This window comes from Medicago truncatula, chromosome 1, assembly GCF_003473485.1.
Source record: "Medicago truncatula cultivar Jemalong A17 chromosome 1, MtrunA17r5.0-ANR, whole genome shotgun sequence".
NCBI lineage: Eukaryota > Viridiplantae > Streptophyta > Magnoliopsida > Fabales > Fabaceae > Medicago > Medicago truncatula.
This window is the reverse complement of record NC_053042.1, coordinates 53,768,299-53,840,387: the sequence shown is the minus strand read 5'-3', so window position 1 is coordinate 53,840,387 and position 72,089 is coordinate 53,768,299. Positions and strand designations below refer to the sequence as shown.

Here is a 72,089-nt window from a genome sequence, read left to right as displayed (position 1 = left end):
TTTTATTTAAATAATTTTCCTTTTATCGAATATTTGGCCTTTACCGTAAATGATACCCTTTAACTGTTTGTTGAAATGTTTCTTCCACCTGTTTATATAGATTGCAAAATTCAGGTGCATTTTGTGGTAAATATTTAACAAAGAGAGTTCAGTTCTAATTTGGATGAAAAGTGTAATATTAACAAAAAAAATGTTGCTATAATCTTTCAAAACCCTTTTATTCCAATAGGGCGATTTGTTTTGTTGAAGAAATAGGGCGATTTGTTTTGAAGAAATAGGGGAAATAAAGCGATGCCGATTTGCTTTGTTCATGAAAATAGGAGATTAGGTGTGAGCATTAGCGTTGTTCATGAAAATAGAAGATTAGGTGTGAGCATTAGGGTTAAAACGGTAAAATTATGCAACAGGGTTTAGGTTAAAATTAGGGCTCACGAAAATATGAGATTAGGTGTGAGCATTAGGGTTGTTCATGAAAATATAAGATTAGGTGTGAGCATTAGGGTTAAAACGGTAAAATTATGCAATAGGATTTAGGTTAAAATTAGGGCTTACGGGTTACCTTTAATATATAAGAAGATTAGGTGAGAGCAATAGGATTGTTCATGAAAATAGGAGATTAGGTATGAACATTAGGGTTAAAACAGTAAAATTATGCAATAGGGTTTAGGTTAAAATTAGGGCTTACTTGTTAACTTTAATATATAAGAAGATAAGAAGATGACCATAATAAGATTTGGTGGGTTCATATGATCTAACGGTACAAAAAACTGGTCCATCTTAGACCAATATTTTCACAGGTTCATTTTATACGTAAACCTCTTCTTAAACTTATTTTGATTTTTTTTAAATAAATATTTTAAGCTTGATGAATGGAAGAGTCATGAAAAATTCATTGTGCGTTTTTGTTATTCTCAGAACTTATATGTTTTGTCAGTCAAATGTTTTATAGTTTTTCTTTTTTTGACCGGAGGTTTCATATATTGTTGAAAGGTCAATTTTAACTTATTTCATAATATTATTTTGACAACAAAAAAAGGTGTATTATATTCAAAAGATTGCAATTGTGTAACTGAATAATTTTATTAGTACCATGATCACTTAAAATACAAATCATTTTGTAAAAAACGTCAACTACGTGAGATTTTTAAGCTAGAAGCCTTAATAATGGATGTATATGGTTTTAGGCAGCCCTAATAGTGATTCTCTACGACGTGGCATGCAATGGTCCACGTTATAAGCAGTATTTAGGGTGACTTGATTCGTGGAAGGATAAGCCTAAGAACAAGAGTGTATATTAATAGTTTAAGTTGAAACTATTTATATAATTCTAATACTATGTTTATGCAGTGTTTTAAACACGTAGCAGAAGATAGAACCAATGAGACACACATAGTTCCAGTTCAAGTGTTCAACCAATTGCAGTGGGATAAGCTAGTTTCGTCGAGTAGTTTTTTTTATAATATTGTTTACAGTTATGTCACCATGGAATATTCATCTAGTAGTTTACAAAGAATTGCAGAAATCATATGAAAGAAAAGATCTAGAACTCATCAAGGAAAATTCCATATTTTCTTTTGTGTCACAGTCTCACAGACGTGTGTGTGTGTGGCTTGGAATGAGAGTGTAACTTAGGCATTTTCTAATTGACTTAACTTGTCTTCAAGGTTCTAGACTTGTGCTGATATTCAACCGACATCATGATATTGAATGAGTATATTAGACTTTTCTTATTCATAAAAGATAAAAGAGTTGTGTTATTTGAACATCATTTTATATGACAACTTTTGCAACAATCAAAATTTTACAAAGAAAATGATTGATTGACACAAAAACCAAAGCAATAGAGAAAGAAAGTAAAAATATAAGTGAATATGAAAGAAAAAATTGTCACAAAAGTTGTCAAAAATTGGTTGTTCAAATATCGTTTCTCTTCATAAAATGAGTAGAATAGACTTTTTTTTTACAGAGTAGAATAGAGTCGATAGACTTTAAAACTAATCGCTAGGAGCATATTGTATAATGAAATTATTGTTAAAAGTTGTATATGAGATGAGATATGATTTAGACATGTATTTATATAAGTGGTGGATATATCATATTATTAGTTTGAATTTTGGGTTGAATTAGACTAAACATAAATTTTAAGATGATATCATAGTATGAGTTTTTCTACTATATATAAATTTGTATATTTTTTTGACAAAAATAAAATGATATTCTTTCATTCAAATCGAGAGATTACATCATTCAACATCGCTAAAAATGTAAAGGATGAATCTGCGAAACAACTCACAACATCCAAGTTAATAGCATATAACGACATAATGCCTACAAAAATATATGATGAAATTAAAGTGACCGGAATATCCATTGCTTCCGGATCTGCAACGTTGACGCCCACATCTTTGATTGAACAATCGATCTTTCAATATGAATCAAATGAACACCGCACGAAGACGGGAAATCAAACAATGTCGCACAAGACGACAACAAATCACCACACTTAGAAGATGAAATTACAAAGAAAAAAAAACCTAGATCTATGTGAAAATCACTTATTTAGATTAAAATAAAGAGAAAAGGATGAAGATGGATGATTTCAGATCTAGAATTGACCCAAAACCACCCCTCAATGAAGAAATTATAAGAGAAAATCTAGAGAGAGAAAACTAGGGTCGGCATATAAATTTGTATATGTTAATAAATTTTAAAAAATAAATTTGTATTGGAACATGTTAGACAAACCCTTATTATATATCCAATAAAAAAAAAAACCTTATGATTCGATAAATTTATATGAATGTCTATGTCTATCCATTATGATTCGACTCATATCACAACATGTTTACTAATCTACTAAAATAAAAAAGTTTGATAGACTAAAATGAAATTTTTAATGAGCCATATTTATGAAAAATGCTAATATATGCTTTTAAAATGAGAAACTAAAAAAAAAATCATTTTAGAATTTATAAATTCAACTCATTAAAACTTAAAAAAAATATTGTACATCATACATATTTTTTATTTTTTTTATCCTTAACAAGTACCTTTATTGTAATGACACTTCTTTAAAAAAGGTAATGACACTTGTTAGCGTAATCATATTTTATAGCCAAACAAACTTTTTAAAAACAATTTATTTATCTATTTTTTCAAAAAAATTCTTATTTGACTTTGCCTAATTTAAACTATTGTAGACACTCGTTAATCTGTCTGGTTTTGTTTTTTTGTCAAGTAGTTTAGTGGTTAGAATTCACTTTTTTTAAGGTGAATAAATGGGGTGTCTGGAATTCGAACTTCAACCTCCACATATAACATGTCCCTAATATGCTCACATGGACAATCTGTCCCATCTATTACTACCACTCGTAGCTACAAAGCGACACATTGGTGGGTGTTAGTTTGTTTAATTTATTTTGCCTTAACACACAATCAACTTGTTGATTTGCTTGAATCAGAAAAAAAATAATGGTTGGTTTTTTGGTTAGGAGAACTCTTCACCAAATAAAAGATAGCTACCTGCAGTATATTTTTATTGAAGTAAATTATTAAATTGATCCATATTTTTTTAGTCACTTTCAAATTAATCTTCAACTTTATTAATATTTTAAACTAGTCTATATTTTTGTCAAAAGTTTTTGAATTAAGTCTTTTATCTTGTGACAAAAACATAAAAGTTGGAAACCAAATTAAAAAACTTTTAACAAAGATAATGATTAATTTAAAATATTAATAGATTCAAGAATTAATTTAAGAATAACTTACAAAAATAAGGACTAATTTAGTGATTTACTATTTTTATTCATTCAATAAAGAAATTAAGGTAGAACTTGAATGACTACCACGTGAATGGGATGGAGAAGACATGAATCAAGTAGTAGTAGCAAGCAATACTTGCCATTCTCAATTATAGTTGGCCCATGGTGACAGTGAGTCAGTGTTAGTGTGCTGTGTGCGACTCAATATGTTAATAATCCATCACACGATGGTGTTATCACTTTCAAACACTTAAATTAGTACATCATGTGCTATAATTATTCAAGGAAATTGTTTAATAGCGTGAAGTTTTTCTTTTTTCTGTTTGCAGATGAAGTGAGCACATGGTATTTTATTGATAAATTTATTTTAAGATAATTAAATATAAACAAATTACTTATTCAAAAAAATATAAACAAATTACAACACTAAATAATTGAATGACGACTACGTAGTATAGAAAACTTCTGATACACGACGATTCACATTTTTTTTTCAAACATGAATGTTCCCAATTATTCTGGTAGTATCAAATTTCATTTTGTTATAGTTATATTAAGTTTTTTTTTTTTTTGGTCAAATTATAGTTATATTAAGTTAATAAGTAAAAACACGTTCTCATGAGCGGGACCATTTTTACGAATTCGGAGGCTCGGCTCTGTAAATGAAACGAGACCCATGATAAAATAAAAAATGTACTTTTTTAAAAGAACAATGTTCTATTTAAACTTTTTGAAAGATAAATGCAAGGTGCCGTGTATATGTGATAGACCCAAAGGTAAAAATCATTACCCTATACATGAGGAACCTGACACAAATGAATGGTTTGTATTCGTTTTAAATGAAAAAATAAATTATATTGTACAATTTTAAACCAACAATAATTATAGATTGTCATAAGAATGGTAGATTCATAACGGTATACAAGTGTAACGACATGACAACTCACTGCAAAAGTAACATTGTTATTAGTGGGGTAGTACTTAGTAGTACCACTGGGCTATAATTTTTTTTTAGGCTGATACCTTAGTGAGGCCCAACTCCATTGAGCTGTTTACACCCTCAAGGTCCAGCCCTGCTCGTGAATTTAACTCTCTTGGTATAGACATTGTATAATATACGTAGAGGTTGAGTATGAACTTTGGACACTCTATTTATTCTCTTTAAAAAAAGATAATTTATAGCCACTAAACTACTTGACAAAAAAAAAGTAAAAATATTATGATATTTAATCAATTTTAAACAAAAAATAATATTTGTACAACTATTTTGTGACAACTTTTGAATAATTTTCTCTCTCATACTCATATGATGTTGTTATCATCTCTCTTACTTTTTTCTCTCCATTATTTTTAACCAATAGATGTACAATATCATTGCTCATTTTAAAAACACTATGATATTGTATCTGTCATGTAAGTACAATTCAAACAATGAAAGATTATATAAACATTTAATACACTCGTTGGGAATAAGAATCCTCTCTATTTGTATCAATAAATGAAATAGTGTTGTTAGAAAGAGATAAAAAAAATAAAATTTGTGAGTTCTACATTAAATATGTCCTACCATTATTAACTGATTTTTACTTTCTTTCAAAATTTTATATGTTTATCTTTTCAAATAAAAGAAATAGAGAAGAACATAAAAAAGATATTAACTCGTTGGGGGTGAGTTTAAATTCAGATCATTCATCATACTTGTTGTGCCGGTGACAACCAGAGATATGAAAAATACTAGTAAACAAATACTGCCGGTTCACAAATTTCGTCGTTAGTACGGAATTTAATACTCCCGAATCAAAGATTTACTTTTTTTCTTCCTTTCTTTGTTACCTTAAGTAGTATAGAAAGAATCTAGAAGTCCTAGCTCAACCGGCAAAAATGTCAATATTGTTAGGCCGGATGTCATGACTGGGATTCGAACCCCGATACCTTCACTTGTGTGTGTGAGTTTATAATGACTTTGTCATTTCGTCTATCTATAAAAAAAAAAAATATATATAGAAAGAAATAAAGATGTTGACAAGCACTTGACAAAAAAAAAAAAAATGTGAACACGGTCCATAAATATAATTCAGTTTTTTTTTTTTTTGAAGGATAATTCAGTTGTACATGCAATGTTTAAGATTTGAATTTTATTAGAATCAATCACAAAATTTCATAACTAACAATAACTCATAGTATTTTATAGGAATCAATCACAGACGAAATTACGTCTACGACACATTCATTTCACGGTAGGACTCTCTTGGTTTTTTTTTCCTACCCTCTTCCTTTTAGATTACAAGTTGTTTAAAAAAATTTGTCTTAAATTATAAGTCGTTTTTTTAAAACGAATATAACATTAATGTTATTTTTTATTCTTTTAATTTATTAATTTATCTATCTTATGTCATTAATGACAGTAATATCATAATTATTTTTTGACAAAATTATTTACATTTTTAACAAATTTAAATATATTTATTTAAAATATTAAAACGACTTATAATTTATGACAAACCGATAAACAACATAATAAATAGTGTTTGATTTGAACGTGGACGACAATCTTTTACTTTCCTCTCAACCTGACCCACGATTACTAGTTGGGTATGCTTTTCAAAGTGGTCCACACGAAACCTGATTTGTTTGGTTGCAGCAGGGGTAAAACCCAATTAACAATTATTAGAAAGGAACTCTTTCATAAACTTAAAATAAAATGCTAATTAGTGGAAAAATGGTTAATGAATCAAATATAATATTAGTATATTAGAAGTTGTGTAGTCAATATTATTTTCCGTGCAGTGTACGTGTATTCACACTGGTTGATATTATTTCTGTTGTATAGTACTCCCTCCATTTTTTAATATAAGCAAATTTTAACTTTTAGGTTCATTTAATTAATAATATATGTGGTTTATAATATAGACCATATATATTATTAATTGAATGAAACTAAAAGTCAAAATTTGCTTATATTAAAAAACAAAGGGAGTATTTGAGTAAATTACACTCTCCTCCCCTCAAAGATACTTGAATTACACTCTCATCCCCTCTTATGTTAAAATATACACTCTCCTCCCCTCTTATTCAAAACATATTAGAAAATTTTTCACTCCCCTCCCTGGAGAGAAGCTTGAATTGCATTCCCCCTCCCCTCTTAAGTTAAAATCTACGCTTTAGTCCCTCAATATTTGTTTTTATTTCTAATAATCTAGCTAAAAAATAACCTACCACAGTTCAAAGAAAAATAGCATTGCAGGTTTATTTTAATATAATCAAATTTTGAATACATATTTTTCTCTATTTTTATTCACAATTTTATTAACATATAGTTTTAAACCCTAATATAAAATATGAAATAACCTAAAATAAAATTAAAATATGTGAAAAATTACTAAAGTCGATTAAGTGTGGTTATTCAAAAATGAATTTTATACTCTAAATTATAAAATTAATAACACAATATTTAAATTTAATTGTCATTGACATTTAGATTATAAAGAAACGAATTTATATTTTTTAAATGGTGATTCAAAATTAATATATGTTATAAAAATATTTATTTATGTTAAAATAGATTAAAGTGTAGTCCATATTTAATTATTAAGGGAGGGGTTTGTAATTCAAGCATCTTATAGGGGAGGGGATTATTAATTATATTTTTCAAGGGAGGGGAATGTATATTTTAACATAAGAGGGGAGGGGAGTGTAATTCAAACATCTCTGAGGGAAGAATAGTGTAATTTACTCATAGTATTTTGATCCACTCCCTCCCTCCTTCTATATAAACATTTTTTTTTTCACTTTTATTAAAAATATTTGATAGTGTAATTAATATGTCAATTTCATGTATGAATGTATCTAAAATACTACTTTTTATTCGTTTATGTAGTAAAATTTGTTTTTTCATATTCCAAACACTTAGTCGTAGCAATTACAATAAATGTTTATTTGAAAAAGAAACAATAAATGAATCTTTTAATTTAAAAATGAGTTTAAATTCACATAATTTTTTAGTCAAATGAATGTTTATAGTCTGGTACAAAGAGAGTGTTTGTTAAAAAAGATGTCTCAAAATAATTGTTATTATAATTTCAATTAAATATTAACTACTCCTATATTTTTCAATTGATTAATTAATATTTTACTATTTTATGGATTTCGGTGATTTTTGTTGTTTGGAAAGACCGTTATAATAAGATTTTCCAAAACAAATCAGATCAGATTGAGACTCTTGCAGAAAAGGTGAAACTCCAAACGTTCTGGTGGTTGAAATCGCACTATGCTTTGATCGATTTTGAGTATTTCCATTGGAGGTTAAATCCTTTATGTTGTATTCGAGCTTTACTGTAATTTTTTAGTCTGTTTTTGTCTGTTTCTGCTTTAACATTGATGTAATTCTTTTTATCAGCTGCTCGTAAGCATACCTTGTGTTTGTCGAGCTGTCTGTTTCTTTATTAATATATTGTTTAGTTTCTTAAAAAAAAATATTAAATACACTCACAATTCAATACCTTCAATCTTTTTGTGAAACTCAATAATTTCACTTTGCGTAACGATAAATGCATCAGTACCTTTTGCCAAAAAATACATCGATACTTGATAAAAATAATTTAGTAAAAATGTTACTGACTACGTTTCATTTTTATGTTTTTATTAATTTGTGGAAAATTGTCAAATAAATCGTTTATTATGGAGGAAGAGGATGTATGCACCCTCTCAAAAAAAGAGAGACTTTACACACAAAAAATAATGACATAAGATGATCAACGTACTTAATGTTTCAATATGTATATAGATACTTTAAAAACGAGCAATGATATTTGAACAATCATTTGATGACAATTTTTATGACAGTATTATTCTTTTCTCTTTTTACTGGTAAAAAAAATAGAGGGAATGATGAAGAGAGAATAAAAATATAATGTGAGTATAAATAGAGAATTGTTTAAAAATTATTACAAGATGATTATACAAATATCATTTCTCTTTAAAAATATGCTCTTTTTTTTTTTTTTTTTAAAAAAGTATCCTTTTGATATCTTCTTCTTCAGAAAAAAAAAGTCCTTTTGCTTTAGATGTTTAAAAAAAATGATTTTGCTTTTGATCATCTTTAATCAAGGAGAAATGATATTTGTTCAACTATTTTCTCACAACTTTTTGACAACTTTCTCTCTCATACTCACATTATTCTCTTATTCTCTCTCTTCTTCTTTTTCTCTCCATTGTTTTTGACCAATGAAAAGAGAGAGAAAATAAATTGTCACAAAAGTTGTCTCATATAGTTGTTCAAATAACACTATTTTTAACTAAGATTATTCATGACACTTAATAAGGGGTTATTTAATAAATAAATAATAAAATTAATATGATCCAAAAAAATGTCTAAAAAATTAAAACAAAACTCATATTCAATGACACAATTCTTTCCAAAAGAAGCTTATATTCATAGACATATAAATTTTAGAAATCACTTTGATAAAGTGTGATTCTTAATTTTCCACCCAAAAAAAATGTGATTCTTAATTGGTGATGTTGTTGGTCCTCTTCTTTTCGTACACATATGTTCCTTGCTATGGAATTATTTTGTAGAGAAAAAGGGTCCTTTTCTATTTACCCCCCAACCCCACGCATCCAACAGCAATAATATTCCCATCAATCAATATTTCTCCATGAACTCGTGTCTATGCTTCTATCATGCACGAGATAAATAATTTTGGAACCTAACAAAGCGATGGCCTAACCCAATCAATTCCAATATCCATGTTTATCTATGTATGCAAAAAAGGACAAAGCTCACATACACACCGTCCACTCACCTTTGCCTATATTTAGCTTTAGTTTATGGTCCTACGGCATAATCTCATCTCAACGATAGATAGATGGGCATTTATCTTTACACTTGATTGATGAACTAAATTTCCTCATCAAGTGAATGTTACTTTACATCACATGGAGAAAAGAGATGGCAAAATAGCATCAAAGAAAGCATATTTGATTAGAGCATTAAATTTGTCTTGTCTAACCAAAGTTAGATACCAAGGACGTGTACGTGTGTGTAATTGTTAATTCATACTTCTTCGATTAGAGTTATAGAATAAATGACTTTTTTTTTAACCAACCATATTGATCTATGAATGTGTGAGACGAGTTTGCTATAGTTCACGGATGTATCAAAATTGTAAACACATTTTTAAATATATATTTGATTAGTCATTTTAGTCTACATATATGTTTTTAAATTGTTAATTTAATCTTCAAATGTGTTCTTCGTTAGTTGATTTAATTGAAAAATATTATAACATAAGAGGCTCTAAGAAGGTATTTGCAATTAGAGTGACAACATCACACACTCGCAATTGGGGGTTGGGTAGCTAAATTGATGTGAGTTAAACGATAAGAAGTTGGAGATCTTAAATTTAAACCCGACAAATGAGGAAATATTAATCTAACAACAAACATTTATCATTCAAAAAAGAATCACAAACTCACAAATCAAAATGACCTTTTACTCCATTTTTTTTTAAAAATAAAACGTGATAGGTCACCATCTAATAGTTTAATCATATAATTGTAATTATATTTCACAGTGTTGGATATGACTCATAGTATAGTTTAGAGATAAGTGAGTACACTTTTTGATTTTTTTTCCTTCCAAATAACCAATCCCAATACATAACGAAAATTAATTATGGGACCAATATGAAAGCTCATAACTAATTAAGAGATCGATTATGTAATTTAGTCTTTATTTTTTTTTACCAAACTACAATACTTAAATAGGTGGTCATCTTTCTATCAATTCCGTGGGGCGTCGCTCTTCCAAACAAAAAGGTAGGATCTTTTAGTTCAATCTACCAAGTTCAATAAGTGGTCATTAGAGTTTCTCTGAGATAAACTCATTTTCCTATAAAGGACCCTTCCACATTAAAACGCGCTAAAACAAAATAAAGAAAAGAAACCAAACTTATATCAACGATTAAAACATCCAAATACTTCGTTTTTTTAAAAAAAAAAATCCCGAAGACCCAAATCTCTAATTTGGGTTACAATGTGATGATGAATTTCACCTAGGTACTACTAGTATTGGCTTTTGACGCTATCTATGCCTTTAATGTATTTTATATAGAGAATGATGGATAAATAATTAAAATAAAAGATTAAATATATTTTTTGTTCTTATAAATATATCAACTTTTTGTTTTAATCTCTCAAAATTTATCTTCAACTTTTAGTCTAAAAAAATATTCAGTCATCATTTTTATCCACACTTTTAAATCAACTCTTGTGTAACATTTATTTTTTTGAATGATTTTTTTTTTTCAATATGTAGAGTATCATAAGAATCTTGCAAAAAAAGTAATTTAAAAAAAAATATTAATTAAATATGATTTTTTTAACTCTTAAAAGTTTTAGGCTATGTTTGGATTGATGGAATGAAATCATATTCCGTTGTTTGGATTTGTAAAATTTTAATGGAGTGGAATGGAATAAGATGGAATCCATTCCATCCTATACCACCACTTCCTCTTATTTTTTATTCCATCCAATTTGGGATGTATGCAATGGAATGGAGTTGCTTTATTACATAATTACTATTTCACCCCTGTTTTTTATTTCATCACTTTCCTTTTTTTTTTTTTTTCTGGCCATTTATTTTCATGTGCATCAACGACTCTCTTCTTCTTCTTTCTCTGTTTATCTTTCTTCTACATAACATAGAGCAAAATTTCAACGTAACTGACAAATAATTCAAAAGCATTGTATGTGTGTTTTTTTTTTTTTTTATTTATTTTTTTATGGGAGAAACATCATGAGTTGTGTATATGGACATAGAATAAAAAACATGCAAGAAAATATGGGGATTAACTTGAACAAATAAGTTATTCGAGTACTCAACTTTTTCATTATAAAGTGTATTATCAATTAAGTAATGTTTATTTTTTTTAAATAATTCTAATATTTTAAAAGTCAGTATTAAATGATGGAATTGGAAAAGCTGTGCCATAGGTACTGAGTTCATGAGATGATACATATTTGAATAATCTTCAAGTTTCTTGTCCTTAATTATGTTGAGCTAGTCAATAATGTTATTATTATTTATTTGATGTTATTTTTTATAAAAGGGTAAGATTGAAATAAAAAGTTATAACACATTCCCTTCCATCGACTTCTCAAACAATGGAATGAGAAATTAGTTGGCTTAAATGCTCTTTTGGTCCCTTAACTATTTAATTGGTATCGCTTTAGTCCCTTAACTAAAAAAAAGATTGTTCGAGGATTTTAAGTTTTTTTTTAGTCTCGTTTTGGTCCCTTCTGTTAGGTTTCCGTTAGGGTTTTAAAAAAAAGCTAACTCCTGGACACGCGTCACCTTGCCATTGGCTCCGAGTTTTTTTTTTTTTTTTTTTACAAAAAAATTATTATTTTTTTTTTGCAAAAAAAAAAATCTCAGAGCCAATGACAAGGTGACACGTGTCCACACTTAACGTTTTTTATCAAAACTAACGGAAACCTAACAGAAGGGACCAAAACGAGACTAAAAAAACTTAAAATCCTCAAACAATCTTTTTTTTAGTTAAGGGACCAAAGCGATACCAATTAAATAGTTAAGGGACCAAAAGAGCATTTAAGCCGAAATTAGTTCCATTCCGTCGTTAAATATCCAAACAGTGGAATGATATCTTTATTCTGTTCCATTCCGCTCCGTTAAATTTAAACTATCCAAAAAGAGCCTTATCTTCTAGGTGGCATTTAACATGCACAAATTATAAATTTGTGCATCATGCACAAGTTACCTTCTCATCTATTGATAACCATTGATATATTATTATTTTATATGGACGGTTCAGATCAAAGACCGGTTACTTATTACCAACTTTTTGTCATTGTACCAAAAACAAAAACAGCAACCCCACCTCTAAATTGTATATAATAAAAGTTAGAAATGGACTTTTATGTGGGTTATAAATTATTTTAACGTGTAGACTTTTGCTTTTTTGATAGGATTATTTCTTTAACTAAAAATAAATTATTAAACTGTACCCAAAAAGAAAAAGTATTAATATTATTCATGTGTTCTTCAAAGAATCTTCATCTTTACCAATTTTTTCTTTCTAAAAATTCAGATCTTTAAATCTGAAAAAGCACAACCACAAAAAAATGTTCATTTTTGGAAAACCACCACAACCTTACCACATCCTTTTCTTAATATCTGCCAAAGTATAGAGTAAGAATCCTCTTGAATTATTTGACAGGATTATTATGTAGAATTATTTTAGTTCAATTTGTCACAACTTCCTTCCTATCTCTAACTTCAGTTCATGTTTCTAATTGTGTAAATCATTAAAGGAAATTTAAATTTAAGCTTACAACCAAAAATGACAAAAGTAGAAGAGATGGGGGCGTGAATTTGTTTTCCAGCTTTTACAAAGAAAAAAACCACCCTAAAAAAAACAGATCTGAGTTTCACGTTCTAAGTATATCTTCATCTCATAATATTCAACTTCTTAAAATTGGGTTATGGGGTTATTCTTTCATCTCAACAAGATATTAAATATTGTACTTGTAGGAAATGTTACAAGTGGATTCATTGGTTCTTTGATTTGATAAAATTTTCCTTCGAACTTAAGTGGGAAATGGAAAGAAATTTAACAGAGAATGTGTTACTGGAGAGTGGGTCGCTGAAAATAAAAAGAAGGATGTGGGGGAGGATTGGTTTAGAGAATGGTTTTTGCAGATGGGTTGCTGGAAATTTAACAGTAGTATGAACAAATTAAAAGCACCTTTTTTATTTTTTTATTTTTTATGAATGAATGAAGGGAGAGAGAGAGTAACCGAGAGAAAAAGAAGAGATGAACAAATTAAAAGCACTTTTTTTTAGAGAATGGTTTTTTTCAAAAATAAAAATCTAATATGGATGGAGGTGTAATTGTTTTTAATCATTTATAGGAGTTCAATTAACAAAAACAAACAACCAATATTTACTATTAAAATATGTTTCAATTTTTTATTTATTTTTATTCCAGCAGGTAAGCAACCCACACCTATCCTTCAACAAACAATTTGTGCATGGTGCACAAATTTAACACTTATGCATACTAAATGCCACCTATCTTCTAAACCCTAAACCCTAAACTCACCAAAGAGAATTTTAGAACTCTCTGTTACTGACTAACTTCTCTGCTTCTCTCTCTCGTCCTCTTTGGAACCGAGAGTCTCGTGCGCGGTTTCTCTGCAACTCGCATTTTGCTTGAAAAAGTGAGTTTCAATCGCTGTTTATATCAGTATTTCTTCAACCCATTTTATCAATTTGTTAGTTGTTGCATACCAACATTGAAATCAAATACTGCATTTAATAGCTGATTCATTTCAGTTGAGTACACTAAATTTATGCAGTAACATCTTATATATATATATATATATATATATATATATATCTGTGTGTGTGTGTAAACAATGCGTGGTATCTTGTGTTCAATTTTCACATTGTTTGAGTCAAGATAGTGCCATACCATAGTGGAACTCCACACCCACTTGATTAAGTTTGGATTTTCTCGCCACGCAATTCTCAGAAACCATTTGTTAACACTCTATTCAAACTCTCGTCGTTTTGGGTATGCCCGCAAACTGCTTGATCAAAGTACCGAACCACACTTCTATTGATACTTTAAACTTTAGCCTAAGTTGTGCTTGAATTTCTTCATGTATTGGTTTTTTATTGTTAAAATGTGCACTGATCATAATATGTTTGTGAAAATGTGTACCAATAGGAAGCTGATTGGCGAAGATAAATATTAGAGCAATTGAAGGTTTAGAGACTCTAGAAGATGCACAACCTTTGTTGCTTAAATTAAAAGGTAAATTTATTGGATTTTGTTCATTTTTCATACAATTATATGAAATCTATATTATTCATGATGGATACATCTTGGTAAGTTTAAAAAATAGTAAAAGGTTCACCAATGTCTTGCGTTCATGGAAAATATATTAACTGTTCTACTTGAAGAGTCATTTTCATACACTTACACACACGGACATTGTTCAATGATGTGATATTTTATTGTTTTGCACTAAATAGCTGAAGTTGTAGAGATGATTTATTAATTAGTAAGGCTCAAATCTTAATTGTTCAAATCAGTAGAGAGACATGACTAAGACATTAGTTTTCGTATTGGTTTTTTTTGTTTTAGAATATAGATCTAAATGGAATAGCAAGATTTGAATGAGGTGGAGAAAGGATTTTCATGGGAATTGGAATAGCACAAATATGTTTGTTTTGATTCAATGCGTCACAGTTTCAATTTGGTTTCAGTTGTGGATAATAACCTTGTTATACAATAACCATGTAAATAAATTAGTCTTTCTTTTATTATTATTGCATTTTTTATTCCACAAGTAATTATGACTGTAACCTTTTAATGAGTTAAAGAATTAGCCAATTTCTTAGCTATTTTTGTAAACAAATAGAAGGTGTGTTCATGAATTGTTCATGAATAACTAAAGCCAATTACTATTTAGCTGGGCTAGTGAATTAGCTAACTGCTTCTTATAATTTTGCTTGAGAAACAATTTCTATGGTGTCATCAATTGTATTATTTTCGTTATAGACCACCATTGTATTAAAAACTCAAAAAACTTAAATTTAGGATATGATTCAAAATTAAACTTTAGCACCTGTCTTTATAAAACACAGTTCTCTTCACTGATTAATCTTTTTTTATACAAGACAGTATTTATTTTATGAAATTACACAATTCTTGTTCCAACACATCCGTCATCAACAATTGGAAAAAGATAGACAAAAGAGTAGATCTTAGAAAAATCAACAAAATCTTAAACATGAAATGAAAATAACACTGCTCAATGAATACGGCATTTCCAAAACGTAGCAGCAACTTACAAGACAATAAAGATAACAATGCACATACACGAATAACGAGACCATCTTTATTTTCTCTTCTGTTAAGAAACGGACGTTAGTTTTAGGGGGGAGAATGTCTACATACAAAACAATTAAGGGAGGTAAGTGTCAGGTTTAAAACTAGAGGGGGTGTGAGTGTCTTTTAAGCAAACCTCAAGGGAGGTAAATGTAGTTTTCTCTTTCTTTTTTATTCAATTTTATATTATATGTTGGTTTATGTCTGATGTGTGAAGTGAATTGATTTCAGGATAACTGCGTTAACACTTTCTGCAAAAAATATATGATACTACTGTTTTGATATGTTTATGTTAATCATATTTATATTTGTTATTTGGTATGTAGGTATGATTCTGAAGGTAATGATGCTTCAATGTCCACTTTAAGCTCTAGTTCAATTCCATCATCCGACAATGGAAGCAAATCAGTGTACTCTGATTGTGTTCAAGTTTCTTACATAACCTCAAACCTTCGGGGGCTGAGAAGGTATTCATTTCAGAATAAATCTGGTCTAATTATGTATCCCATTATTCTGGATTCTAATTTTTCATTTCCTAGCATCGCTAAGATGGTTAATAGTTGATATCCAACTCAATAAATTTCAATCATATACATGATGTTTAATCTAGACTCTTTTTGTACTTTGAGCAGCCTGCATTCTTCAGTTTTAGAGGATATATAAATTTCGTAAGGTCAGATCAGGCAACGTGGTATAGTGCCTGTTAGATTTGCAATAAGTTACTGAAAGTGTGGGTGCTGGATGCTGGCTGGTGTGAAAGTTGCGAGAAAAACAATGAAGAATGCAATTTAAGGTAATGAAGTTGTCCCAATCAATCTGGAAGTTACGGTAATGAAGCATGGGTTACACTTTCCCGCTACTAGTATTGGCTTTAATGCCATTTGTGCTTTTAATGTTTTCTATATGAGAGAATTATGATTGAATAACTCAAATAAATATTTAAACGAGAGAGAATGAATAATTAAGAGAGATTGTTAAAAAAAGAGATAAAATCAAAGACACCAATGACATTTAAGTGGAACGGGTTGAGATTCCTTAAGTTTAGGGAGAAAAACACTACATTTCTCTCTATCTTTGTCATATTCTGTTTTCTCTTTCATCTCTTCCCTCCATATTTCTCCGCACATTTATATTTTCTCCCATATTTTAGCCTAAAATCATCCCAAAGATAGAGACCTCAAATTAGAGAATTCTAATCCCAACTGGAACCCTTTGGTAAGGGATTGTACTTGGATCGTCTAACTTTGTGGCACCAAAGTTACCTTCCTTTGAATGCTTATATGCCATAGGATGAAAGGAGCGGTTTAGATAAAGCGATAAAAAAATTGAAAACAGAAAACGATCACGCACAGCATTTCTTTCCATCTTCTAAACCCTAAACCCTAAACTCTCCCCAAATGACAGAATCTTATAACTCCCTGCGACTCTAACTTCTCTGCTTCTCTAACGCGCTCTTTCTCTCTTAGAACATTTCTTTGCTTTTATTTTTGCATTGTTTCACCATCTTATTTTCTGCCCCTTATTAATCTCACTGTTCTAATAGGTGATACAGAAGAAGAATCTGTCTATATGACGGAGCCAAGATAATGGAACTCCACACCCACTTGATCAAGTTTGGATTTTCCCGCCACTCAAGTCTCAGAAACCATTTGTTAACATTCTATTCCAACTCTCGTCGTTTTGGGTATGCCTGCAACCTGCTTGATCAAAGTACTGAACCAAGAACGGTCGTTTCATGGTCTGCTTTGATATCTCGTTACGTGCAAAATGGGTTTCATAAAGAAGCGTTATTGGCATTTAATGAGATGTGTACGTTGGGTGTTAAGTCTAATGAGTTTACATTCCCAACTGTTCTCAAAGCATGTTCGATTAAGAAAGATTTGAATATGGGAAAAAAGGTTCATGCCATGACTGTGGTCTCAGGGTTTGAATCAGATGCTTTTGTTTCCAACACTTTAGTTGTTATGTATGCCAAATGCGGGCAGTTTAGTGATTCTAAGAAATTGTTTGGTATGATTTTGGAGCCAGGTGTTGTTTCGTGGAATGCCTTGTTTTCTTGTCACGTGCAAAGTGATTTCTTAGCTGAAACTGTTGATTTATTTAAACGGATGGTTGAGGGCAAAGTAAGACCTAATGAGTACAGCCTTTCAATTATATTGAATGCCTGTGCTGGATTGCGGGATGGAGGTATCGGAAGGACGGTTCATGGCCTTTTAATGAAGCTTGGACATGGTTTGGATCAATTTTCTGCAAATGCCTTGGTTGATATGTATGCAAAAGCAGGGAGGATTGAAGATGCTGTTGATGTTTTTCGAGAAATGATTCACCCAGACACTGTTTCTTGGAATGCAATTATTGCTGGTTGTGTTCTTCATGAGTATAATGATTTGGCTTTGATACTGTTGAATGAGATGAAAAAGTCTGGAAGCTGTCCCAATGTGTTCACCTTATCAAGTGCCTTAAAAGCATGTGCTGCAATGGGGTTGAAGGATTTGGGGAGACAGATACATTCTTGTTCGGTAAAGATTGATAGTGATTCAGATTTGTTTGTGGCTGTTGGACTAATAGATTTGTATTCCAAGTGTGAGATGATGGATGATGCAAGAAGAGCTTATGATTTGATGCCAACAAAAGACCATATTATTGCAGGGAATGCTTTGATCTCTGGTTACTCGCAGTGTGGTGATGACGAACAAGCAATCTCACTTTTTTTTGAATTGCACCATGAAAATATAGATTTCAACCAAACTACTTTGTCAACAGTTCTTAAATCTGTGGCCAGCTTGCAGCAAATCAAAGTATGTAAGCAAATTCACACGCTTTCCATCAAATGTGGAATTTATTCAGATTTCTATGTTATAAACAGTCTGCTTGACACTTATGGAAAATGTAGTCATATAGATGAAGCTTCAAAAATATTCGAAGAGCGCACTTGGGAAGATTTGGTGGCTTACACTTCTATGATAACTGCATATTCTCAACATGGGGATGCAGAAGAGGCTTTGAAGCTATATTTGCAAATGCAAGTTGCAGACATCAAGCCTGATCCGTTTGTCTGCAGTTCTCTTTTAAATGCTTGCGCAAACTTGTCGGCATATGAGCAAGGGAAACAATTACATGTCCATGCCATTAAGTTTGGATTTATGTCTGATATTTTTGCCAGCAATTCTCTTGTTAATATGTATGCAAAATGTGGAAGCATAGAGGATGCTGATCGCGCCTTTTCCGAGATACCACAGAGAGGTATAGTCTCGTGGTCTGCAATGATTGGAGGGTTGGCTCAACATGGTCATGGTAAAGAGGCTCTTATCATGTTCAATCAAATGCTTAAAGATTGTGTGTCACCAAACCATATTACATTAGTCAGTGTTCTCTGTGCATGTAATCATGCTGGTTTGGTAAATGAGGGGAAACAATATTTTGAAACAATGGAGGAAAAGTTTGGAATCAAACCAACACAAGAGCACCATGCTTGCATGATTGATCTCCTTGGAAGATCAGGGAAACTAAATGAAGCAGTGGAGCTTGTGAATTCCATTCCATTTGAAGCCGATGGATCCGTTTGGGGGGCGCTTCTTGGTGCTGCAAGAATCCACAAAAATGTTGAACTTGGTGAGAAAGCTGCAGAGAGGCTTTTCACTCTAGAGCCAGACAAATCTGGTACTCTTGTTCTCCTTGCAAACATTTATGCATCAGCAGGGATGTGGGAAAATGTTGCAAATGTTAGAAAGGTTATGCAAAACAGCAATGTGAAGAAGGAACCTGGAATGAGTTGGATTGAGGTCAAAGACAGGATACACACTTTCATTGTTGGAGATAGAAATCATTCTAGAAGTGATGAAATATTTGCTAAATTGGATGAGTTAAGCGAACTTCTAAGTAAAGCTGGATACAGTCCCATCATAGAGACCGATATACATAATGTGGAACGAAGTGAAAAGGAAAAGCTCTTATATCATCACAGTGAGAAACTTGCCGTGGCTTTTGGATTAATTGTCACACCACCTGGAGCTCCAATAAGAGTAAAGAAGAATTTGAGAGTTTGCGTTGACTGCCACACCTTTCTCAAATTAGTATCTAAGCTTGTTTCAAGGCAAATTGTTGTCAGAGATATTAATAGGTTCCACCATTTTAAAAATGGATCATGTTCCTGTGGTGATTATTGGTAATATCATTAAGATGACTCATTCATTATATATACATACACAGAAAATGCCGATTCTTACAATTTGATTGTAAACAAAACACACGAATGACACAGTAGTCCGTGGAAAAAATGTTGTTACTTTCTCTTCCCCTTTTTCCCTCCTATTTTTTTCTTCTTCTTTCTTTTTCTCTTTTAAAACGAAGATAGAAGAAATAGGGAAAGAAGAGAAAGGAAACACTCAAGATTGCCATATCCCTCCATCACGACAACATATCCAACCTCATTGGCCTTTCCGATGTGAAGACGATGGTGCCCAATTTCCAGTTGTTGCTGAGGATTGTTGTTCGATTCTTTTGATGGAGGCAGTGAGCGTTACTTGGAGCAGTTCTGTTGTCCCTTTAGGAGCCTCTGAGCGACGAAGAAACGACGGCGGTGAGGGAATCAATTTTGTTAATGTAAGTTTTATCGAATTAATTTAACTTTTTTTTTTAACCTGGATTTAATTTAACTTATATATTGATATTATAGAAGTTCCCTCACTATTTTTGTGAAGATAATGTACTTCCACACATCCCTATTGCTTGTAAAATAATTGCAAAGGGAAGTTCAATAGGTTGTGATCGGAGGAGTAGCATATCTAGACCACAGTCTCTTCAGGCCAATGTGTGAGTGTCTTACAAAGAATTTCGCTGTCTTACAAAATTTAAGAATGCTTCCTTTTATAATTATAGGATTAATTTCCCACCTTCCTGTAGGACCAATGCACAAAGTATTTTTTTTTTTTTCTGGATTATTTTCCAAAGTAATTTAATGATTCAATTTCTTTTTAGGTATGTATTCTACACTGCGTTTACCTTGACAGATAGAAAAACCCCTTTCACCCCATCTTGTTGGAATATGGTCATATGGCAGCAGTTATGCAGCAAAGGAAAGAAGAGATCGCAGAAGTGGAGCAATGGATGGATTTGGATGGCATAGATGCATCAAAACGATCAATTAATCCATTAACAGCCCACTAGAATCACGGCTTTCTTTTGGCATAAGCAATCCTGCTTGAGTGTTTCCAAAAAGGTTGCAAATTGCTATTGTACTTGTGCTGAAACTTTTTGTTTATAAATGTGAAATGCAATATAAACATATAATTTGGCACTTCTAATGACATTCGATTAACTGCAGCTTAGTTGCAATTACTTAAGACATCTTCCTCCACTTTCACCCATTTTATTTGACATCTTACTCTATCTTAAAAAATTTCGATAACTTCTCCTAGAACTCGGAATCGCTATAATTAGTCCTAAAACCTCACAAAATTTAAACAATAAATAGTTTTTTTGAGGCCATCTTACTCTCATGATACTTAATACAATACATAAATTTTTTAGCAATAAATAAATTGCAATTACTCAACACAAACATTACTATGCATAATCATATTGTCAGAAGAAGTAACACAATCTGATGAATAAGTTACTGGGTGATATATGTTTTTATCATCACTCAACAACATCATGCACAATAGCAGCTAAGCTATTGTTTTTATCATTTTTGTTTTCTTGTTTTTTTCAGGTTTAGATACCAAAAAAATCTTAAGAGAAAATATTTTAGAGAAAGACTCTGAGAGGGAGATGTACGCTCAAGAAAATGATTGATGAAAATGAAATCGCTATGCTAAGCAACTTTTAAAGGACAAATTTATGCCTACAGTCCAAATTCATGAGAGTCTTGTGTCCTCAATGGTGGTAAAAAAAGACATAAACTAGAGTTACAAATGATAATAATATCGATTTCCTAGTAAAACAGCATACAACATTTCATTCCAAGTATCAGGAGCACCAGCTAGACACCAATGACTGCAGTCCTCATAAGAAGTTCCTCGACCAGTGAATACAGAAGGGTGACCATCTATCCGCAGTTGTGTTTGCAAAGTAATGTCAAGCCAATAAACATGACTTTTCATGTTACTCAAAACATTCTGAACAATGTCTACACCAGGATATGTTGGCTTTGGTCCTTCCTCTGGCTTAGTTTGTTCTAGACAGTGTTTTTCCCTTGAAAATTCATGAAGCATTATGAGTTTAGTGTGAATTTTATGGTTAAAATGGGATTATAAATTAAAGATTTAAATGTTTTTTTTTTTTTTTTTTTTTTTTTTTTTTTTTTTTATCTCTTCAAATAGTGTCATTTTTGTAATTTAGTCTTTGTATGTTTTGATTTTTAGTCTTTGCAAATATGCGGTTTTTACTTTTGATTCTTGTTGTTTTATAGTACACCTCTTCTCATTTTAATTAAAATAATTTTTTTAATAGAAACTAAAAATAAAAAAATGATATATTTATGGGAACTTAAACATATTTAAATCTAAATTAAACTTACCCTGAATGTGCAGCAGCAATTCCTTGAAAGATAACAGTAGTCTTTGAGGGATCAATGTTAGAATCAATCCAATTAGACCAAGTGGTTAACCCAGTCTTGTAAGCTTCCGTGTTATCCATGTCTTTCATTATCTCATTTCCGACTTGAAAGTGTCTGTGGAAGATTAACATACAAGCATTAGCCAATATCCACACACTTCAATTCTCTTATTGTGAAGTTGTTTAACACACTTATTTGACATATAAAAACTAGTTATACTAGTTTGTTCTTCTTATCATTGGGTGACTTATAGCCAATAATACGAAAAAAAGTAACTAATTTAACTAACTTCATATATAATAACTCTCTTTAAGGATATGAAAAAGAAAATTACATAGTAGTTAATGCATTGAAATTGTGTAATTAATTTATAATAAAGTTAAAAGCAGTTTCATTTTATGGTAATAATTCTCTTTTATGGTATGCTTAACCAGTGTCCCAGAAACACCGGTTAGCAGGACCCTTAAATATATAGCAAAAAATGTAGCTTAAAAACTGTAGTACATTGGAGTCTCTCCTGTGTGAAACCACCAATGGTAGGTATTGAAAATCAAAACATCTCCATTCCACTTGTACCGAGATGAAACGGAGTCAAGTTTTATAATTCTTCCCTTTTCTCTATCACGAACTGTATCCACTAGGTACCCATCTTTCACCCACACTATTGAAACTTCATACGCCTATAACACATAATAATGTGACAATGTTACCATGATAACTTATCAAACAATTATCAAGGATCAAAATTTTCCTTTAATTAAGATTGGAGTTGAAGAAAACTACCAGAAATCTGAAGATAGAAAGATGCTTTGTTAGTCTTGTAAAGGTGTAATTTGATTCTGGCACTGCAATGTGAAGCAAACAAGCAAGTGACTGCCACATATTGTCGCTTATAGAGTCCCCAACAAACATGATCTTTTTCCCTCGGTATGTCTCCAAGAATTTCACACCATCAAACCTGTTAATTAACCAACATCACTTGTAAAACGAAAATAGAAAATTTGTCCATGTATTTTGATTTATGAAGCACAGACTCTGACACTAACACCTGACACGATACTAATCCGGACACGTCGATACTGCTAATGTAAAAAACATAGGACATCGCCACCGCTATCTATATATTAATTTATTTATAAAATATGGAGAATGTTAACCAGTGCCCCCGGGGCATTGGTTAAGTACCAAAAGAAGTAAGTTTTTATTAAAAAGTAATGTAATTATTACTCGATAAAAAATGACAGTTTATATTTCCAAGACAGAAATTCTATTTACGGTTAACAAGACCCATAAAATATCTAAACTAATAATCAAAATACATACATATGCATCTAACTTGAACAATTTATTTCATTAAATAAAGTTCTATAACAAGATACAATAGTATTTGGCCTTTATTTTTCATCTACTATCGAAAAATTTAAATGCGCTGCATTCAACTTTAATGTCTATAACCCCTCGTTAATCAATATTTCTCATACATCTTTAACTCTTGAATCTACTCTGCGTGGAAGCAGAGAAAAAAATCCAAATATTTGTCTAAGATGTGGGACACGCATCACATAAGTGTCGGACACCAATCCAACGGGTGTCGAAGTAAAGAAGAAAACAACTAGGACAGTATATTAAAAGTCTAGGTTATAACAAGTTTTTTGTCTAAATAAATATATAATTACCTTGGAAGATCACAGGCAAAAGGTTTCCATCTATATTTGAGATAATCTTGATCTGGTCTCCCATTTCTGAGACAATTAAATCCCTGCACTATAAAAGGACAGTCCCTTGAGGCATCATAAAGAGGGTAGTATGGATCATCAACAACCCATTCCCCTTTAGAAAGATCACATTCTTGAGCATGCACATAGTACAGTGTAGGTGCCACTGCCCATAGAAGAACAAATGTGTGTGGCAGAAGATGTAACAAGAAATCCAATGTCATTTGATATTGTCTTGAAATCTTTCCAAACCAAACCATGATTGTTTGCCATTTGTATAGGTGGGAAGGTAAGAATGATCCGTTAGTTACGTAAGAATGTTTTAAATGTTCTTTTAGAATATGAACAAAATCTTTTAGGAATAGCCAATCAAAATATTTTAATTAATTAAAATAAACACAAAATAAAATAAAGGCTTAAATATGATATTAGTCCATGTAATTTGGGTCGGTTTTGAATTTCGTCCCTGTAAAAAAAAAACTTTGAATTACATCCCTGTAAAAAATTTTTTGTTTGAAAAAGGTCACTGGCCCCACATTTTTGATGATGTGGCATGCCACATAATATTAAAATTTTAAAAATATAAAAAAAATTTCTGAAATTATTTTTATCATATAATTTTAAAAAAAAAAATTATTTTTTTTAAAATTATAAAATCTGAAATTTCTGAAAAAAAAAATGAAAAAAATATAATTTTCAAATTAAAAAAAATTAATGGTCAAAATTTTAATTTTAACAGTTTTTTTTTTTTTCGATTTTTTTAAATGATTTTTGAATTTATTTTCATATTTAAAAAAATAATTTTCAAAACTTTAAAAATAATTTTAATTTTTTAATTACGTGGCTGCCACGTGACAGAAGTTGCACAGTCAGCAACTGCCATGTGGCAAAACCCATGCCATATCATCAAAAATGTGGGGCCAGGGATCTTTTTCAAACTTTACAAGGATGTTTTTCAAACTTTTTTTTTTACAAGGACGAAAATCAAAACAGGCTCAAATTATAGAGACGAAAATGATATTTAAATCTAAAATAAAATATGCACATTTTCCTTCCGTTGTTTTCTCACTGTTCTATGCAACTCAAATAACCCACGACGACTCCTCCTTCTTCACAACAAATCCCTATCTACCTGTTTCTCAATTAGAAAAACTTTCTAGAATATTTGTAGAACAAGAGAAACTATAGACAACTTTAAAATTATAAAGGGTCCTTGAACCTCACGTTATTTAAATTAGCTCGTTCCTTTAAACAACATTTTCCATAAATATTAGTTACAGATTATAAATTAGTCTTTTAAAGTGTTAATCGATTTATTAAGGTGTTGAATTAATGAATGCATAAACTTATGTGTTTTACTATAAGAGGGTTGAGGATCTTTGGCCCCCCAAAACTGCCAAAAATTCAATATATAGGGGTTGTTTTGTATTTTAAGTAGTTAGGGGACCAAAATCGCAATTTTTGAAAAGATAGGGGACCAAAAGTGTAAATTAAGCCTACTTTTTTTTAGGGGAGCAACCAATATTTATACATGAACGCCGACCTTCTGTACACTTGCACGACACTTGATTAATCACGTTAAAAGATGCCGTTAATTTAGTTGAATAAATGATTGATTGATAGAATCCACGGACAAAATTCTTATTTTAATAAAAAAATGATGATTAAAAAAGGAATAGAGGTAGTAGTAGAAAGAGGTGTTATCCGCCAAAAAATACAATTGTTAATTTTTTTGGTGTAAACCAATTATCGTCGGCACGAAATTAGTGAGACTAATCTCTTAAGTCGTTAATTTAACATAAGTGAAACAATATGCTTGATTCCCGTTACACTTGTTTCTAATTTGTTTATTTCTCCTCATCAGATTGTCTTTACCAGATCATCGTGTGCAGTACTAACGGGTTTTGTGGAGTGAAAGTGATGTAACGTATTTAAAATGTGTTTCATTAATTAATTGGATTTGCCCCAGGAAACAAAATGAACGCAACTTGTTTAGCATATTTGTTAGATTAAACAACAAAGCCCCTGTTTTATATTGCATAAGTTGACCATAAATCACAAATTGAAACAATAAACCCAATTATATATGTTCCTACATCAAGATATCCATCCTTCAACCACAACAAAAAAAATCGAGTTAGCTAGCTGGAGATTCTTAAGTAGGTTGGAAAAATCAAAACATATCTTTATAATAATAACTCATAGAAAATTGAAGGAAACAATTGAATTATTTTCGTATGACTTCGTGTTGTCAATGGAGCCTTCGAAAAAATTATTTTTATCCCTTAACTATTTATTTGGTATCACTTTCATCCCTTAACTAAAAAAAATTGTTTGAATACTTTATCTTTATCTCCGTTACCTGTTTTGGTCCTTTCCGTTAAAAAAATTCAAAAAACCATTAGGATTTATATTATTCATCTTCTTCCTTATCCTTCTATCATCTTCTTCATAATCTTCATCATCAACAACACACCAACCCAGAAAAAAAAAATCTTTTTCATCATCATCTTCATCAAATCTATAAACATAATCAATTTCATAACTCAATCAACAATTTGTTCACTAAAAAAAATCACTTTAATTTACCAAACAACAATTTTTTTTTTTAAAAATCAACACATCTCCATGCCCGCAAAACCCACAAAAACAGATGAAGGAAAGTTAAATCCAACAAATAAAGCAAGAAATAAACACTGCCTTGTTCTTTGTTAGATGAAGAGGACAATGATTTTATTTCAGAGTTTAAAGATCTACCATTAAATTCCAACAAACACTAATTTTAGATCTGGAATGGAACTGAAAAATATGGGTTCATAGATTTTCGTTAAAGAGGACAATGGTTGCAGATTTGGTTTGGTTCATTGAGAATTCGATTTGGAAGGGATGTTTATGAAATTCGATTCGTAGATTTGGTTTGCAGATTCGATTTGGACAATGGAACTGATTATGTTTATAGATTTGATGAAGATGATGATGAATTTTTTTTTTCTTTTTTTTTCTGGGTTGGTGTGTTGTTGATGATGAAGATCATGAAGAAGATGATGGAAGGAGAAGGAAAAAGATGAATAATATAAACCCTAACGATTTTTTGAATTTTTTTAACAGAAGGGACCAAAATAGGTAACGGAAATAAATATAAAGTACTCAATCAAACAATCTTTTTTTTAGTTAAGAGACCAAAGCGATACCAAATAAATAGTTAAGGGATCAAAAGCGCATTTAAGCCAAAAAATTATATTTTAATCTAATATTCTCGGCACACAATGAAAGTTGTTCACGTATATAAATATATTCTTATAATAAAATTCTACACACAAACTAAAATTTTTATAATTATTTCTTATAAATCGTAATATAATATTTTCATGTGAAGTTGTTCTATGCATAGCGATATATTTCTGGGGTAATTCATGTATAGATGATTTCTTAATCTTGGTCCGTGAAAGAAAAGGTGGGTATATAAAAAATAAATGATACTTTGTGGGGGAAACTCTAATTCAACCATTATGAAACTTGTTATACTTTTTTAACGAGTGTTGTTGATATACCAAGTTTGACAACTTGTCCCCTTGAAAAAATAATTCACAACTTGTGTATAAACAAGAGAAATCGAAAGGAACTAATTCAATGTTAGTATTGTATAATAATGGGTGGTAAATCGTAGTTTTGGAATATGTGAGAAACTAAAAAAAAAAAAAACTATAGTTTTGGAAATTAAGATTCAGCATCACATGCATTATGAAATCCAAATATCATAGTTTAACAAAGACTAATAATTGATCAAAAAATTAGCAACTTATTATTTTACAAATTTAAAAATATTTTTGGATATACGTGCAAGTGACATTAATTAACATTAGTTCTATTTATAATCCATGCATGAGAAGTCCCAAAAATAGTAGTCAAAGGCTGTTACTCACTCCAAAGTGAGCTATGGTTTTTCTAAGGCAATTACTTGCTTTCACTCTCTCTTCTTTTCTTCTAACTTGGCTTCTATGTTTAGCCGTGGAAGCCAACTATTCTTCTTCCAAAATTGGTCAAGGTTACCGTTTGATATCCATAGAAGAAACCCCAGATGGTGCAGTTGTGGGAATCCTCCAAGTTAAGGAGAAGAACAATATTTATGGCGTGGACATTCCTCTTTTAAGCTTCTATGTCAAGTAAGTGTATCCTTGACTCTTAACGAACAAAAATTGATTTTGATTGAAAATTAGCTGAATGTAAAATAATTAATTTTGAATAAATTTGCACAAAAATAACTATATCAATTTATGTTTGGATAGTACGAATCAGAGTTGGTTTTGTATTTATGTCAACAAATTTGAGAATTTATTCTATGTTGCGAGAGAAAATAGAAATATGAACTTTTAGGTAGAATTGATCTTAAGACTGGAATCAATTCTAAAGTCCAAACATAATAATTTATGGTCTAATCACATTTGACAAACCAAAATGTGATTACAGAAAGTACAAACATAGTCTAAATCGCACGTAGTAGCATATATTATGCACCCACATATTCTAATTGATCTATTTTAGAATTTGAATTGAACTTAATAAGTTCTACATGACTTATACGTAACGTGAGATATATATCACATTCAATGTGAAATTTTTAACACTTTACATGTATGTTCTCGGTCTTGCAGGCACGAGACTGAGAGTCGTTTGAGGGTACACATAACTGATGCAAAGAAGCAAAGGTGGGAGGTTCCCTACAATCTTTTGCCAAGGGAGCAACCACCACCTCTTAAGTTGAACATTAAGAGGTTGAAGAAGAATTCATTATCAGTGTCAGAGTACTCAAGCTCTGAGCTTGTTTTCAGTTACACTTCTGATCCATTTAGCTTTGCAGTGAAAAGGAAGTCCAATGGTGATACTCTTTTTGACTCCAATTATTCTAATGAGTCAGACTCATTTCGTCCTTTAGTCTTCAAAGACCAATACTTAGAAATTTCTACCAAATTGCCCAAAAATGCTTCTTTGTATGGTTTAGGAGAGAACACACAACCAAATGGAATGAAGTTACATCCAAATGATCCTTACACTTTGTATACAACTGATATATCAGCTATTAACCTCAATTCTGATTTATATGGATCACATCCTGTATACATGGATCTCAGAAATTATGGTGGAAAACCTTATGCACATGGTGTTCTTTTGTTGAATAGCAATGGAATGGATGTGTTTTACAAAGGGAACTCTTTGACATACAAGATTATTGGAGGAATACTTGATTTTTACTTCTTTGCAGGACCTACGCCTCTGAATGTTGTTGATCAGTACACATCCTTCATTGGAAGACCAGCTCCAATGCCTTATTGGGCTTTTGGTATGATTCACTTTTCACTCTTTCTTAAATCTTAGTCCCATCATTGTAATGCATATTTTCTTATCACTTAAATGAAAATGAAATGATTTTTTTCCAAATGGCAGAATAAATTGTGTAGTCTAGCAACATAATAATATACATTACACTAGAAGGATTTAGCAGAAAAAGATAAGATCAAGAAAATATTAGAAGTTTTAGCAAATTTAACAACAAACTATGAGTCCATAATTTCCAGATGCCAAGACTATATATAGATTAGACTGTTCTCCTATACAAATTCTATTAAGTTACTCTTAACTAACAACTTTGCTGAAACCTGTTGCATCATGACCAATATGCTCACTTATTTAATTTTTGGTTTGGTGTATTTATAGGATTCCACCAATGCAGATGGGGTTATCACAACCTATCTGTTATTGAAGATGTTGTTGAGAATTACAAGAAAGCTAAAATTCCACTTGATGTGATATGGAATGATGATGATCACATGGATGGACACAAGGACTTTACAGTCAATCCAGTTAACTACCCACTTCCAAAGCTTTTAAACTTTTTGGACAGAATACACAGCATTGGCATGAAATACATTGTGATTAATGATCCTGGAATTGCTGTTAACACCAAATATGGTGTATACCAAAGGGGTATGGCTAATGATGTTTTTATCAAGTATGAAGGTGAACCATTCATGGCTATGGTTTGGCCAGGGGCTGTTTACTTTCCTGATTTTCTCAATCCTAAAACAGTTTCTTGGTGGGCCGATGAAATTCGCCGCTTCCATGAACTTGTTCCTATTGATGGATTATGGATTGACATGAATGAAGTTTCAAATTTTTGCACCGGAAAGTGTACTATTCCAAAGGAAAGATTTTGTCCACTCCAGGGAGAAAAATTACCAAATTCAACATGTTGCTTAGATTGTACAAACATCACAAGCACAAGATGGGATGATCCTCCTTACAAAATCAATGCTTCAGGAAACGAGATTCCAATAGGGTACAAAACTATAGCCACTAGTGCAGTTCATTATAATGGTGTGTTGGAATATGATGCTCATAGTCTTTTTGGTTTCTCTGAAGCCATTGCAACACACAAGGCACTTTCCGAACTTCAAGGTAAAAGACCATTCGTTTTGTCTCGTTCGACTTATGTAGGATCAGGCAAATATGCTGCTCATTGGACAGGTGACAACAAAGGAACATGGGAGGATTTAAGATATACTATATCTACCATCCTCAACTTTGGAATATTTGGCATGCCAATGGTTGGGGCAGATATATGTGGTTTCTATCCATCTTTCTATCCAACTTTAAGATACCCTATATCTACTGAAGAGCTTTGTAATAGGTGGATTGAAGTTGGTGCTTTCTATCCTTTCTCGAGGGATCATTCAAGTGTCATTTCCCCTAGACAAGAACTTTACCAATGGGAGTCAGTAGCTGAATCAGCTAGAAATGCCTTGGGGATGAGGTATAAGCTTCTACCCTATTTTTACACAATAAACTACGAGGCTCATATTAGTGGAGCTCCAATTGCTAGGCCTCTTTTCTTCTCATTTCCAAATTATATTGAATGTTATGGCCTCAGCACTCAGTTCTTACTTGGGAGCAGTTTAATGATTTCTCCTGTTCTTGAGCCAGGGAAAACAGAAGTTAAAGCACTTTTTCCTCCTGGAACATGGTACAGTTTATTTGATTTGACACAAGTCATTGTTTCAAAAGACGGAAACTATGTGACTCTTGATGCACCCTTGCATGTTGTCAATGTGCATTTATATCAGAATACTATTCTTCCTATGCAACAAGGTGGTATGGTATCTAAGGATGCTAGAATGACACCTTTTAGCCTCATTGTGACCTTTCCAGCAGGTGCAAATGAAGGAGAAGCTAAAGGGAACTTGTTCCTTGATGATGATGAGATGCCAGAAATGAAGGTAGGAAATGGCTATTCAACCTACATTGATTTCCATGCAAGTGTGAAAGAAGGAACTGTGAAAATTTGGTCACAAGTTCAAGAGGGTAAGTTTGTTTTGGATAAAGGTTTAGTTATTGACACAATAAATGTGTTGGGATTGAATTATGGAAGTGGAACATTAGTTAGTATTGAGATAGATGGGGAACCATCAATTGGTGTCTCATATGTGAAAGTTAGTACATCTGAACATAAGTACTTGTTCAAGCAAGGAGATGAAGAAAAGAAGACAGTAATGGTTGGAATCAAGGGCTTGAATATCCCTGTAGGAAAAAGATTTGCTCTTACTTGGAAGATGGGATCATAAGTTTAGACTATCTCATCTTTATTATATCTCAATGCTAGACTTAAATTTCTATGCCCCTATTGTTGTCTTTTTTTTTACAAGGCCTATTATTGTCCTATCTTCGTGTAATAAAGCAAGAATTATTTTGAATAACATTGAGTTTTTTTAAAAAAAATACATTTTATTTGTGACTTATATTTTTTTTTTAGAGAAATGATATATATTTTTTTGTCAAGTAGCCCAGTGGCTAGAGCTCACACAATTAAATGTGGAGAAGTGGGGTGTCCGGGGTTCGAACTCCGACCCCTGCATAAAATATGGATTGTCCCTACCAAGTGAGTTAAACTCGCATGGATAGAGAAATGATATTTATATAACCACTTTATTACAACTTTTTGACAACTTTATCTCTCATATTCACATTATATTTTTATTATCTCTTTCTTTTTCTTTCTCTATGACCAATAAGAAGAGAGAAAATGAAAATTGTCACAAATTATTCTACATCTACTCTATTTTTTATATAGTTTCTGATAAATATTTATAACATCTTTCTCGTAAAAGCTTTTATTTCTTAAGTACCCCCAAATATTTATAACATCTTTCTCGTAAAAGCTTTTATTTCTTCAGTACTCCAAAAAAAAGTTTTATATTTTTCACAAATGCGTATATCTAATATGAACATCTTAAAAATAATTCAAAGGTGTATCTTTACCAGTTTTAGTAAAAAGTAAATTTTATAATAATCATTTTTTTGACCAACATCTAATATGAACATCTTAAAAATAATTCAAAGTTGTATCTTTACCAGAATCCTAGAGAAAATGAAGAAAACCTAACATTTTTGAATTAAAACTAACGAAAATGATCAAAATGTGTAACAGAGAGAAATTAAGAGACCAAAATAAATCGAATTGTAATTAAGGGACCAAAGCGATACTACCTAAATAGTTAAGGGACCAAAAATACAATTTAACCATTAAAATAACATTTATATCAAATATTTTCTTCAGATAACCCTGAAGCTACCTAAAATTCTTTTTCATTTTACAAGTTACCTACAGAATTCTTAACTCCTTGTTGTATCTTACAACCCCTTTTGCTTTAAAATCGAATGTTGAAAATCAGTTTCTACCAAGAAAATGTTGAAGACCAAGAATCCAACTATATGTTAGTGTTACATCGATGTCACATGAGGTCATGTGCTGTTATGTGAAGACGGTTAAACAAGTGAAGAGAAAAACAAGTAACAATATGTAAAACGTTGCTATTATTATTTAGGGTAAAAAATCAAACAACTTTAAGGTATATCTATGCAAAAAAAAGTATGTGTAGTTTCTTTCGGTACATGATTATCTCACCTTACGATCTTGAGAATTGCTGTTCCCACATTACATAAGGTTGTGCCACACGAGTAAATGACATTTTTGTTTCCTCGGCAGTTAACTGCCGAGGAAAATCTCGGTAGTTAAATGCCGAGGAAATGTTTTATCAGATGAAACAGCCATCTGCTCACTGCCGAGGAAAATCTCGGTAGTTAAATGCCGAGGAAATGTTTTATCAGATGAAACAGCCACCTGCTCCCTCTACACACTATTTTCATCATCAACTTCATTTCCACCTCCATTCAATCCCAAAATCCAATATTTTTTTTTTTATCAATTCTTGATCCAAAATCATTCAAGCATCAAGCATAGGAGGTATCAACACACTTTTGACGTAAAAAAACAGGTATTGTGCATTTTATTCGATTGATTTTTTGGTTATGTTATGGGTTTCTACGTCAGTTACGTAGAACCCTGTCATGGAAATCCTCGACAGTTAACTACCGAGGAAAACTTCGGTAGTGTAGTGCCGAGGAAAACCTCGGTAGTAAGGTGCCGAGGAACTCTTGTGAAAAATTTTCACAACGAAAAAATGGCAAGCTACTGCCATTTTTTCTAATTTTTTTTTGTTTTGTTTTTTTTTGTTTTGTTTTTTTAAATTCATTATGGCATTGATGTTTATGCATTAGTTAGTTGTTAATTCATATTTATGTGTTGTATAATTATAGTAATGGTAGAGAACGCGGAAGATGTTCCGGGAGAGACAAAACAAAATTTTGTCGAAATTTCCGGAGATGTCAAACCGCCTAAGGTTGAAGCGAAACCAAACATTGATGGAGCTTCCGTCCATGTAGAAGCTTCAAAGTATGTTGGCGGCTCTGGTGTCCTCCCACTTCAAACCCACGAGGTCGACACAGCTAGGTTTTTTTTCAGACGACGTTAAGTCGAAAGATAGAGATGAATTGCTTGAGTAGGTGCGTCGTCAAGCAAATAAGGCGGGATTTACAATTGTTACACAAATATCAAGCTTGATCAATCCAATGTTCCGCCTAGTGTGTGAAAGGAGTGGAGCTCACAAAGTGCCGAAAAAAAACCGAAGCATGCGAGAACGGGCTCAAGAAAATGTGGGTGCTTGTTCATGATTAGTGGATATCAAAGTAAGCAAATAAAGGAATGGAGATTGAACATTCTTAATGGAGTTCACTACCATGCGATGGAGCCGGCTTTAGAAGGACACATTCTTGCCGGTAGATTAAAGGAGGACGACAAGAAGATTGTACGTGACTTGACCAAGAGCAAGATGCTTCCAAGAAATATTTTGATACATTTGAAGAACAAAAGACCACATTGCATGACAAATGTGAAGCAAGTGTACAATGAACGTCAACAAATATGGAAGGCAAATAGAGGTGACAAGAAGCCGTTGCAATATCTAATGTCGAAGTTGGAGGAGCACAACTATACTTATTACTCAAGAACACAAAGTGAAAGTACTACAATCGAAGATATCTTTTGGGCTCATCTAACATCCGTTAAGTTGTTTAACAATTTTCCAACGGTTTTGGTTATGGACTCCACCTACAAAACCAACATGTACAGGATGCCAATGTTTGAGGTAGTTGGGGTCACTTCGACCGATTTGACATATTTGGTTGGGTTTGGATTTGTGACACATGAGAAAGAGAAAAACTTTGTTTGGGTTTTAAAAATGTTGCGTAAACTTCTTTCGTCAAAGATGAATATGCTTAAGGTGATTGTTACCGACAGGGATATGTCTTTGATGAAAGCGGTTGCAAATGTTTTTCCCGAAAGTTATGCAATGAATTGTTACTTTCATATGCAAACAAATGTTAAACAAAGGTGTGTCTTAGATTGTAAATATCCTTTGGGAAAAAAGGATGGGAAATAGGTGAGTAATCGCGATATTGTCAAGAAGATAATGAGGGCATGGAAAGCTATGGTTGAATCGCCCACTCAACAGTTATATGCAAATGCATTAGTGGAGTTCCAAGATTCATATAGTGATTTCCCAATTTTCAAAAATTATGCCATGACCACCTTGAATGAAGTGAAGGACAAAATTGTGAGGGCATGGACATACCATGTGTTGCATCTTGGTTGCAGGACCACGAACAGGGTCGATTTGGCTCATGCTTTATTGAAGAAATACTTGGACAATAGTGTGGGTGATTTGGGTACTTGTTGGGAGAAAATACATGACATGTTGTTGCTTCAGTTCACTGCTATACAAACATCCTTTGGTCACAGCGTTAGCGTGTTGGAACATAGATTTAAAGATGTCATTTTGTACTCGGGGTTAGGTGGTCATGTGTCTAGATATACTTTGGACAATATTGCTTTGGAAGAGACACGTTGTAGGGAAACATTGTCCATGGACAATGACATTTGTGGTTGTGTTCAAAGGACATCTTACGAGCTACCATGTGCATGCGAAATTGCTACTAAGCTCCTTGAAGAGAAGCCAATTTTATTGGATGAGATATACCACCATTGGCTTAGGTTACGTATGTGTGAAGAAAGTAATGAAGTTGCTTTTTGTGTCGAGGTTGAGTTGAAAGCTATTGTAGAACTTCTAAAGAAACTCCCTTTTCAAATGAAGCTTGAGGTCAAAGAGGGTTTGCGGCAGTTGGAATTTCCTAAAACCACCATGATGTCTCCACCACCACGAAAAGTACCAACCAAGGGAGCAAAGAAAAAAGTCAACATTACGAGGTCTAAAGGAAAAATTACATCGACTAGTCGGATCCCTTCTTCGTGGAAGGTTGTTGATTCCCAAAATCCGGATAGCCAACTGTCACCATCACCAACAATATCATCATATAAAAGGAAAAAAGGTGCTCGTCTTGGTAAATCATCACTTTCCCCACTTCCACCACCTACTCGGTATCCAAAGCCTAAGGCTATCCCGGTTATGAGTCCTATTGATTATATGCCACGCTTCATGCTTCCATTTATTGAAAAAGTGGTGGATGTTATTGGTGATGGACATTGTGGATTCCGGACTATAGCCGAGTTCATGGGCTTGACCGAAAAAATCATCTCATGATCCGTACACATCTTATTCAATAGTTGACAGATCATAGAGATGATTATGTTGAAGTATTTGCGGGTGAGGATCGTTATAACTACATTTTAAACGGCTTACATTCTCCCGCAAATACAAAAAGTTGTGCACATCTTGTTGATAAGTGGTTGACTTTTCCGAACATGGTACACATTGTTGCTAATTATTACAAAATGTGTGTGGTCGTGTTGACAAATCTTGAAGTTGGAAACTCGGAATCTTTTTTCCCAATAAGAGGGCCACCACCGCCGGGTAATAAAAAAACTCTCATCTTGTACCTTGGGGCAATTCCGAATCATTTCATGCTTATTTATTTGAAGAATGGTTGTCCACTACCTCCATCATCTACGGAGTGACACAATCACAAGAAAGAAGATGCGGTGACTTGGGAAGATGAGTATTTGGATCAACATGAGTTGTTCCGAAAACTCATGGCTATTGAAAGTGGAAACAAACCGTCAAAACCACAAAAGGAGTCAAACAAAGCGGCGCCTATTTTGTTGGATACTCCCGAAAAACCAAAGCAACAATTTGAAGTTATTGCGGAAGATGAGGAAGATTCTATGTCACTTGATCTTCTCCAATCACTTGGTCTTTAATGAGTGATTTTTTTTGTCGGTGTTAGTCCTTTTTTTTGGTAGAAATTACACCGACATATATTTTGGGGTCGAAATTGTAACGCCAATTTTTTGTGGCCAATATATAAGTAACATATGTAATTTATATTGATATATATTTATATGATAATATGACTTTTATGTGGTGAAACTAATGCAATACTTATTTATAGCTTATTAATGTTTACGCATTTGATTTATTCGTTATTACATTCCATTTAATTTTGTTCTAATATATAATTCTTTTCTTAAAGCTTTGTTCAAGTGAGACATGTCTGAGGTTGCACAAATTGAAGGGCGTGTTAGGTACTCCGCGTTTAAAAAGACGGTTAAGGTTATGATAACGCCGACAGACTCTCTTGACGATTTGAAGGCACAACTTAACACTTATTTTGAGCATCTTGGTGAAAATCAATATACACGTCACTTGTTTGGTCAAATGCCATGCATAGACCTAGGAGAAGATAGAGATGAATACGCATGGAAAACGGCAAGCTATATGCCTTGGCTTATTCGCGACGATAGCGACGTCAGATTTATGTTTCGGAATATGGTGGAAGATAATATATTATATATGTATGTTCGTTCCATATGCAATTGTGTTGAATGTAAGTAGGGATTTAATTTAATAATGTGTAATGAGTTGTTTAATTATGGACACTTTGTAATGTTTTGATGAATTTCAAACGTTTGTGTAATTTTAACCAAATGTCGGTTTAATTTAATTATGGACAATTGTAAAAGATATTGTATTTATCTTGTTTATGTCTGAGTTTCAACGTTGTATGAATTATTTTGCCTTTGGAAATGCTCTGGTTTAATTACAGTTAAAAACTAGCCGAAAAAATGGATTGAAAATGTTTAGAATTATGCAGAACCCACTGTCTGCATAATCAGTTTTTCTCGGCAGTTAACTACCGAGATTTTCCTCGGCAATTAACTACAGCCGAAATTCAAATTCCTCACCAATTAACTGCCAAGAGAGCAAAAACGTCATTTATGGCACAACGTAAGAACAACAATTCTGTTGTATCTTTGGCTTTGATCCACATACAACAACCATAACAAAAATGAGTGAAATGCAAGGTGGGTCCACACACACCACAGGGATGGTATGGCCCACAATAACAGACTAGCGTGATCCTCCTCCTAAGCCAAAGTCACGCGTAAGGTAATGGATCCTATGACTCACAAACAACAACAAAAGTAAGTTATAAAGCATAACCCTCCCACATTGCTTTACTCTAAAGTCAAGTGTGTGTTACTATGGCTTCTCTTAATCCATTATCCACTCTTTGTCTCTCTTACCTTCTTCTTCTAACTTTGTTTCTCTCTTTAGCTGAACCAGCCATTACTTCTTCAAAGTCCACAAAAATTGGTCAAGGTTACCGTTTGATATCAATTCAAGATGACCCTAATGGTGCCATTACAGGACTCCTACAAGTTAAGGAGAAGAATGACATATATGGTTCTGACATTCCCCTTCTACGCTTCTACGTCAAGTAACTCATCCTCACACACAAAGATGTCATTATTTTTTTCTTTTTCTCTATCAAGTTTATTTATGAACCTTATACTTTGCTCCTTAATTTTGCAGGCACGAGACTGAAAGTCGTTTGAGGGTACACATAACTGATGCAAAAAGCAAAAGATGGGAGGTTCCTTATGATCTTTTGCCTAGGGAGCAACCATCACCTTTGAAGCAGAACATTAAGAGGTTGAAGAAGAATTCATTATCAGTGTCAGAGCACTCAAGCTCTGAGCTTGTTTTCAGTTACACTTCTGATCCATTTAGCTTTGCAGTGAAAAGGAAGTCCAATGGTGATACTCTTTTTGACTCCAATTCTAATGAGTCAGACCCATTTGGTCCATTGGTCTTCAAAGACCAATACTTGGAAATTTCTACTAAACTTCCCAAAGATGCTTCTCTGTATGGTTTGGGAGAGAACTCACAGCCACATGGGATAAAGTTGTATCCTAATGATCCTTATACTTTGTATACCACTGATGTAGCAGCCATTAATCTCAACACTGATCTATATGGGTCTCATCCTGTATACATGGATCTTAGAAATCATGAAGGTGGCAAGCCTAATGCACATGGTGTTTTGTTGTTGAATAGCAATGGAATGGATGTGTTTTACAAAGGGACCTCTTTGACGTACAAGATTATTGGAGGGGTACTTGATTTTTACTTCTTTGCAGGACCCACGCCTCTTAGTGTTGTTGATCAGTACACATCCTTCATTGGAAGACCAGCTCCAATGCCTTACTGGGCTTTTGGTATGATTCACTTTTCACAACCTCTTATATCATATCACTGTGCTGCATTGCATTGCATATTCAATTTTACTATTTTAATTAGTATGAATTAAAACCGAGCTTTAAAGTGTACCGAAATCAGGGTGACACACTGTGATTTCGACAAACTTGAACATATCCATGGTGTACATAAATGCATTTCAGAATGCAGTTGGTCATACCTTTTCATTTAACAGTTTTTTGCCTTGTTATACTAATATCTAAGATTGTGCTCACCAAAAAGAAGAAGAAAAAAAATCTGAGATTGTGATGATGGGTATCACACCCTTAAAATTGGCACTTATTTTAATTTAATTGTTTGGTGATAGGGTCCGTGGAAACATAAAGCTACACATAAAGTTGAAAAGTTATAAAGCATATTTTGTTTTAATATTTTAAGTCACGGGACTTGACCTATATGGCATGTGTCTGTTATGTGCAGAGCAATTTGTGGGTCATTGTCAGTAACCAAATATGCCTACGTAGATGATACATTTGTAATTGTATCTGTATAAAAATATCTAATCCATTGTTTCATGAAGGATAAAGGAGAGAAAAATCTTTATGTTTGAATGAATCCATGGTCTTATACATCAAAAGAGACCATGCATCGGAACAAATGCAAAATATTTTGTTTGTACCTACACATAACTTAAGAATAATCTATCACTTTAGTCCTTAAACTATTACCATCTCTCCAAATTAAGTCCCTAAACTATTTTAAATCCATCAAAAAATTATTCTGTCAAAAGAAGTGTTTGACCAACATGCTCACTTATTTTATTTGCTATGTAATAGGATTCCACCAATGCAGATGGGGTTATCACAACCTATCTGTTGTAGAAGATGTTGTTGAAAATTACAATAAAGCCAAAATTCCACTCGATGTTATATGGAATGATGATGATCACATGGATGGACACAAGGACTTCACCCTCAATCCAGTTAACTATCCACGTCCAAAGCTTTTAAACTTTCTGGAAAGAATACACAACATTGGCATGAAATACATTGTGATAATTGATCCTGGTATTGCTGTTAACTCCAGTTATGGTGTGTACCAAAGGGGTATGGCTAATGATGTTTTTATCAAGCATGAGGGTGAACCATTCTTGGCACAAGTTTGGCCAGGAGCAGTGTACTTTCCTGATTTTCTCAATCCTAAAACAGTTTCTTGGTGGGGTGATGAGATTCGCCGCTTCCATGAACTTGTCCCAGTTGATGGCTTATGGATTGACATGAATGAAGCTTCAAATTTTTGCTCTGGTAAGTGCACAATTCCTACAGGAAAGGTGTGCCCCAGTGGAACAGGACCTGGTTGGGTATGTTGCTTAGATTGCAAAAACATCACAAGCACACGGTGGGATGATCCTCCCTACAAAATTAATGCTTCAGGATTACAAGCTCCTATTGGTTTCAAAACTATAGCCACAAGTGCAGTCCACTATAATGGCATTTTGGAATATGATGCTCATAGTATTTATGGTTTTTCTCAAACCATTGCAACTCACAAGGCCCTTCAAGGGCTTCAAGGAAAAAGGCCTTTTATTTTGACCCGCTCTACTTATGTTGGTTCTGGCAAATATGCAGCACATTGGACAGGTGACAATCAGGGTACATGGGAGAACTTGAGATACTCAATATCTACTATGCTGAATTTTGGAATATTTGGTGTGCCAATGGTTGGTTCAGATATATGTGGTTTCTATCCACAACCCACTGAAGAGCTTTGCAATAGGTGGATTGAAGTTGGTGCTTTCTATCCATTTTCAAGGGACCATGCAAACTACTACTCTCCTAGACAAGAACTTTACCAGTGGGAGACGGTAGCCGAATCAGCTAGAAATGCATTGGGGATGAGGTATAAGCTCCTACCCTATCTGTACACCCTAAACTATGAGGCTCATATTAGTGGAGCCCCAATTGCTAGGCCTCTTTTCTTCTCATTCCCAACTTATATTGAATGTTATAGTCTAAGCACCCAATTCTTACTTGGGAGCAGCCTAATGATTTCTCCTGTTCTTGAGCAAGGGAAAACAGAAGTTGATGCACTCTTTCCACCTGGAACATGGTATAGTTTATTTGATTTGACGCAAGTCATAGTTTCAAAAGATGGAACCAACGTGACCCTTAATGCACCCTTGCATGTGGTCAATGTTCACTTGTATCAAAATTCCATTCTACCAATGCAACAAGGTGGAATGATATCTAAGGATGCTAGAATGACACCTTTTAGCCTCATTGTGACATTTCCAGCAGGTGCAAATGAAGGAGAAGCTAAAGGGAACCTATTCCTTGATGATGATGAACTTCCAGAAATGAAGCTTGGAAATGGCTATTCAACGTATATTGATTTTCATGCAAGTGTGAAAGAAGGAACTGTGAAAGTTTGGTCACAAGTCCAAGAGGGCAAGTTTGCTTTGGATAAAGGTTGGGTCATTGACACAATAAATGTGTTGGGATTAAATGGAAATGGAGCAATAGGTACCATTGAGATAAATGGGAAACCAACAAATGTGAAAATTGATACAACTAAACAAAATTATATACACGGACGAGGAGATGGAGAAAAGAACATAGTGATGGTTGGAATGAAGGGCTTAAATATCCCTGTAGGTAAAAGTTTTGCTATGACCTGGAAGATGGGATCATGAGTATATGTATTAGATTGTCTTACATAATTGAGAGTTTGAAACTTTATCTTGTGTTTTCTATTATTTTTCCTAGCATTTTAGAGGAATAAGAGATGGGCTAGAATAAAGCTCATCCTGATCTATTTTATTTAATAGGAAGAGTTTTTGAAACGCTTAGGCTTTGTTTGGATTGGTGGAACGTGATGGAATGGAACAGTATGGAGTTATGTTCCATTGTTTGGATTTGTAAGAAATGAATGGAGTGGAATGGAACATGATGGAATCCATTCCATCCCATATACCACCCTCTCTTCCAATTTATCATTTCCCTCAATTTGGGGTGTATGCAATGGAATGAAGCTTTGTAATATAATAATTACTCTTTAATCCTCTCTCTCTTCCCAATTAATCTGGGAGTGATTAACATTATGAAATCGCCGTTGCCTCCATTCCCAATGGCTCTGACCAACGTTATATTACCTTCTAGGAAACTCTAATTTTTTTTTTTTTACTGATAACAAAATTTTACCTTGAGTTGATTTATGTTGATTTTTTATATTTGGAGGTGCAGTGAGAAAAAACTTGTAAGTGAGACGAAGAAGAATTAGCCCTTAACTTTTCACCTTATATGTAGTGCTCTCATAACAAAAAAATGGGACTTAGACACATGCTCTACGATGTTTATCTCTTTTTAAGATTGAAAATCTTATATTTGTTATTACTGAGTGAAAATGGAATGAAAAAACTTATATTCATTAATAAAAGATAATAATTTTTTTTTGGTCAGGAATAAATTTAATTTTATATAATGATGTTTTTAAATAAGGGTAAAATTGGAATAAAAAAGTTATAACTTATTCCATGGAATGAGAATTTATTAATTTACATCACAACATATCCAAACAATGGAATGGAACATCTATTCCATTCCACTCAGTGCCACTCCATTTCGTTCCGTTATGCTCCGTTCTGTTTCTTTTATGATATCCAAACAAAGCCTTAAAGTCAAAAATATTTCTGCCTTGTATGATGCCCTTGACGGACGTCGTGCCACCAACAACAAAGCTACATATATCTTGCTGATTCTTGTTTGGATGAAGGGGAGAAAACGACTTAAGGGTGGTGTTGTTTGTTAGAAAAGGCGGTGGGTGGGGGGTGGGAGTTCTCACAAGAGAGTTCTCACCAAAATAGAAAAAATATTGAAATTTTTTGACTCCCTTTCTCAAACCTTAGTCATCACAACTTTTCTTTTTCTTGATCTACCAAAGAGTACTTTTCTTGATTTACTAAAGAGGAAGGATTTAGGGTCAATTTTGACCTAAAATCACCCATCCAGATTGTTTTTCTTACTCTTTAAGTTAAACAGGTGATTTTTGCATTTTTTTTCAGTTTTCTTTCGTTTGTTTTTGTGATTTCGTCGTCTCACACGATTTTGTTTATTTTAATTTTTCGTCTTTGTAGGACATGTTTTTGATTTCCCGTCTTAGTGCGGTGTTTATTTGATTTATGTTGAAAAATTATAGCTTTGATCAAGTGCAAATTCAATCAATGACTTTTGTGTCGTCAACATTGCAGATCCAGAAACATGAGTATTTCGGTGGCTTGAATATAGTCGTATTTGTAGGCATACATACTTTGTCGTTTTATCCTTTTAACATGGATGTTGAGAGTTTGTTCGTAGATTCATCATTTTGTTTTTAGCGACATTGAATTTGTCTAGTATCGATGTTCTCAATCAATTTGAATTAATAAATATCGTTTATTTTTGTAAAAAAATAATATTGAAAATTAAAAAAAAAAGTGTTTTGTTTTGATTTTTATAGGCGTAATAGAAAAGAGACACATTAGTGATTGTTCATGCTAGTTCATGATGATAAAAATGCATATTTAATTAATATGGATAATTTCTACAATCCTACTTCTTTTTTAAAATTTGTGTGAAAAAGTAGTGAAATAGAGATAAATATTTAAAAAAATTATTATGGTAGAATGGACAAAGAAAGAGAGCTATTTTTTTTTTTGAGTAACTGGTCACTTTGGTCTCTGATTCTGCACCATGTTATCACAAAGGTTACTGATTCAGGATTAAATACAAAATAGTCTCTGAATGTGCACTTCCGTTATCACTTTAGTCCTTGGCGTTAAATAATTATGTTAACTGATGACATGACAAAGGTTTTATGCTGACAAGGAGTATGAGGTGTCACATGGACTAACGTGAAAGTAGGACATGGTCACTTTGGTCCTTTAACCGAAAATTAATATCCCCAAAAATCAATATCCCTAAACCGAAAATCAATATCCCCAAACTCGTCCCAACGAATTGTTACTCTTCGTCAATAACTGGATCATCTTCCTCAATGAAGTTGTTTTGTGGTTAAGGGAGACTTGTTGTTAGGTCCTGATTGTGCATACTTAGTATCAATTAAGTCCCTGATATTATACACTCACTATCACTAAGGTCCATGACAGTAAACACTTACAGACAATTTAGTCCTTCCATCATATGTTTCTCCCATCGGTTTTTTTCCTTCCGTTTAGAGTATAACTGGTCTTATGTCACAATTTAGTCGTCTTATTGATTGTCACATGTATTGTTTTTAAAAAATAAATAGGCACATTTAGGTCCCTACAAAATTTTGGGGATAATTTTGTCCCCATAAAAAATATAAAAAGTGAAATTAGTCATTACTTTTTTATTTCAACACAACAAAAAAATAAAAACAAAATGAAGTTTGTAAAATTTTAAGGGACCAAATTGGTATTTTTTTTAGAAAAGAAAAAGTTATTTAACCCTTTTTATTTTATTTTGCTTTCTCTCTTTAATCTTCTTCTTTTTTTTTTTGTTGACAAATTTGTCCCCTTGAAAAATTCATTTAATTTAACGTTGGCGCTTAACTGACATTGTTAGCGTCACACGATCAAATTAACAGTATATATACGTCATAGGTTTAATGATAGAAAATGATTCAGTACATAAATTGTATCGGTTCAATTTGTAAATGACTAAATACGGTCTTCATATGTCTAGAAGTCCTAATTTAACTGGTAAATGTTGAGATTGCAAGGCCGAACGTTGTGACCCGGGTTCGAACCCGGGACCTCACAGTTATGTGTGAGTTTATTTTCAGTGGATTGCCATTTCATCTATGACAAATAAAAAATAAAAAAATACGGTCTTCATATTTAGGAGGACTAATTTAGCCCCTAAACATTGTGCAGGGGATAATTAATAACTTTTACATAGAAAAATATTTTTTACTAAAAAAAGAAACAATTAACGAGTTTTAAATAAAAAATACTTTTTAAAGTTTCAATGTGTTAAAGAAACAATTTCCAAGAATATATATATATATATATATATATATATATATATATATATATATATATATATATATATTCCATTTTAGACTTCTTTAGGAGCATGCGTTAGCATTTCCTCTTTTTATATAGTGAAAGTAGTTATTTCTTGTACAGTTCTTTTATATAAATAATTAGTTCCTGTATTGTGTATGTAAGTTTAATTCAATTGTTAGGAGCATTCCGTTATACTTTCTTCAATCACTATTTTAAACAAAAAATAATTTTTTTATTCATTAGATAATTAATGTATCTAGTTTATATTATAGATCAGATACATTGATTATTCAATGAATCTAAAAAATTAATTTTTACTTTTAATAGTAACAGAATGGTTCCATAAAAAAATTGTGATAAAATATATGCATTAATCAGAATTCGAATTTCAAATTCACCACTTATTTACGTTCTTCTTCTTTTTTTATTAAATAAAAAATAAAGATTATTATTTCTCTCAAAATTGATTTATGTTTTCTTTTTTTATAAAATGTTAGTCAGTACTACTGATATCTAAGAATGAAAATACATTAAAGAATAAAGGGTTAATAGGTCTTTACCCTCCTGTAATATAGGTCACTTTTGATTTTCGCCCCTATAATTTGACATGCTGACTGTATAATTTTTTTTATTAGGTACACGTGGCATTTGTGAATTTTTTTAAAATAATAATAAAAAAGTTCTTAATTTTTTTTTTTATGAAAAATACCGATTTTTTTTAAAAATCTAGGAAAATTAATAAAAAAATATGGAAAATAGAAAAATAATGAAAAAATTCGAGAAAAATATGGAAAAGATTAATATATATTGAAATTTTCTAAAAATTAATATATTTAGAAAAAAAATCAAATTTCTAGATTTGTTCATTACCGGTAAAATTAAAAAATTCTGGAAAAACAGAAAAATTCATATATTTTTTTCCAAAAGTAATAAGTTTTATTTAAATCTATTCCATAATTTAGTTTTTTAAAATATGATTAATCTTTTTTCGGTTTCTTTTTAAAAAATGATTAATCTTTTTAATTTTTTAAATATGATATTCTGGAAAAAAAAATCGAAAATTTCAATATATATTAATCTTTTCCACAATTTTTTTTATAATTTTTCCATATTTTTTTCATTTTACCAGATTTTATAATCATTATTAATTTTTCTATAATTTTTGAAGTTTTTTTCGTTTTTTAAAATTTTTGAAGAATTTTTTTTATTTTTATTTAAAAATAATCACAAATGCCACTTGTACCTAATAAAAAAATAAAAAATAATTATACATTCAGCGCGCCATGTCATCAGAAAAAGGTGACACAGCATACCACATCAGCAAAAATGCACAATCTGCATGGCTAGGGGGGTATTTTAAAAAAAATAAAATTTACAAGGATGAAATCTGACAAAAAAATTTTATAGGGGGAAAACCAAAAGTGACCTATGTTACAGGGCGTAAAGGCCTATTAACCTAAAAATAAATTAAATGTCCGAAATAAAAGATTTTAAATTAGGTTACATTTTTTAACATGATTCTATATAAGATTAAAATAGATATTTTTCATAAGGTTACAATATGAATCTTATACCAACGATAAATTTGTTTAAATGGTAAGAAATTTGAAACCTCTAGATGAATGAACACATGACTTAGTTGATAAGAAATTGGCTAACCTGTAAAATTATGAATTCAACTTATGTTCTTATCATTAGAGCATATTCGGTTCAGAGAAAATAATCATCCACTTTGCTTGTCCTATAATTTTTTTGATAAAGATTAATAACTACTAAATGACAGACAGTAGAATCTTCATATCAATAACATAATAACCTAAAAAATAACTTGAATGAACGAAGGTTGAAACTTCCTACAAATAACACCATGACAATTATTTTTAGAAGTTTTATAAGTTAGCAAGACATAACATAACTCGCAAGGTTGATACCGTTAAGTTGAACATCTTCATTTGAGTTTAAATCCACGATCTCAAAGTTGCGCGGGTTTGAATTTCAACAGTGTTTTTTTTGTCAAGTAGCCTAGTGGCTAGAGTTGACACATTTTAAATGTGGAGAAGTGAGGTGTCCAGGGTTCGAACCCTGACCCCTACATATATTATGCATTTGTCTCTACAAACTGATCTAAGCTCACGAGAATGAATTTCTGTAGTGTTTGTTGGTCTGTCTATCGACAAAAAAATAATTTTTAATTTTACTATATTTATTTTTGTTCTAATATTTTACTATATATTTTACAAATACTATTTTCTATTTAATAATTTACTAATATTGTCTAAAATTACTAATGTATTATCACTCTTATTGTCACTCTTAGGAAAAAAAATACTTAATTATAATTTTTTAATAAATATTAATAGTATATTTTTTTTAAGGATTTAATTAGGTATTTTATAAATAATTATATACTTTTTCGATTGGATAGTTTGACTTCTTTAAAAAAGAAATAATATTATAAATAATTATAATATTTTATGTTTTACCTACCCAAAAAAAATCCTTAATTTTTGGTTATTATTTGACCAACTATTAAAAAATGGAAAATTGATGGAGGGCCTGGTAGTATATAATAAAATGTGAGGAAAGACAAGGGGCCAGTCAGAGTGAGAGAAACACTGCAAACATACACAGAGAGAGAGAGAGAGGCATAGTGACATGGGAGAGTCAAATGCATAAGCAAAGACACAAACGTCTTTTTCGCTTCAGTGAGAAAATCAAACGAAAGGGTAAAATTTCAACTTCACTCTGAATTGTCAAGATAAAAAAATCTCGATATTGAACTGCATCTATTGGTGTTTGCATTGAGATCGTATGTGTTTTAATCGTTGGTGTGCGTCGTATTGCGGTCGATTATTTCTCTAATTTTTTTTATTGATTTTGTTTCACCCCATATCACATGTACGAAATTTCAGATCGATAAAAAAATTAACACATTTGTGTTTTTTTTTATTTGACTCTTATAGAACATAATTTGTTTTGGGGTTCTATAGAGGAACCTCTGGACTCTTATGCCTTTTAATATTAATTTTTATTATAATTTCACTTATTGTTTTATGGATTCTGGTTTTAATGATGTTTTTGTAATTTTTCAGGACTTGTAGCCGAGTTGTGTGTTTCAGAGGCTTTCATATACAAAGATTTTCAATTCTCTTTTTGTTCTTGAGAGGGATTAATTGAGATTTTGAGAGATTTTGTCAACTTTTTTGTGTCTGATTCATTTTCTTTAATATTTAAATTTCAATTTCATACAAACTTTTTGGGGATTCTGAAGGGGTTTCTGTAGGGTTTTTCTCAAACTAAAAAAATTAAAATATTTTTTAATCCACCATGCGGGGTTCTAGAAAATCTAGAGCTAGACCAAGGCCTAACCCTTTGAAACAATCCAAATTGATCACAAGAAAATAGCAAGTTGTTTTTAATGACCCCGAGGCAACGGACTCATCTGAAGATGAGTCACAACATGCAAGAACACTGACAAAAATAAGCTTCGTTGAAGTCACTCTCCCTCCTAATGTATCTGCAGTTTATTTGGCTTATCAAAATAGTTTCTTTGAGAAGTCAAAGACTGTAACAAGGAGAAAGGCATGTCTTTCAACACAACGTCAAACCAAGAAGAAAGTTGTTCCAACAATATCTCCTCCAAAAACAAAGAGACAATCTTCATCCAAATACCGAGGTGTTCGTTTAAGGCCATGGGGAAAATGGGCTGCTGAGATTCGTAATCCTTATACAAATGTTAGATTTTGGTTGGGAACTTACGATACCGCCGAAGATGCTTCTCAAGCTTGTGAATCTAAAAGGCTTCAATTTAAACTCGATCATGAGGCAGATATAGCAAAAATATGCTTCGATAAAAGTTCTTCTACAACCCCTCTAGTTGCAACATTGAACAAGAACTCTTATGTAGATGATGATGTTGCCAATGCTTTAGTGTCAGAGAAATGTTCAACTGCTAAAGAATATGAGAGCTTGTTCTCACAAATATCACCTTCTTCCGTGCTTGAGTTGGATACCTTAGCATCCAATCCGATTGAGAAGGTTGATGTTCCATCAAACAATGAAGTTGTTGTTGTTGTTGATGAAGCGAGTGAAATGCTGACTTGTCAACTTCAAGAGCTAGAAATTCCAAATCAGAGTGTTTGTAACTTTCCCGAACCAGTTGCTGTTGAGAATCCAATTGGGATTGATCCCAATCTTGGTTTGGGATTGGATTTTGCTCGGTTTAACATTGATGATTTTGGACCAGATTTTGAAGAATTTGGCGACATAGGTGACTTCGAGGATATTCAAGTTCATGGTTTTGATGACAATGAACCTAGTGAGCTTCCTGATTTTGATTTTGGTGATATTGGTGATGATGATGAATTTGCTGGTTGGATTAAAGAGCCCTTCCAACACAATATATGTTATCTCTAAGTTTTGTAGTCACCTAAGAGTGAGCCCGGAAGTATTTATTCTAGATTCTATTAATGTTTATGTAGTTTTGCGAGACAATATGAGGAGATGCATAATTAGTCTTTGGTTAAGAGTGATTATATTATCATTTTGCTTTTATATTTTGTTTGTTGAGGAGTTGTAATCTTTGGTTGAATGTGGATCATTTCGTTTTCTTATGCTAATAAAGGCATCCTAAAAGTTCTTGAACTTTTCTGTATTGTTAGTAGTATTTTGATTTGAAAGTTCTTTTATTGTTGTGAATGAATGAACCTTCAAATATTTTGGGCACATTGTTTTTCTCTTCTTTTCTATCGTTTGATGTCTATGAGCTTGTCTACGTAGTTTTACATTATTAGTATTAATCAATTTCTTTCCGACAATTATCAATAACAATTCTATACTATGCAACTTACCCAACTTATTCATATCCTCTGTAGAATTTTTCAGCTCAGACAACACATCCACATTTGGATTTTCCTCCCACCCACAACAACTATGTTCTCAAAAATCTCTTCCACTAGCCATGCATTCTCGAACTTAAACTCCTTAATTTCCCATTCGCCTTTGTTCCTCATGAAAATTAATTAGAATTAGATAATATCTGATCAGTGTGATATGATATTATGCAATTGACTTCGAGAGAATTTATCATACCATGCTTGCGTTGCCATTGCTATGTGAATTATTTCTTCCTATTTTGCCCCTGTACCTTTCACCCATGTAAGTGGATACTAAAAAAATTTAAGATCAATCAAACCATGATCCCCTTCCGAAAACCCATTATCTTCCATGGTGGATGATCAAATCGGCTCCTTTTATCTTCATTTGACAATAAATCATTAAAGTCTCCCATAACGCACCATGGTAGTGCATTATCTTGTGAAAATGTTTGATGCAAGTCATAAGATGTTCATCTTCTCTATTTTATGGATACCCATAAAAACATGTAAACCTCCATCTGGAATAATGTGGATGACGAAATTCCATGTTAATAAAATTTGCGGAATAAGTGATCAGATTGCAATCAAAAGGGTGTTTTCAAAGAACTTGCCAACCCCCACTCCTTCCAATTTTGTTGACAACAAAAGATGGATCAAAACCTAACTTGATTCGGATATATCTGCATGAGCGAAAGTGTTGCAAAGAAAAATGACATCCAAGCGATAATTGCGGTCCAGGTCTCTAATTGTAGGGATGGCAATTGGACCAAGGTCCTATGGGCACCCGCAAAAATATCCGCTGTGGGTTGGGTAAAACCCCGCTTTCATGGGTCTGGACTTGGGTGTGGGTTATTACCCGCAAATTTAAATGAGTATGAACACGGGTATGGACATTGTACTACCCAACCCCGCAACTCGCATATATGTATTTATATAATATGATAAATATTTTTTTTTGTGTACAATTAATTAATTAATTAAACTATTTAAGCATAACCCTAAAACAACTTAATACAACTTAACAAAATCTTTAGTAACAATTTATTATGACTTTAACATGCAACTACATCTTTTTAACGTATAACTTATGTAAAATATCTATTTTTTCTTTCTATGGATATTTTGGATGTTTTTTTATTTACCTAAATACTACGATTCATGCTATTTTATGAATTGATTTGAATTTTTTTGATCATAGTTTTATTTCAATTGTGGTGTTTTTTATTATCTTTTCACGGTTAAAGTGCAGGTAATGGGTGCGGGTATGGGCACTTAAGTGCCCATAAGGTGTGGGGAAGAGCACTAAAATTGTTACCCATGAGGGTACGGACTCGGGTACGGGCATTTTTTACAAACGCGGGTATGGGGATGGGCAGCGGCGAAGCTAGCAATAATTTTATGAGGTGGCCACCCGAAAGTAACCAAAGTCATAAAAAAATGACTACATCTAAAATCGAACCTGGGGTAGTCAAATATATATTATTAGGGGTAGCTAAACATAAAAATATACCTACAAATTCAATAATTTTTTTTTTTTGGGGTAGCCATAGCTACCCCTCTCTTTAACAAGCATTCGCCCCTGGGGATGGGTACTATAATACCCTGTCTATTGGGTACCCATTCCCATCCCTAATCACGAGGTAATGATCGAGTAATAACACTTTCTCCTTCCTCTTTATTCTTGCCATCACGTAGCCTTTTATTGTCTAACTCCGCATATTTATCTTTCTCTTCCGTTGTGGTTGCCAAATTCGTAACCTGCCCAATTTGTTCCATATTTAATGGCGCTAGATTGAATGTTCTTCCCTTCTATTGTGACTATTTGGTACCAAATATGACTTTTAACATCCACTTAAAATTAGTCATCTTTTTAGGCATGACAAATGGTGGATAATGCTCTTTGTTGCTATCATCTGAATCATCACCATCATCCTCTAAAATGACTTGTTTGAAACGATTTAAAAACTAAAAGGTCTTGTTTGAGACTTTTGAAACTTAAAGGACTTGTTTGGGACTTTTGAAACTTAAAGGACCACTTTGGAAAAAACGAAAAACTTAAAGGACCTTTAAATGTATTTGACCTATTCCCTATTATTTTACCTGCCACGATAATTGATGCATTCACAAGCATTTCCTTTCCTTAATACGATCGAGATATGGACTAAGGGAATGCTTTCCTCAGCCATCCATCTACTTCCATCATCAATGAAGGAGTAGAAGAAAGGAAGAAGGACTCAAGCCGAAAGAGAGAGAAGAGTTGAAAACACAGAAAGCATCAACTGTGTTTTTCAGTCTGAAGAATGAGTGAGGCAAGCTCTCCTTTTATAAGGAGAGTTTGTAACAAATCCGGAGTGACTTAAGGATTAAGCAAACTTAATTTTTAATCAATTCGTGTATCGGTTCTCACGCGAGTTGATATATCCAGAACCTTATGGATATTATGTTGGATCGAATTGTAAAGAAATGATTAAATTAATTTAACATTTTCAGGTGATAAAAATATTTTTTTTTACCCAAGCCCGGCCGGACAGCGGCAGTGCGCAAGTGATATAAGTATCATTTTTCGTCAAAAAATAGTTAAAAAGAAAAGGGTTACTCAGCCAAAGGAACACAAATGACTTTGTACGGTGAAAAATATAGCCTCAGGATACATTCTTATGGATGTCTTAAACTTAGGGCTGATACATACATTGTTTCCATGACACGTTTTATTTTCCTTGAAACATGTTAGTTCAAATTTTCCTAGTCAGAAAGTACATATTATTTATATAATAAAATAGCAAAATAAGTCATTGAGTTTTGGTTGATTGTAAATAATTCATATAATTCCTCTAAAAAAAATAAGTCATAATTAACGCTATACAAGATCATATGAGTTTTAGTTTGTTTAAACCTTACACTTCTATGTAAATAGGATGTTAGAAATGACTTTGATCTAACAAATTCATTCATAACCTAAAACTATAGTAATAGACACCACCATTTCAACAAGCAAAAGATTGGACTTCAATTTAAACTTTTTAAACAAGTGTGACCTGTTTATGATTTTTTTATTTCGGTTCAGCCTATTTTCAACTTAAGACAGTAAAGAAATACTACTCCATTGTTATCGTAGCCTTGTGTGAGTTTTCTAAAATCATATAATTATATTGATGATAAGATTTTTTTTATATGACTACAGCTTTGAGGCTAAGGTAGGTCAATGTTTGGTTCAACTTCGAATTTAATAGGATTTAGTCACTTAGGTTTTGTTTAGGAGTTTGTAGAAGAAGGGAACAAAGAGTTTTGGGGAACAAAAATATAAGGAAAAATTGAGAAATCTTTCACATTTTTTGAAAGAGTATTTTTTTAGAGAGTGATAAATTATTGTTTATGATTAATATATTTTTAATTTTAAGAATATTTTAAAAACATATTAAATCTGAATAATTCACTTAAACCCTCAAAAACCTCATCCAATACAACTTTTTAGTTCCTCAAATAAGGATGGTTTTATATTTTGAAGAAAAATAAACCCCCCAAAATCATTCCTCTCAATGTCCTCTATTTTTTCCACTTATTCCTTCTTTTTTTCTTCCAAACCCTCCCATCCTCTTTCATCCCCTCCAAATTCGCAAACAAAACCTTAGTGGAATAGTAGTAATAAGAAAACATATAATGATAGGACTAGAAGCTCATTTTGCAAATTTGGAATGTTTTAAGAAAAGTAGTTATGTTACTTCAAAAAAAAAAGTAGATATGTGTTTATTTATTTTTGTGTATGAATGTTCTTAAAATAACCAACCTTTTTGTAAATGGATGCATTCACTTCATCGATGAAATTGTTTTGGTTTTTCCTGTGTTACCCCTTGATGATTTGATAGAAAATAGTTTATTTAAGTTGGGTTATGTGGTCATTAAGGTTCACACAAATCTTAAAAGTTTAACGAGCGCAGGTTAGAGAAGGCTGTAAGTAGGGTTGGGAATAGGCCAGGCCAGATCAGGTTTTGATAGGCTTGAGTTTGGCCTACGAAAAAATTTGCAGGTCTGAGCATGGCCTATGGCCTTTCATAGGCCTATTTTTTTGGCCTGGCCTGGCCTATTTAAAAGTATGGCTTGGCCTGAAAGCCTATTTACAAGTCTACTTACTATTAAAGTAACTAAACATTCCATTTTATCTACTTTTAAATAGGCTTAATAGGCCTCAAAGCCTATTTCAGTGTAAGACTTGTCTATCACTACTATAAGGTCTTAAAAGCCTATTTCACTATAAAGTTTTAAAGCCTATTTAAAAAGTCCACTATGAAGCCTAACATGCATAAACAGGCCGGCCTATTAGGCTTCATAGGCTTTTTTGATAGCCTAAGCCTGACCTATTTACTTAAATAGACTTTTTAAAAAGCCTAAGCCTAGCCTTTTTAATAAACAGGCCAGGCCAAGTCAGGCTTAAACAGGCCAGGCCATAGGCCCCTGTAGGCCGGCCTGGCCTATTCCCAACCCTAGCTGTAAGACTCAACGAGCTTTTTGAGAAGTACTTACTACCATTCACTAAAGAGTTGAATCCGCATCTTTACGGGATATGAGTCAACTTCTTACAAAGTTAACTTTGATATTTTTTTTTTGGCTTAAATGTGAAAATAGTCCCTGCAAATATCTGACATTTTGGTTTAGGTCCGTGTAAAAATAATTTTTTGGTTTTAGTCCCTACAAATATAGAAAATTTGGTTTTGGTCCTTGGTATTTTGTTTTAGTCCTTGTAAAATTGATTCATATTGAATTTGGTCCTTGTAATATGTAGAATATTTGATTTTAGTCCCTCAAAATGAGGACTAAAATGAATATTATAGGGACCAATTTCAATATAAAATGATTTTACAAGGATTAAAACAAAATACCAAGGATCAAAACCAAATATTCTATATTTGCAGGGACTAAAACCAAAAAAATATTTTTACAGGGACTAAAACCAAAATGTCAGATATTTGCAGGGACAATTTCCATATTTAAGCTTTTTTTTAATAAATGCTAATATACTATTTCTTATATAGTTTTAAAATGCTACTCCCTTTTGTACCATATTCAAGAGAAAATTGTGTCAATAAAATTGATATAACTGGTCTAATTTTGGATCAATTACGTCAACTTTTGTTGACCCAACTTGCGTTCGAATGAAAGTTGATGTAAATGCTATTCCTTTCTCTTACCTTTGGGTTTGAATCATGACAAGAGAGAAAATACCAATATAACAATTAGAGTTATGCTAAAAAAAAAAATGAAATAATTGATAAATTTTATGTTGAAAAAGTTTTTTTTTTTAAATTTCAATGTGTTGAATAGTAACACATTTCTGAAGATGAAATTTTCACTTTAGATTTGTTAACAAGTGCTTTAAAGACATTTGCATAAAAAAAAAGGTTGGTGAAAAGTTGATGTATATGGACTAATTTTTTAACCACATATATAAATTAATTTTTCAACTATTACTTTGTCTTATATTTCATTTTAGGATGGAGTACTAAATAAAAAGGACCCAGACAAATACAAAACAAAGCTCAGAGAAAACCAAACAAAACCAAGAACAAAAACAACCAACTTGACACTGACCTACTACAAAGCTAATGAGAGATAACATGAGCACAACCCAAACCAAGACATAATTTTTTCCAGCAACCCTCCTTCAACACACCAGCAAGAAAATGAATACCACCCCAACATTCCATGATGCATCATGAGCCCCCAACAAAAACCTAGAAAGCTGAAAACCAACTATATAAGTTACCCTCCAAAGTAGTGGGACCTAACAATCAACTTGATAAGGGATATTTGAATGAAGATAAATTTCACTTTAACTAGTCATTGCCAAGTTCAAACCTTGCTGCATCGACAATCTCTTGTAAAGAACATGGTTCCAAAGTCAAACTCAGTCAAAAACAAAAAATAATTCGAAGTCTATCATAACATGATGGTAATTAGCCCCTTGAATTACCCGTCTCTTGCCTTTTTGTTAGCTGATGTTTTAGGAGTGTCTTTTTATAATGAACTAATTTAATTTTTCTTTTCTTCATTTTCTTACCCAAATCACTCATTAATAAATTTGAATATTTCAACATTAGTTTTTATTTTTTTGGCTTTTGCACCGGTTTCCGACCCACTAATGGTGGACGACTAATCCGACTCATGCGTAGAAGCATGCGTACTGGTCAAACGTTGTTCCCCGGTTATATTCAGTCATTCAAAAGAAAAAACAAACAAATATTTACCATTGATTGATATAGAAAAGCACAAGACATATATCAGTCAACGATAATTATCAAAAAATACACAAACAATATTTGTCAAGAATATATATAAGAAAAAACAAGAGACAAATATTTTTCATTGATAACATAAAAAGGGACGAGACAAATATTTGTTACTGATACATAAAAAAAAAGTAGAACATATATTTGTCACCTATAAATATAAAAACACATAGATCAAATATTTATCATTGATACATAAAAAGACACAAGATAAATGTTTAAACCACAAATTAAATCCACTTCAAATTTGCAAAAGTTAATCTTGACAATTTAGTACACACATTCAAATCAAGCCATAATAACCATAATCATTTCATTGGATTACGATAAAAGTGTTTGGTCGTTCGATGAAAAATATGTTTTCTACTACTTTCTCTGATTTAAAATGAGTGTCGCTTTAACCAATTGCACGCATATTAAGGAATTGAATAAAGTAGTTAAATGTAATAGTAATTTTACCAAATTATCCTAATCAACTATTGGTTTGCTTTTCATTAAAGAAAAAAACAATACTTTGTAAGTAGTGTAACATAGTATTAATTGAAGGGTACAATTGAAAAGAAAAAGTTATTATTGCATTGGAAACTGAAAGTGACATTCATTTTGATTTTTTTTTTTTTATGCTAAAACGACACTCATTTTAAAACGGATGGAGTATTACCTACTAGAGGGATACTTGTGGGTGAGCGCGTTGCACTCGTTTTTGTGTGTTCATAATACGCACTTAGTTATATTGTCAGTTAAAATTGATTTAAAATATTATATATTAAGTAAGTTGTCATAATTTTATAATATTATTAAAACTTAATTAAATGTCATTTTTAAATATCTATTTTCTGAGCATTTTGATGACAATTTAATAATTACAGATGAAATAGGTCACCGTATGAATATATGAGTGAAAATATAGGCTCGTGCATAAACTACTAATCAAATAGATCACGTATTTATATATGAGTACAAATATAGACATAAATATAAATAATTTTTTTAATACATGTATTGATATATGCGTAAAAATATATACACATGTATAAATTAAAAAATTAGATACCCGTGTTGATAAACTGAGTAAGAATTTAGACACATGTAAAAATTATAAAAATTGTGCATATCTATTTATATATAAAAAAAAATATAGATACATGTATATTATTATTTTTTTTATTTTTAAAAGTAGGTGCACATATTGGTATATGAATAAAAAATATAGAAACGTTTTTAAATAAAGTAAAATTAGGGACCCTTATTGATATATGAAAAAACGATAGGCATATGTATGAATTAAAAAAAAAAAAAAACTTGTGTTGATATATGAAGAAAAAAAATATAGAAACGCGTACAAATAAAGTAAAATTAGGTACCCATATTGATATATGAGTAAAAAGATATACTCATGTGTAAATTAAAAAAATTAAGTGCATGTGTTGATATATAAGTAGTAAAAATATAGATAGTATGAATTAAAAGCGTATTTGTCTAGGATATGGATGGTATGTGGTTTAAGGTCCTGTCCTTCCGGTATGGTGAGGAGAGAGGGCGCCTTAAAGAAGGAGGTAGGAGGGGGTTGGCGTGGTGGCCTGAGATTGTGAAAATTCAGGAGGGGATAGGAGTTGAGGGTGAGGGTTGGTTTGAAGCGGATATTATGAAGCGGGTAGGTAATGGTTTTACTACATTTTTTTGGTCGGGTTGTTGGGTGGGGTCGGTGTTGTTGAGGGAGAGATTTAGGAGGTTGTATTATTTGTCCACTAACAAGGACGTTATAGTGGGAGAGATGCATGCTTTAGGGTGGGGAGAGGAAGGGGGATGGGGAGGTGTGGGGGTGGAGGCGTCAGTTGATGGCGTGGGAGGAGGAGTTAGTGGGGGAAGTTAAGATTTTACTTGCTAACGTGTCTTTATTACACGATCCTTCTAGTCTGGATGTTTGAATTTGGCGCCCGAATGCAGGAGATGGCTATACAATTCGTGGTGTGTATCAAATGCTCATGAGGCAGGAGATTCATGACCATGATGCCGTTTCAGAAGCGGTGTGGCATAAAAATGTTCCTCTGAAGGTGTCTATCTATGCTTGGCGACTTTTCTGTAACAGGTGGCCTACAAAGGACAATTTATGGTGTCGTGGTGTTATTCCCATTGATTCTCAATTGTGTGTTTCAGGATGTGGCCAAAATGAAACAGCGGAACATCTTATTATTCATTGTTCTACTTTTGGTTCTCTTTGCGAACTTGTGAAGACTTGGATAGGTGTGTATTTTGTGGACCCTCAACATATCTTGGAGCATTTTACTCAATTCAAATATTCTTCAGGAGGGTACACTCCTCGTTGTTCATTCTTAAACATGATTTGACTTTGTTGTATTTGGATTCTTTGGAATGAACGCACTACTAAAAAAACAAAAATAGGGAGAGAAATTTTGTGAGGGAAAACATGAAATCCCTCTCTAATTCCGTCACTAAATTTTGTGATCATGAAATTTGTGAGGAATTTCATTTTTTCCGTCACTAATTTCCCTCGCTAATTTTTCTTTTTCTAGTAGTGACGGAATCATAGGTTGTTCTCTAATAATGTTAAATCAGACATGCAACTTATGGAAAAGGTAAAAACCACTTCTTTAGCGTGGTTGAAAGCTAAAAACATGAGCTTTCCATTTGATTACCATATGTGGTGGCAACAACCCCTTGTTTGCTTGGGGATTGGCTGACCGTTGTTTTTCTCTATTCTGAACTTTAAAGACTGAATGTTGTAATTTTGTTCTCCTTCTTTACGCACTCCTTTTGTTAGGGAGCAGAATTATTTGTTAATATATCTCATTTTGACTTGTTAAAAAAAAAAAATTGTATTTATCTAACAAAAAAATATACAGATTGGTTAAATATGTGGCAACCCATCAAATATCAAATGCTTTTACGCATTTAGCTGATGGTTGGAAATCATTTTCTCCTTTCATTTTTTTTGAAGGGATTTTCTCCATTCGTGTTCACTGCAGTCTACAGCTCCAATAGTAAAGTAATATATGAGGTTATGCTGTTTTCCGATATATTTCGGTTTTTTCTATCTTTCTTTTGGTTTAAATATTTATCTTCATTCTTAAAAAGAATTTTTTTTAGGGATTAAAAATGATTATTTTGTGATGCTGGGGTAGGTTTAAATATTTATTTGCAATATTATTTATAAAATTTATTTATTTTAAATCTTGAAAATTATTATTTTGTCAGCATTTTTTTCAGTTTGAATAGGAAACCATTAATTGGAATGGTTGAAAAGCTCTAATTAATTTGAATGTGGAGTTGTTTTAATGGACAGTTATTTGAAAAATACTACAACTTTAAATTATATATGTCTACCTTACTTCTTGGGGTCTTGGAGCATTTACTTTATTGATCTTCCAACAGTTTTTAACATGTATCGGAATTCCATCTTTTGGTGCTCTTAAGTGGCACTCTTTTCTGGATATCTTTAATTGTGTCCTTGGTCGAAAAATTTCTATGTATAATCTATCATCCATCTTCTTCAAAACATGGTTAATCCTTTGTTGGATATCCTACTAGGTGTAGCTTGTATTTATGGCACCCAAACGAGCGGCACTTGAGGGCAATACTTGTTTCAATGTGAAAGTTTTAGGAAACTGCAATGGAGATCTATACCATTCAATTTCTTTTCAATTGACCTCACTACAACGAGAAAAATAAAAATAAACGATTGAGATCTTTTTTTTTTGGCGTAAATTAGGTATCATCCATGTTGACGTTATTGCATGTCCGATATTGGATTTGAACCCAGAACATTACTTAAGATAAAAGAGACCTGCCTAATCTCATTTAAACGCTTTTAGGTTAAACGACTGAGTGCTGACGATTTGTTCCCATGTTACAACTCCTCTTGTTGGAGTAATAAATTTTGGTTCATTGACTACATTTTTTTTTTGAAACGACACAAGCAGAACAAAGTCTTTAGAGCGTTGGATTGATGCAACATTATGGTCCATATCTCTTTAATAATAATTTTTTAGATGTATCAAGTTCACGTCGAGGTGTACTGATGGAGATAGCTTATGAATTGTGGAGTGATCTTCGAAAATGATTATGTGAACATATTCAATTTTGAAAGGCTTAACCGAGCAACTTTTTTTGGTTAGATCCGACTTATAAATTATGTTGATAGAGCCATTTCCCACAAAAAACAAAATTGTGTCTTTGAAGAAAAGTATGAGCTTATTATCTTCGTGTATCACGGGCACCAATTTCTGTTATATTTTTTCTTAATAATTTAATTTAAATTTCTTGTTGTTTTCATGGGTATATGATTTTTATTAGTAGATAGATGAAGTGACAAATAATCATTTAAACTTAAACACATAAATAATTATCGAAGTTCAAACCCAATCACGATATTCAACCTTATAATTTTGGTATTTTGTCAGGTGAACTAGAACTTGCGGATTTCTATATATGATTTCTAGTAGCGACTATGCAGACAATTTTTTTAGGGAAAAGTGGCTATGTGCATATGACCTCTTAATTTTAATTGTAGACCCTGCTTAGTAAATTAAATTAAATTAAAATAGACGAGTTTAATGAAATATATACAGTGATGTAAAGTTATTGGTGGCAACTCGGATAGTATATATACATACACTTCATATTCATCAAGTTTAAAAGGTCAATGGTCCTTTTTTGACTCAAAAACATCAATGATTTTTTTTGACTAAAAAAAGTTCACTAATCTTAAACAATACAAATGTGAAAATAGAAACCAAATTCAAAAAAACAAATCAAATGTATCAGTAACAATTTTTTTTTTTACTTTGCATATTACTCATAATTTCAAAAAATGTCTTTCTATCGGCATCTTAAAATTTTAAGCATCAAGGAAAATGGAACTAATGAACAAAAAGCTGCATCACATAGATATTGCATATTGACTCTGGAAATATTTTTATGCTACATATAGATATTGATCGCATATTGTTGGTGAAAAGTTACAAATCAATCTCTTCGTATTGCTTCACGTCTCATTTTCAAATATGTTAGTTGACTTTCTTACAAAACATTTGGAACCTACCTACCCCTTTCCATAATCTCTTTCGTAATCTAAGTTTTACAATTATATATTATCCAAATTAAAGGATGATATTAGAAACCATTTTTAATTTTGTTAAATCTGGGATTAGTTTGACTTTTTTCTACTATGTTTTAGCGTGAAGCCATTTTTCAAATAAGTAGTGTTATTTGAATGACCGTTTAAGATAAGTTTAATGATAATTTTCCTTTTTTCTTTTTTTATTGGTAAAAAACAACAGAGTAAACAACAAATATTACGATTGAGAATCATATAAGAGAAATCACACAAATAAGTTGAACAACACATCCAAATCAAAAATCTTAAGACATTGTGCTTATGTCTGCTCTTGCTGATATGTTATTCAACTTTCTCATTTCCATGCAATGTGAAACTTCTAATTCTTCTCACACTTTCCACAACAATCTCTTCATTAAGTGAGAGATTCCATCTGTTCATATGGGTATATGCCGCCTTCAAAAGAGAGTCTTTTCATCCATATATATTTGCACCTCCGTTGTCACTACATCAACGATCGAGACATGCGTCTGACCAACATTTCAAAACACAAAGACTTAGTAGAACCTTTCATCGAACCATCGACTTTGATATCACTGTTGGATCACGAGTGGAGTCTGAGAGAAATCCACAATGAGCCAAGAGCAAACACATAAGTGCTTTTAATATTCATGGAACTAGTACCATGAGGGACATTTTAGAGAGTATAATTATTTTTCTATTACTTTAAAAAACTTAAATAAAAGTAAGGACTTTTCTTATATGGTGTGAACAAGTTTATTTCTTCTTATATATCAAACAAGAAGGGGTACACATTTATATCCCTAATCACATATATGTATAGTTGGAAGCAAACACGGGTATCTCCAATTTGGTTTTCAAACCAAACCACATTGCTAAAGATGTTAAGTGAGAGAACCATATTAATAACAATGAGGTATAATAATACAAACAAGAGAAATTATATAAAGATTTTACAGGTGTATAAGGAGGTTAGGGTTTAGTTAGATGTCGAAGTGGGGAGTTATGAAAATTAATACCAATGTTAAGTGAGCGTTGAGTGACGTGAAGTCCTACATTAACTCTTCCCATCTGCCCCCTTCAGTCCTATGGCCCCCTTTGCCTTTAAAACCTCACCTCCTTCCCATCCTACTTTCTTATCAAACCATCTTCTTCTTCTTCTAAAAGTTTTTTTTTATTCACACCCCTTTTTTGGCAATTAAAAAAAAAAAGCACTTTTCTCAAACAAAAAACATGCCTCCAATCTTGCCTGATTTCTCTAGCTCAGTTAAGCTCAAATATGTCAAACTTGGTTACCAATATCTTGTTAATCACATTATAACACTCACTCTTATTCCAATCATGATTGGTGTTTCCATTGAATTAATACGTTTAGGCCCAAATGAAATCCTCAATCTTTGGAACTCACTAAACTTAAACCTTGTTCAAATCCTATGTTCTTCTTTCCTTGTCATTTTTATAGCCACTGTTTATTTCATGTCAAAACCACGCACAATCTACCTCGTTGACTATGCTTGTTTCAAACCACCTGTTACATGTCGTGTCCCTTTTGCTACTTTCATGGAACATTCAAGACTCATCCTTAAAAACAATCCAAAAAGTGTCGAGTTTCAAATGAGGATTCTTGAACGTTCTGGTCTTGGTGAAGAAACATGTTTACCACCTTCAATTCATTATATTCCACCAAAACCAACCATGGAATCAGCAAGAGGTGAAGCTGAACTTGTTATTTTCTCAGCCATGGATTCTTTGTTTGAAAAAACCGGTCTTAAACCAAAAGACATAGACATACTCATAGTAAATTGTAGCTTGTTTTCTCCAACACCTTCTTTGTCTGCTATGGTGATTAACAAATACAAACTAAGAAGCAATATCAGAAGTTTCAATCTTTCTGGAATGGGGTGTAGTGCTGGACTCATTTCGATAGATTTAGCTCGTGATCTTCTTCAAGTTCATCCAAATTCAAATGCTGTTGTTGTTAGCACAGAGATTATAACACCAAACTATTACCAAGGAAATGAAAGAGCCATGCTTTTACCAAATTGTTTGTTCAGAATGGGTGGTGCTGCTATTATGTTATCAAACAGAACAACAGAGAAAAGAAGAGCAAAATACAGATTAGTTCATGTTGTTAGAACACATAAAGGAGGTGATGATAAAGCATATAAATGTGTTTTTGAAGAAGAAGACAAAGAAGGTAAAGTTGGAATATCACTTCAAAAAGATCTTATGGCAATTGCAGGTGAAGCACTTAAATCAAATATAACAACAATGGGTCCTCTTGTTTTACCAGCTTCAGAACAATTACTTTTTCTCATCACACTCATTGGTAGAAAAATATTTAACCCTAAATGGAAACCATATATACCTGATTTTAAACAAGCTTTTGAACATTTTTGTATACATGCTGGTGGTCGTGCTGTGATTGATGAGTTACAAAAGAATCTTCAATTATCTACTGAACACGTGGAAGCATCAAGGATGACACTGCATAGGTTTGGTAATACATCTTCATCATCACTATGGTATGAACTTAACTACATTGAATCAAAAGGTAGGATGAAGAAAGGAGACAGGGTATGGCAGATAGCATTTGGCAGTGGATTTAAATGCAATAGTGCTGTTTGGAAATGTAACAGAAGCATTAAGACACCTATTGATGGACCTTGGACAGATTGCATTGATCGTTACCCAGTTCATATTCCTGAAATTGTTAAACTCTAGTCTACTCTATTGGGAGAAAAGAAATTCATTCAAGGTGGTAAAAAAAATATTTGGTCAATTACTTTGAATATTTCAGTCAAATACTATTTTATTGATACTGTAAAATAGTTCATGAGTGGTCATAGTTATACCATTTGGCCCCTTCACTCTCTCTGTTGAAGTCCTACCAAAGTTCTCATTTCATTTGTGATCTTCAGTCTTATTGGTTATTCCACTTTTTTTTTTTAATATATGATATGATGATATATATATATATTGGTATTTTTTTTTTTCATTTTCCAAACAATTATTACATGGTAGGCTTTTCTTGTGAATTTGCATAGGAATCACTATTGGGAAATTCTATGTATTGATCAATATTGTGCAATATCATGTAAGGGAAATACAACTTCAATTTCTACTTTATGTTTGCTTGTAATTAGGACTTAATTGTAAGAAATGCTTTGATATGTTAGAAAGAAAAGTTTAGATTTGTTTCAATTTGAGATAATATTTTGTTTTCACTTTTATTTGTAGAAATGTTATTAATTAATTTTGTCTTCTAGTTCCAAAGACTTATATTGGAAAAATGTTAAGAAAATTATTTTTTATTAAATATTTATTTGATTACAGAAATTAAATGAATAATTTTTTGGCAACCCGGAGTTTTGTTGTGTACCAACAACAACGTAAATATAAAAATTTCTTCTATTGCTAAAAAAAAAAAAAAAAAAAATCTTCTAATCCATGATGATTGACCTCTTTGATTATTTCATAATATTAAGACATATATATAATGAAAAGAGAAAATAATACTCCATCCGTCACATTTTAAGTGAGCATTTTCTTTATTTCACACATTAAAAAAAGTGTATAAGTGAAAGAGAGAAAAATGATTTTGTGTGTCTTTGTCAAGTATTGGTGCATTCATTTTTTTTTTGAGAGGGGGTCCATTCTTCTTTATCATAAATGTAAAGTAGAATATATTGAATTTGGTGTGGTGAAAATAGTATTAATTAGAGTTAATTGAAAAAAAAAATATTGAAAAGTAAATTATGTCAATTTTTTTGGGATAATTTGTTTTTACAAATGACTTACTTATTATAAGACGGATGGAGTATTTTTATTGCATTACCATTATCAAAATACTTTTACTACATTTCTTAATATGAAGGTCATTAAACACAAAAAGATGAATAGGCAGTAAAACTCATTCAAATTTGGGCTAGCAATAATCTTTTGCTAAGTTTCACTAAACTCCTGATCAAACTTATGAAGTTCTTTTGCTTTGAGAAGGGAGGGTTAAGACAAAAAAAAAAAAATCTAATAAGAATAATTGAACCCATCAAGTACTGATCACTACACTAATTACTATCAACGGAAAGTAAAATATATTGAATTAAAAGACGCGTTTGTAACACTCTCTCTGTCTCATTGAATTGCCACTTTAGTTTTTTTTTTTTTTTTTTTTTATGTCTTAAAATAATTGTCATTCACTTTAAAGTCGGCTTTATAAATATAAGTTAGACTAAGCCTTTGTTTGTGTTGGCGTTAAATTGTTGAAAACGTGCATTTGGCCTAATGCTACAAATTTGTAGCTTCCTTAAAATCATGTCAAATGGTCTTTGGAATGCGAGATTTCTTATTCCACCACCAAACCAAACAACCTATAAATATAAAAGGCAATATAGTTTTGTCAAAAAAAAAAAAGAAGCCAATATAGTATCATAATCTATCAATCGGGTTATCCATCATTTAAATCTACACTCCAAACCCTATAGTGATGAGTGTGAGGGGAAAGTATTGAGAAAAACTGAAGTCCCATGTATATCTAAATATATAGCCTGAAATGAATTAATAGGCGACAACTCTCATCTTATAAATTGATTTTGTAAGTATGATTAGCTCGTTTAACACGACTAAATATTTATTTTTAGTACTCTGATTGTGCATGACCTAAAATGTTTTTAGCACTAAAATTTTGATGTGGTACATAAATGCAGAATGTTGGATAAAAGCAATCATAATAATTAATTTCTGATTGTGCACTAAAATAATGGTACAGCTATTGAATAGAATTAATAGTACCTACCAATCATCATAAAATACATATGCAGTTGGCAAGCGACCCTTTTCTTTCAATATGGTAGTTTCATTATTTTTTAGGAAGATATGGTAGTTTTTCTTTTGATATGGTAGTTTCATTTTTTTTTTTTTTTTGAGGAAGATATGGTAGTTTTCAATTGCTCTTTCATTTGGTAGTAAGTATATCCATTGCATTAAATTGATGGTTCCTTTGTGTTCCTCTCTGGTTTTTGTGACTGTTATTGGCAAGGGGATGTTGTTGACGGGTCTGGTCCATGATAACGGGGAGTAATTGTTAGTTGGAGGTTAGGGATATCAGCATCTTTCAATTAATTAGTGGATATATTGAGCCGAAAGAAAAATAAAAGTAGGGGAAAATCACATGAAAATAATAATTATCAATAATAATAATAATGATAAATAATTGAATTACTGATGGGATGTAAACCAGTTGTTAATTAGGGTGGAAACTTCAATGTCTCATCCAAATAAAAGTGTTGCAAGTTGTAAATGAGAAGATACGTATTTCCTTAGTAATATTTGGACAACAACGATTAATTAGGCTTTGTTCGAGAGTTTGGAGGGAAGAGGAAGAAAGATTTTGTGGGAAGAGAAATATAGGAAAAAATTGAGAAATTTTTCACATTTTTTGAAAGAGTGTTTTCTTAAAGAGTGATAAATTAATGTTTATGATTATTATATTTTTTATTTTAAGAATATTATAATAACAATATATATTAAATTTAAAGAATTGATATAAATCCTCTCAAATTCCCCAAAACTCTACTAAAATACAATTTTTTAGTTCCCCAAATGACGAGGGTTTTATATTTTAAGAAAAATAAGCCCTCTAAAATTCTCTCCTTCTAATATCCTCTATTTCTTCCACTTCCACTTACTTCTTCCTTTTTTTTTTTCAAGCCTTACTTTCCATTTCCTTCCAAACTCACAAACAAATCCTTAGTGATTTGAGGTGATCTACCTCGAGAGCCGCCTATAGTACGGTGGAATACAACTGTGCGAGTTCTCCTATGGAATGGTGTACTTGCAAGTACTCTAAAACTTAAGTTAGCATATAATTAAAATGAGGTAGAGCTGCAAAATGAATTTATTCATTTGATTTTGGTGAAGAAATTCTCTTATATAATTGAACAATCATAGCAATTTTTACGTACATAATAGAATGTGAGGAGCTTGCTGCAATGTGCACGTGAAGTTTTTGGTTACCTTGGAGTGGATTAAGATGTACGGTGCAAAAGTTTAATAGGGAGAAGCTTGACCCCATTCGAAACACATAGCAATTAGCATTTTATTTTTTATTTTTTAAGGAAACTTAGCAATTAGCATGTAGGTTATACTGTATTAATATTTTAATTGCTTACCCCTCCGTCCTAAAATGGTTGGGCGTATTTGATTGAAAGCACCAGATGATATCATATTAGATGTTGGATTTTTTCCAATTAATATTTTTGAAATATCAAATTTTTTTTTATATAATTTTTGCAAATAGATAAATAAATATATTAAATGTCAAAATTATACAATAACATATGTGAAACAGTTAAATAGGTAATCATTTTTCTTTAAAAAAAAAAAAAGAACTAGGTAATCATCTTAGAATGTAAGTAGGAGTTTGTTAGACAAAAATTCTATATATGTAAATACACAGTGTACTCATGTTATCACCTAATGGTTATTATTAATAAGAGAAGCGACAATTGATAATTCAATTATAAATGTGATTTGAACTCCGTTTTTTATATTAAAAACTCAAAACTTATATAACTAATTACATAATAAAACGATACATTGTACAAAAAAAAAAAATGATACATAGATATAAGTAGAGGTCTAACTCTCCTCTAAAAAAAAAAAAGTAGAGGTCTAACTCTTGGGTTTCAATTTTTACCGGATGAAAATCCTTGACATGATATAATTAGTTATTCTATCCTTTCAAACTTAGTGATCAAATGACATGATTATCATAAAATTGAATCGACCTACATATATAGAAATGAGATTATCATCTCAAACTTCACAACTAATTTTATTCGCTAACCAGAGATAAGAATAAGCTTACTTGGGGAAAAAGGTTTATATTTTATAGTCCAAAAATAAATGGTGGGTGTTGTCTTTTCTTAATTGTCCTGCAATGTTGTTGGATGATGTTCATAGTTTGTACTAATTTGACAGCATTTCCTGTTGCTGCTGGAGACACGTGTATATAAGGTTTGTGTACTATCGTACACTTTGTTTATTATTATATATCCTCTTTTGCCTTCCAAAGTAAAAATATTTTATCACATATTAAGCATAACGCAGTCCGAAAAGATATTGATATCTTGTATTTTTCTCCATGCTTTCATTTATTTTAGGGCTAGAATGCAATTAATTATCTCAAGATAAGAAAATGTGGGTATGTTAAATAATAGTATATATTATTATATGTATGGAAATGAGACATTATTTTAGAGATATGGTGAAAGTGAAGTTGAAAGCCTGGACCTGTCTACCAAACTTATCAAGATTAAAAAAAGATGGCCAAAAGACTAGTAATTAGGTCGGCAAACAAAAGTAGAAGGAAGCCAAAACAAATATGACTGAAATTAATACAACTTTGTTAGTTCTAGAATGTGACTGACGCAATTATGGGTATGAATTGGCAGGTCTGAGTCTGAGGCTACAGGGCATCATCACCAATACAAAGCAAAGACCATCCAAATAATGTTATGTTTGTGCCTCATCTACATTAATGCCGTTTTGGTGGGTTAGACATTATTTTATCCTTTTTCCTTTTGTGGAACTAGTGATCTAGCTACGATAATTTACCAATTAATATAATCCAAGCATATGATTGAACACAAGTTTACAAATTCAAGTAGCTGGGTAAACACTACTGTACTGCATGCCAAATTTATATCGATCAGAAAAAGTACAGTTAGTTACGCAAGTGACTTTTTATTTTCAACCCCTCTCTCCCTTGACCGATAAAAAAGCCGGTGCATTCATGAGTGTCGTAAATGAGAATTCTTTCATCAGAAATTCAGTGATGGAATTGAAGGACATCACATGTCTGGACGAACAGTTTTGGAAATGATATTGGCCATTTTCTAACTTGTCATCTATCCTTCCAACATACTAGCATGAATGAGAGATCTGCCATGACCCTTAGATGTTGTATAGTACGTGTAGGTTAAAAGTCTAATATTGTTTATAAAAATCGAGGTTGAACGTTTTATAAATAAGAAGATATATAAACTTATTGTTCTTAATCCAACATGGATGATCATTCGGGCTCCTCTGTAACCCAATTGTGGTATCACCGTCATGGTTCAACTAACTCCTTATGTCAAAAGTCTTTCTGACCAATACAAGTCGAATGATGGTGCAAGTATGTCTATATGGATGTAAAAGCTTCCGTCTGAGGGGGAACAAATTGAATTGAAGGACTCACACTTAAAGTAGAGATTTGTTGTCTAATTGCGTGATTTAGAAGTTATATTGCTTGAAAAAATGGAGTTTTTTTTTTTTAGGTTGAAAAAGTGGAGGTTGAACACTTTATAAATTATATGTTCCATAAACCTATTGCCTTATGGTTTTGAATTAAAGTGTGGTATCTAACTCACTTGTGTGGTATCTGCACAATAATTGCAATAATCAATTCACCGATCTTGCAGTCTTGAAGGGGAGCATAATGAATTGAAGGACTCACACTTGAGGCAAGACTGTTGTGTAACAAATATGAGTTAGAAGTTCCACATTGCTTGAAAAAGTGGAGGCTGAACATTTTATAAGTGAGAAAACTTATAAACCTACTGTCTCAAAGTTTTAGGTTAAAGTGTGGTGTGTCCAACTCACTTGTGTGGTTGCTCTTGGTTCAATTGTTGATAATCGCAAGTTCCTCGTGCTCTTGGTCCATTGTTGATGATCCTTCGAGCTCCCTCGTGACCCAATACTCAGACTATACTTCACTTATTTTAATTTTAGAAAAATAAACACAATAAAGATGGTTGAATTGTAGTTTAAAAATATTTTCTTTGAAACTGTTGAATTAAAAATTGAGTGATAAACAATTAGTTTGTATTTATTTTGAAAAACCTTTAACAAAGCAACTTTGTGAAAGAACGTGATAGTAAAAGATTTTTCCGCTTTTCAAATACTAAATATAATTCTTGTTGGTATTTCGTGCTTTCACTCAACATATATATACCTCGCAACTTGTTAGGAACGACACAACCTTGACAATGATACAACTATTACAAGAAAATAATGTCTCACTTCTTATTCTGAAAATAGTCTATTATATTATCATTCCCTTATCTTATATGTTCATGATGTTTTGGTTTTGGAAACTTCTACATCGGTTTCCTATCTTTTAAAGATAGATACTTATTTTAGTTGTGCCTCTTCTGGTCCATCTAAAACTCCGATTATCTGGAAAGTGATTCATATTGTTATTGCTACTGACGACAATTTGAGAAAGAAGGGATTCGTCATGATATTTTGTTCAAGTATTTGTATTAATGTTTTTTAATATGATCGACATCTTTTCCTTTGGGAACTTATGCTGCTCTTCATGCTGAATTTAATTACTGCAGTTATGCTTTCTATTTAAATAACTTATGCAAGAGGTTGGTTTAACTTATGGTTGAAATGTAACTTCATAATTATTGCCAGGCTCTTGGTAATATTTTCTCTTATATATAGATGAGAAGGAGTAAACTCAATTGTATATAGTGTAACTTTAGAAAAACGTTACCTTTGTTATTATTACGAGTATTAACTGAATAATTAATGTATTTATGTTACAGTTGCTTAGATGTCATCACAAATTTTCACGTCCATCATAGGATTGCGCCCTCTCTATTAACTTTAGCCAAATCTACCGCTCAAAATTTTCCATTGTCTCCGATTTGAAAAATGGGTTTTTCTATCATTTAAAATTTCTACATGTTCAAAAAATTTAAAATGGTAAATTTGTGTATTTTATATTAAATAATATATAATTTTTTAATAAATAATTAATTTTTTTAATAAAAAGTTACTATTTTAATTGCTTTAACATATATAATATTGCACAGATTAGATTAGAGATCCCTTGAAAAATTAGCTTTAACTATACCATTAATATGGTTTGCCCATTCTCGTGGTAGCCCATCTTTGTCACTTTTCCTTAACAGTTTCAACCTCATTTTTCAACCGTAGGCATTATGCTCCCGTTTTTTCAACCGTAATTAAAAGACTATTCTCTATATTCTCTTTCTTAATTCTTACCGAATTATATATAAGATCTCTTCATGTTGTTCTGTACATCTTTTTTTAGATTGTATTTGGATTGAGTGTTTAGGAGGAGAAAAGAGGAGAGAGTTCCTTTTTATTATTTAAAGTACGAACAATATAAAATGTTTTTTTAAAATAAATTAAGTGTTTTTAAAGTATTATATGATCATTTATCATATTGTTAGTTAAATTTTCTATTTTTTTTTTATAATGCCCATAATTTAAGAAAGAAAAGTAAGCCCTCCCATGAGTCTCATCCCCTCCTAAACCCTCCATCCAAATATACTGTTGTGAAAGTGACTCCAAATTGAAGAAATTGAAGTTTGCTGAAGCTGTCAAAATCGGAACCCGATTTGGAGAAATCGGAGCACGATTTTTGGAGCAGATTTGGCACTTTCATTCGTAGAAAATCGGAGCACGATCTGGCAAAATCGGAGCACGATTTCGCGCTGAAGAATAAAAATAAAACGTATTTTTATGGATCTGATTTGGTTCAAATTTATGAGGGATGCTTTTACTATAAATATAGACATTGTATTAGTGTAAACCTTGAGATAGAGGGGGCTGAAACAAGGGTTTAGAAAGACAGCAACAAAACTAGGGTTTGCATAGAGTTTGTCTCTTGGGAACAAACACTAGGGTTTGAGGGTTGATTCACCTTGGAAAACACTATTAGGATTAAGTCTCTTGGTTACGGGAAGAGATTTGGACTTTGGGTAGAATTAGGAGGGAGACTTATTCTTGTAACCCATTGATATCTCTTTTGTAAAGTTATTCATCATTATAGTGGAACAGATGGCTGCTCTCTCCCCCAGACTAGGTCAATTTGGACCGAATTTGGTAAACAAATTCTTTTGTGTTCTCTCTTCTTTTTCTCTCTCGTTGTTTTCTCTCTT

The 72,089-nt window shown here is 31.9% G+C and overlaps 6 protein-coding genes across 10 annotated transcripts; 5 read left to right on the top strand and 1 right to left on the bottom strand.

Annotated features, from left to right (window-relative positions):
* Positions 1–13,791: 13,791 nt before the first annotated feature.
* On the top strand, positions 13,792–21,053 carry LOC25485507 (pentatricopeptide repeat-containing protein At5g04780, mitochondrial). 5 transcript variants are annotated; one of them, XM_024771809.2, is made up of 7 exons: positions 13,792–14,003; positions 14,516–14,602; positions 16,009–16,149; positions 16,315–16,475; positions 17,226–20,261; positions 20,358–20,494; positions 20,660–21,053. In XM_024771809.2, the coding sequence occupies exon 5, from the start codon at positions 17,269–17,271 to the stop codon at positions 19,849–19,851; it is 2,583 nt and encodes an 860-aa protein (XP_024627577.1). In that variant the 5' UTR covers positions 13,792–14,003; positions 14,516–14,602; positions 16,009–16,149; positions 16,315–16,475; positions 17,226–17,268; the 3' UTR covers positions 19,852–20,261; positions 20,358–20,494; positions 20,660–21,053. The 5 variants fall into 5 exon arrangements, with proteins under 5 accessions (XP_024627577.1, XP_024627569.1, XP_039685964.1 ...); XM_024771801.2 differs by having other exon boundaries at positions 17,226–20,284; positions 20,383–20,494; XM_039830030.1 differs by having other exon boundaries at positions 17,226–20,284; positions 20,361–20,494.
* A 404-nt stretch (positions 21,054–21,457) lies between these two features.
* On the bottom strand, positions 21,458–24,226 carry LOC25485506 (protein trichome birefringence-like 42). Its single transcript, XM_013614735.2, has 5 exons — positions 23,918–24,226; positions 23,025–23,199; positions 22,746–22,921; positions 22,203–22,355; positions 21,458–21,877 (listed from the first exon to the last, which is right to left on the bottom strand). The coding sequence occupies exons 1-5, from the start codon at positions 24,214–24,216 to the stop codon at positions 21,592–21,594; spliced, it is 1,089 nt and encodes a 362-aa protein (XP_013470189.2). The 5' UTR covers positions 24,217–24,226; the 3' UTR covers positions 21,458–21,591.
* Positions 24,227–27,841: 3,615 nt separating this feature from the next.
* Positions 27,842–31,746, top strand: LOC25485505 (alpha-xylosidase 1). The gene is made up of 3 exons (XM_013614734.3): positions 27,842–28,119; positions 28,609–29,294; positions 29,669–31,746. The coding sequence occupies exons 1-3, from the start codon at positions 27,893–27,895 to the stop codon at positions 31,570–31,572; spliced, it is 2,817 nt and encodes a 938-aa protein (XP_013470188.1). The 5' UTR covers positions 27,842–27,892; the 3' UTR covers positions 31,573–31,746.
* A 6,028-nt stretch (positions 31,747–37,774) lies between these two features.
* Positions 37,775–41,946, top strand: LOC25485504 (alpha-xylosidase 1). Its single transcript, XM_013614733.3, has 3 exons — positions 37,775–38,080; positions 38,176–38,861; positions 39,678–41,946. Exons 1-3 carry the CDS (start codon positions 37,845–37,847, stop codon positions 41,531–41,533), a joined length of 2,778 nt encoding a protein of 925 aa, XP_013470187.1. The 5' UTR covers positions 37,775–37,844; the 3' UTR covers positions 41,534–41,946.
* Positions 41,947–48,196: 6,250 nt separating this feature from the next.
* Positions 48,197–49,285, top strand: LOC25485503 (ethylene-responsive transcription factor ERF118). The gene is made up of 2 exons (XM_024775156.1): positions 48,197–48,203; positions 48,393–49,285. The coding sequence occupies exons 1-2, from the start codon at positions 48,197–48,199 to the stop codon at positions 49,283–49,285; spliced, it is 900 nt and encodes a 299-aa protein (XP_024630924.1).
* Positions 49,286–62,246: 12,961 nt separating this feature from the next.
* Positions 62,247–64,254, top strand: LOC25485501 (3-ketoacyl-CoA synthase 6). The gene has a single exon (XM_013614730.3). It carries the CDS (start codon positions 62,359–62,361, stop codon positions 63,847–63,849), a length of 1,491 nt encoding a protein of 496 aa, XP_013470184.1. The 5' UTR covers positions 62,247–62,358; the 3' UTR covers positions 63,850–64,254.
* Positions 64,255–72,089: the final 7,835 nt, after the last annotated feature.

Coding starts and splice junctions, on each gene's coding strand:
- LOC25485507 (XM_024771809.2), top strand. CDS start 17,269: ATGGAACTCCACACCCACTTGATCAAGTTTGGATTTTCCCGCCACTCA.
- LOC25485506 (XM_013614735.2), bottom strand. CDS start 24,216: ATGGTTTGGTTTGGAAAGATTTCAAGACAATATCAAATGACATTGGAT. Junction 22,922..23,024: donor TTTCTATCTTCAGATTTCTG/GTAGTTTTCTTC, acceptor TATGTGTTATAG/GCGTATGAAGTTTCAATAGT. Junction 21,878..22,202: donor ATTGCTGCTGCACATTCAGG/GTAAGTTTAATT, acceptor TGAATTTTCAAG/GGAAAAACACTGTCTAGAAC.
- LOC25485505 (XM_013614734.3), top strand. CDS start 27,893: ATGGTTTTTCTAAGGCAATTACTTGCTTTCACTCTCTCTTCTTTTCTT. Junction 28,120..28,608: donor CTTTTAAGCTTCTATGTCAA/GTAAGTGTATCC, acceptor TCGGTCTTGCAG/GCACGAGACTGAGAGTCGTT. Junction 29,295..29,668: donor AATGCCTTATTGGGCTTTTG/GTATGATTCACT, acceptor GTGTATTTATAG/GATTCCACCAATGCAGATGG.
- LOC25485504 (XM_013614733.3), top strand. CDS start 37,845: ATGGCTTCTCTTAATCCATTATCCACTCTTTGTCTCTCTTACCTTCTT. Junction 38,081..38,175: donor CTTCTACGCTTCTACGTCAA/GTAACTCATCCT, acceptor TTAATTTTGCAG/GCACGAGACTGAAAGTCGTT. Junction 38,862..39,677: donor AATGCCTTACTGGGCTTTTG/GTATGATTCACT, acceptor GCTATGTAATAG/GATTCCACCAATGCAGATGG.
- LOC25485501 (XM_013614730.3), top strand. CDS start 62,359: ATGCCTCCAATCTTGCCTGATTTCTCTAGCTCAGTTAAGCTCAAATAT.